This window comes from Chenopodium quinoa, unplaced genomic scaffold (genome assembly GCF_001683475.1).
Source record: "Chenopodium quinoa cultivar QQ74 unplaced genomic scaffold, ASM168347v1, whole genome shotgun sequence".
Classification (NCBI taxonomy): domain Eukaryota; kingdom Viridiplantae; phylum Streptophyta; class Magnoliopsida; order Caryophyllales; family Amaranthaceae; genus Chenopodium; species Chenopodium quinoa.
In genome coordinates, this window is record NW_018745024.1 from 11,162,011 (window position 1) to 11,222,958 (window position 60,948).

A 60,948-nucleotide genomic window follows, 5' to 3' on the forward strand; every position below is an offset into this window, starting at 1 on the left:
AAATAGGTACTACTATAAGATTTAATAGTATAATTTTTTTTTTAAATATTTTTTTACTAACATTTAATCATATATATTTAAGGTCAAAATTAATACATTGACATATGTATCAACTTTGACTTTGGCAATTATTCTGAGATAAAGGGAGTATATTAGAGATAATTCCTCTGTTTCATAATAACCGACACAGTCAACTTTGCACAAATTTCAATACACCAGTTGACTTTATTTTTATATAATTAAATATTAATGTAAATTATTTTAAAATTAATATTATAAAATTTTATATTAATACCTACTCAACAACATATTTTATGATAAAATATACTACCTTTAAAAGTTATGTGCAACTTTAGAATATTTTATACGGAGTATCTCACAAATAATACCCCAAAGTTGCACATAACATTTAACGAATGTAGTAATTTAATTATATTTGTAAAAAATTATGGTCAAAACTAATATATAAATAGTGAAAAAGGTTGAACTTCCCAGCAATTCTAGAATGGAAAGATTAGATACAGAGTTTAAAAATTAATTTCAAAGTGCTAAATTCAAATAATAAAAAAAAATGACATAGTAAAAAGAAGCAAAATTTTACAGTATTTGATATTATAAGGAAAGAAGGTGGAAATATCCAATTATACCAATCTATATCTACCCCTCTTCCTTAAAAGTTGTGAATTGATTCAGAAAAGAAAGAAGATCACAAATGCAATTCTTCCCCACCATTTCCTCTCTTTTTCCATCTTTTTCATTTTCATCAAAATCTAGAAACATCCCTTTACTTATAAGGTTTATTACTTTATTCTGTTGGATAATCATTCACTTACTTTGACATACCCATGATTTGCAAATGACAATTTTTTTTTTACTTATATTTGTATGTATGATGATAAGGACACAATACAATTGGATATGATATAACTATAAGAACATAACAATTTTATGATAAAATGATTTACTACTCCTTTTGTTTTTAAATTAATTGATACGTTTTGACTATTAATATTATTTATAAATTTACTTTGACTAATTATAAATTATTATTAAGGAAAAAAATAATTATATTTAATTCCTCTAATATATAGGGTCAAATGAGAAGGGACTTAAAATGAGAAGGATGAGAAGTAATCTCATACTTTCAATTAAATTTATCCAAATAGCTCTAATAACATGCTTTATTAATGGCAAAACTGTAAATAATGAAAAAAAAATCACATCTCTTTTTCTCCTCGAGTGTTTTTCTTCCGCTCTTTCCCTCCATGTTCAGCACTCTACCCCTTTTTTTTCTTTCTCAAAGAGTTAATCTCCCCCATCTTTCTATCTCCACCCATTCATCTCCTTCTCTCTCCTCCTTATTCATCTTTTTTCCTACCCTTTTTCTCTAAAATTTCATAAATTTTTTCATGAATATGTATAGTAAGTGTATCGTGAACATAGCAAGCATTAAAGAAAATAGAGATGATCAAATATGCATAATATCTAAATTAAATATGCATTATTCTTGTAAAAAAAAATGTGCATATTTTAAAATTGATATGTGCGTGCATATTAATTTACTGATAGAAATGTGCAAATCCAATGTACTAAAGATATATATTCTTTTAATTAAATGTGCATAATGTATATATTCTTAAAGATGAAGATGGTATGTCTATTTTAAACTCTGGTCAATTGATTAATGATGATTTCAACAATCCATCTTTACAAGTTATAAGATTGATCCTTTTTACTAGGTTAAGACATCTGTGAATGGCAATCCTGTAATGTTTAACATTATGACGAGTTCAAGATTGCAATACAACAATTGAACTCATCAGGGTTATGAAGTGCTAAAATACTTATTATTGAGTTTCCAAAGTACTCCTAACGACAATTACTTTCTTATCTCTAAAATCAAAAGTTTGTTTGTTAAAAAAAAAATCAATAGTTTGGACTCTGAATAAGTTCTATTAGGGGGAGAGAAAGAGTCTGTTGGAGTGAAGACAGAGATTGGAAGGAACAAAAGTATATGCATAAATTTTGAATTAACGTGCATAAATTTTGTAGTAAATATGCATGATATTTGTGTTAAATGTGCACTTTGCGCCGGTGTATTGTGAATCGTTAGATTCATTTGTAATAGAAGGCGTGAGTGTCACATGAGGGGTGGTCAACGCCGGAATAGTGTGAGTCAACGTCGGAAAGTCTCACTTGGTTGTCTTGAAAAAAAAAATGGTTTCTCCTGGTAAAAAAAAAAGTTTTTTATGAACAAAATGTTCACTTTAAAAGATTGTTTAAACAAATTTTCCTTAATAAAACTTTGTACATGGATCGATATCCAAATTAATAGGATAAAGAAAGTATCACACTTATAAGGGTCTGTTCACTTCAGCTTAATTTCAGTTCAGTTCAGTTCACCTCCTAATTTTCTTATCTCATAAAATATTCATTTAAGCTCTATTCAGTTCAGTTCAGTTCAGCTCCAATCAATTTAGTTATATTCAGTAAATATGAACGGACCCTAATTCGTTATACAAAATCATATTTAAATTATTGTAACTATTCCTATTAAATTACCCAGTCGTCATAATATTCTAGTCAGAGTGGTATCATTATCGTTACACATTCATGAATCAAAAAGTTGAAGAAGCTAGTTAGGGTCTGTTCTCTTCCGTTGAAATTCATTTCAGTTCAGTTCAGCTCAGTTCAGTTCAGTTCAGTTCAGCTCTTAATTTACGTCTAATGATATTGCTAATGATATAAAGCCAAATTTCATTCTTTTAAGCTCTTATTACAACAACAACAACAACAACAACAACAACAACAACAACAACAACAACAAAAATAAAAGCTTTTTAGCAACTAAGTTTGGCAGCAGATTTTTAAAATGTTGCTAAATAGCAACGAATCTTTTTTTTATTGCCTAATTAAAAGCGGCATTTTATGCTTTAGTTTTTAATAAACAATGGCTACATATTTTTGATTTGTTGCTTTTTAAAACAAATTGTCTTACTAGTTGTTACTAGACGGCATCATATTTTTCTCTTGTTGCCAAATAGTAACAAACTATGACAACAAATATTTTATTTGTATTGATTTAGAAACAAACAAATACAATGAAATTTTGAATGTTTCCATTAGAAACAAGCCTTCTAAATTATTGTTGCTAATTGATAACGCATTATTTTGTTTGTTGTCATTGGAAACGAGTTGTGTTACATATTGTTGTTAATTTATATGTAAGCCACTTTTTGCTGCAATGTATAAAATTATTTGTTGCTAAAATGACATCAAATAGAGACGGATTTCAATTTCGTCTCTAATTTAGAGACGGATTTTTTATTTTGTCCCTAATTTGGAGACAAATTTTTCAATTTCGTCTATAATATTTTGTTCACTTATTATAAATTATATGCATAGAAGTAAACAAATAGTACTTGGTATAGTTGGTAAGAGATTCACCATCTGACTTTGAGGTTACAAGTTCGACTCCTACTAAATACGATTCTTTAGACTAGGGATTCAAAGAGCCTTACATGCAAAGTCGAGTCGAGTTGACCTAACCTGAGTGAGATTTCAGATTGGTAAATGCTGAGATCGGGTTGAACCGAATTACTAATAGGGATTGGGTTTTTGTCTCGTGGTGTTGATAGCAACCAATATTAATGATTTGTAGCTATTTTTATGAACCAACTTTAATAATTTGTTGCTATTTTTAGGAACCAACATTAATAATTTGTTGCTATTTTAGGAACTAACATTAATAATTTGTTGCTAATTTTAGCAACAACCAATGGTAATCTGTTGCCAAAGTTGACAACGAATGCACCAAAAATAGCAACAATCATGGAAACTATATTTAAATTGATGCAATATTGCAACAAAATTGCTTTGCAACTGGTTTCTAAAATCCCATGGCAACAAGCCTTTTAGCAACAACAAATTTTTGTTTCCAACCCGTTGCTAAATAGAGTTGGCAACGGATTTTTGGTGAATAGCAACAAATTTTAGTTGATGCTATATTGATTTTTTTTGTAGTGACAACAATAAAAACAACAACAACAACAACAACAACAACAACAACAACAACAACAACAACAACAATAATAATAATAATAATAATAATAATAATAATCAATAAGTAATAAATAATAATAATAATCATCAATAAATAATAATAATAATAATAATAATAATAATAACAATAACAATAATAATTGAAATAATAATAATAATAATACTAATAATAATAATCAATAAATAATAATAATCATCAATAAATAATAATAATAATAACAATAACAATAATAATAATAATAATAATCAATAAATAATAATAATAATAATCATAAATAATTAATAATAATAATATTATTATTAATAATAATAATATTATTATTAATAATAATATGTACATTTGTATATACACATATGTATAGTAATAAATAATCAATAAATAATCAAAGATCACTAATCCGTAGTTAAAAATCACTAATTAATAAGTTCAGTTCACTTCAGCTGAGTTCAGTCAATCGGAACAGGCCCTTAGTGTCAATGATGGGGCGTAAGCTAAGCTAAATATGTGAAAAATGGTTAACGTCTTAGCCAGCATGAAAGTGATTGAGATAGTTAAGAAAAAAAAAATGATACTTTTAAATCTCTTTATGACTTTGATAAATTTTAAAGGGTCATATAGAATTGCACATCAGAGTTTGACAAATTCAACGAACAAGGTTCTATCTTAAAACCAATTAATGATAGATGAATTAGTCCATTAACCTTATACTTCACAAGTTATTAGTTACCTCTTTTCTTCTACTACATATTATTTTAGTATGGAACGGTTGTTTCAATTCACATGTTGATTATTTTTCTAACAAAATTGGTCATTAAAATGTATTCACATATCATTTTTTTAAAGGAATCAATTAAACTGACAATTATGTACACTTATATTGTATACGTAATACATTAGTAGACCTTCCTCTCGAGGGTAATGAGTATGTAAGACATGAATGTATGCATAATTAATTTGACACTACTTGTCTACATATATACATGGTACATAGCAATATAGCATATGATACAACTTACGCCAATTGATTGTAATTCAATCAGTTGATCATGAGACATAGAAACGGATTTTTTGGCTATGTGCACATAGTGACATAGTGGCTCATGTTGGAAGCAGGAATCGGATTCCCTTAGATAAAGGAATCCAATACATGGGATATCTTTCTTATGAAGCCTCTTGATTTGAATTTTCTAGAAAGTCTTTTGCAATTTCTAAAAGGTTGTTTGATAATAATTTTTCTGTTGCTATTAGTAGAATGAGAATGAAAGCCACCAAAAACAAAAAGGAATGAAGGAAAAGGAATGAAAAAGAAAAGGAAATAAGGTGTGTCATCTTGTTGTTTCCTCCCCTACATTGACTAAAAGATTCTTAAACTACTACGAGTATATGATATAAGATAAAATTACGTTTGTATCTTGTCAACAATTTTAGTTGTTAAAGTTGCAAAATTGATATCCAATACGAGTACTTGAGATTATTTGTGTTATTTGTATATTTATAATTCCATATTATCAAAGATTCAAGAATAAACTTTCGTTATAGCACCACATTAAGTTAGTGGTTGTTCTTGTTCTTTTTAGGATAAATGTTTTAAAATGAACTAGCCTTTTGGCCCGTTCGATGCACAGGTTCTTATCTAGATTATTTCATATGTAGGTATGTTTTTCAGTAATTGAAACTTTTGATATGAAATACGAACAAATTGTTTCATTGCTAAAACTTAAAAGGAAAAAAAGAATGGGGATATAAGTGTGGAAAAAGATAAAGGAATTTAGATACATATATATACATGAAGATTGTAGGATATGAAATGACATATTGGTTTAAGTTATATTTTAAGTCTATTAGTTGAAAAGACAATTTTTATATAATTCAATTCATATGTTTATGTGATGTATATTATTTGGTTCAACTTTATATTATTATGATGGAAATGAAACACTTCATTTTCTTAATTGAATTTGTAAGTTATAGAATGTATAAAAACAAACAAAAAGATCAAAAGGGGTGACATGTGTCATATGTGGTAGTGAGTATCTTGTAATAACATGTGTCATATGAAAAATTATGGTTTATGTTTTTAAATACTAATAAATATAGATATAGATATAGATATAAATATAGATATAGATCGCTAACTCATATGATCATTATTTGTTGTCTACACTAACTCCACTTTTTTGGGTATGTAAAATAGAATGGAAGAGTACTATAAGTCTCAAATAGTTTGGGTTTAGTCGTTTAGATGTTCAATAGCCAAGTTGTTGGGCTTTACATCCTTAACACATCTAAAGCCCAAACTTCCTTTACCAGGTCCTTATAGCTCTGTAAAGTAAAATAGACTTATTGACCCATTAGGTCTTTTTATTACGGAGTATAGGTATTGTAAAATTAACTTAGTTTAGTATTTGTCGTTTTGAGATCCACCTAATTTATATTTTTCTTATTAATTTCATTTTGAAAAAAGAAAATAAAAAATGCATGTAACTCAACTAAACTCATTAGTTCATAAACTCACAAGATTTAAAGCATTATATATATATATATATATATATATATATATATATATATATATATATATATATATATATATATATATATATATATATATATATATATATATATATATACCAACTCAACTAAAAAGTTCAACTGACATTAGACTCCTTCACATAAGAGTTTTTTGTGTTTAAACTTGAATGTGGCATGGAGCTGCTTATACCCAGTTCAAAATATTCCACTTGAAAGTGGAGGGAGGGGGTAGATGTGATTAAGCCCGTGTGTTACACTAACTTCTGATGTCATGTTGACCAATTTAACTAAGGGTTTTAATTGATTATAGAAGCTCAAGATTGATTTATATTAACTCACATCACTAAGATTTTACATTTTTACACCTCACAGAAGATTTTGAGGTCTCCCCCCACAACATTTGTTAGCATACTCGAATAAGCACGATTTAGTTTAAAGATATTATTCCTCTAAACGAAATGTTTAGCCACTATATTGGTATTTACGTGAGGCATAAGACTTTACAATTAAGCATGTATCAAGACTTAATTTGCTAACTTTAATTTGGCTTCTAATATTGATTTTTCAACAAGTTAGGTTAGCTAACGTCAATAATTAAGCTTGTAGTTAGATGCATGGCATATACATTCATTAATTTCAAAATTATGGTTATACAGAATTTTAATTTCAATTCAGTGACCATGGTAGAGGAAAACGATCGATTATTCATCAATTCTTTGTTTTATTCAACAAAATATATATATATATAAAAAAAAAAGTTGATAATTTTGTAAGATAATTTATCAATATTGATCATTTTTATTTGTATATGTATACTAATCCTATGTGCATGGAGGATCTTGTTTCGTCTGTTTCATTCCCTTTCCCTTAATTGAAAGTTGAGTAGTTTTCATACTACATTTATCTTATAGCATGAAATTAAATTTTCTATTATTCATTGTATACTCCATTTATGACTTTATGTGTAGCATCTAATTTATGCCATATCCACACCCTATCAATAGCTCATTAGCTTGTCATTAGACAATCGGCAATAGATAGATGCTTAAAATAAAAAACGTAACGCTATTTCCAGATTAAATTTTGGTGGTCGATCTTTTCCATTTTTAAAATAAATGTTTCATTTTGACTTTTTATGCTACTCACATAATCTGACCAACATTACCGATTTATACATAGAAAAATATAGTCTTGTGAGTACTTATTGGAATCGTGTCAATGTATAGTATTGAATAAATAAAAAAACTAAATGTATAATTTTTATTTATTTATAATTAAGATTTTATTGGTCAAAATTTTACATTAGCATATTTGCTCAGTCAAAATGGGGCATCTATTTTGAAATAGAGTGAGTATTAATTTTGGTTTTGGAGTCTTAGGGCCTGTTCACTTAAGCTTAATTTCACTTCAGTTCAGTTCCAATCAGTTCAGTTCATTTCAATTCAGCTCCTAATTTCCTTCTCTCATAAAATATTAATTTTAGCTCTATTCAATTCAGTTCAGTTCAGCTCTAATCTATTCAGTTCATTTCAGCTCCAATCAGTTCATCTCAGTTCAGTAAATGTGAACAGGCCCTTAGTCAATACTATACACGTAGTATATTTATAGAAATATGCTTATAATTTTGGGAAGATCAAATTTAAGAATGTGGCTAACTAATTAAGATTGAAAGAACTATTAGCTATGGAATAACCCTGGAGTAGAAGTGTAATTAAAGATTTAAAGTCTTCATTACGTAATCTATTAAATTGATGAAAGCAACCAACCGATCAATTTATCCTGAAAACTCTTCTACTATATAACTATCATTATCATATAACCATAACATATCCCACATACATACAAACACAATTAAGGTTGATTAATCCCACAAGTAACGGTTTTAGTTAGTAAAAACAATGCAAGTTAAACATCATTGTCTAAACAACAATAATTTATATGATTATTATGATCTCATTCATCTTTTATATATATATATATATATATATATATATATATATATATATATATATATATATATATATATATATATATATATATATATATATATATATATATATATACGGGGAGGTTCCGCTAAAAACAGAGCTTATGGTGAAAACTAAAAACAAGCAATCTTAGCCATTCATTACTAGCACAAAAGATCAGACGGTTCTAAAGCCCTAAGATCATTCCAACCTTACATATAATCAATTCAACTGTTTTAAAGGTTTTTTTTTTTTTTTTTTTTTTTTTTTTTTTTTTTTTTTGACAAACGCAACGTTTTAAAGGTCACTACATGCTAAAATAAGGTAACTTTATCTAAATTGACGATATTTACATAAAGTCACTATATATAAAAATAACGTAACTATATACAAAAATAGGATAGCTATATAAATTTTGATCATATTTACATAAAGGTCACTATATACAAAAATAAGGTAACTATATCAATTTTTAGAATATTTACTTAGAGGTCACTATATACAAAAATAGGGTAACTATATCAATTTTGAGCATATTTACATAAAGGTCACTATATACAAAAATAAGGTAACTATATCAATTTTGACCACATTTATACAGAGACCACTATATATAAAAATAACGAAGGTCACTATATATAACAATAAGGTAATTATATAAATTTTGACAACATTGACCACATTTATATAGATGTCACTATTTACAAAAGTAAGGTAACTATCATCAGATAACTTCTCCTTCTCCGGCCTCCTTGTCATCAGATAACTTCTCCTGCTGCTCCTTATCATAAGATAATTTCTGCTGCTCCTCCTTGTCACCACCAAAGGAGTAGTCCACTGGCTCCAAACCCGGCAGTCAAAGCTCATCAAACGGACAAACTTTCCTGCTTCACAGTCAGTCATCACCTGTTAGATAGTAGCCAGATTTTGGTAACATTGTAATAGTACCCTCCCTGCCATAGAACTTGCACTGAAATAATGAAAGGGTGATTGATTAGCAACAAGCCAAAAACACAATGTAACTATCACCATTACCAATGTAAGAAAATCCAAAATTTAGAAGGCAATAACACACAAAAAGCAACAGAATTTTAATAGCTGGAATGGAACAAAGTTAACAGCTCACAGAAAATTTATACATTGTAATATAATTCAGGCATCAAATGTCAATTAAGTGTAAACCAGAAAAATGCAGAAATGCAACACGTGATTCATACATATCAAAGCATCAAACACATTCTATAAGCTGCAGGACATTATTCAAGGCTTAGTCAATATAGATATAGCAACAACGTAAGCCATATATCACTTGAACGGGCACACTATTATTGAAAAAGATGGAATCAGTACAGCAAATGACTGAACAATAGATAAAAAAAAGAATTCTAAGAGCCAGAGCAGAAGTACTAGTACAACATCAATACACTATCATAAACCATTCCCCAAGTGCCAATACAAGGCCATCAATTGACATCCGGAAGAAACATATTAAACAAGTCCTAATTCCTAAGCAAATAATCCTAAGATAACAGAATTGCAGAAATTTCATACCAAACTTAAACGCTATATCATGTTGAACAGTTCAATAAATCAGACAGGTATCAAAACAACGAGGAGAAATTTCCAGTTTGCAACCCTGGTGTTCATAATCCTTAATACATGTTCAATACTCCTGTAATGGATGAAGAAGCTTAAGGGGTATTCAACTCGGTTCTAGCAAATTGACGAAAGATCATCACTAAACATAAAAGATGAAAGTTCAAAGCTCCTAGAACCCACAAGTTCTCAAAAACTTTAAAACACTTTCCTTCACTATAAGATACGCTAGAAATAGACTTCATAAACACTGATCATCTTACAGATAACACACATTTTTGTAACATTCAGTAAGATAAATACAGCATATGATTCATTGATCAACACATAACTACAATCACTACAATAACCATGTAACATTTACAGTAAGATAAATGCAGCATATGATTCATTGATCAACACATAACTACAATCACTACAATAACCAAGAAATAGTCAATATAATGCTAAAACCCTCATGAAACTAAATGGCAAGAAATTAGTCCAGAAAAAGAAATTAACACTGACAAAACCAATCAATAGTGCCAAAATACTACCTCCATTCAAATATAATTGTAACATTACTCATTCAAATTACACTATCAATGCGACAACTAAATCTCAAATAGAGCGAGCACAATCAAATCAGAATAGAACAACAGATTATCAGAGAGTAATAGAGATAAACCTTCTGAACAAGATTAACCTGGCCACGACTCTTAGGGATAGGAACAACTTCTCCCAACATCACATAACTCTCCTTCTCTGTCACCTCTCCACAATTCCCACATTTCACCTGCAAAAACCCACAAATCAAAAAAATTGAAAGCAAAAAATGAGTGAATAAAATTGAACAAAATTGAACAAAATCAACCAGGAAATCGAACAAAATTGAACAAAGTCGAACAGGAAATCGCAAAATCAAACAATATCGAACAAAATTGATGAAAAAAGTCGAAAAAATTGATGAGCAAAAGTCGCAAAATCGCACTGGAAATCGAACAAAATTGATGAACGAAACACGCAAAATCTCGTCATAATCAAACATGCATGTTACTAAAATTACCCAAACTTAATTTACTAAAATCAGAAACACAAAAATCGTGTTACTAAGAAGGTGAAGAACAACAACAAAAGTAGAAATTTGAGCAAAAATACTCCTACTAAAACGAACTTAAGTTGAAAATCAAAAAATCAAATCAAATCGAAAAAAATAAATAAAAAAACTTGCAAAATTACAAAATTAAACAAAAATCATACACGAAAAACACAATAGACATTAAATTTCCGGTTGAATCTACAAAAAAATACTCATGAAATTCCAGCAAACAAAATTTCAGAAACCTAATAACCTCAAATCGTGCAAAAATAGCGAAATTACCACAAAGAACTCACCTGATAATAGATCGTAGAGCTGAGAAATTGCTAAAAATCAAAATAATTGAAGCGGTGTTTGAAAAAGTAGCGTGAAAATTGGGGAAAAAATGTCGAGAAATTAGGAGAGAGAAAGTGAAGAGAGAAGGAAGAGGAGGAAGAAAATAACAGAGGAGAGAGAAGGTGTTTTCGCGGGAGGAGAGAGAAAATTAGGTTATATACATTAGATGTCATCCGCTAGATTATAATCTACGGCTAGGATTAATTGTTTTCAGTTTTTACCCTAAGACTTGTTTTTACATGATCCTAATCCTATATATATATATATATATATATATATATATATATATATATATATATATATATATATGAGTTACTCCGTACTTACTTAAATCTCACAAATCAAAGCAAACCTCACATTAGCAAAATTTTCTTACCTTTCCTTTAAAATGAGCTTTCTTCTATACAAATCTCTTTCATTATCATGTTTTCAAATGTTAATCATGATTGTAACTCTCTTAGGAGGGATCAGTTCTGTACACTCGGGTGTTGATTCGGACCCTTACAATACCTCGGGTGATGATCTAGGCCTTTACGATCCATTTTATGATAGTAACAACCCGAGTAATCCTACTTGCCAACCACCAATCCCACCTTTTGTGTTGCCTATTTACAAAGTTGATATAATGCAATTGCAATTTGCTCAAAATGTAGAGCATTTGGAAGCTGATTTTTTCTTGTGGGGTGCCCTAGGGTACGGCCTTGACAAGGTTGCCCCGCAACTAACTCTTGGCGGTCCGCCTCCTATTGGGGTTCGGAAGGCCAACCTTGACAACCTCACTCAGGGTATTATCACCGAATTTGGCTTTGAGGAAGTTGGACACTTGAGGTTAGCAAATAATACTATGCTCTACTTATTTATTTAATCAATACATAACCCTACGTATTTATCAGCTTAAGCTTTGTGTTAAGATGATCCTTTAACATACTAAATTTATCTTATAGCAAGCTGATGGTTGAGGCCGGCCGAGGAATATGTTTTATACTCTATTCATTCTTGTTAATTTATTTCCTTCGGTTTTTTTTTAATTAAAATTTATATATATAGGGCCTTAAAAAGGACAGTTGGAGGCATCCCAAGGCCATTAATGGATTTAAGTCAACAAAATTTTGCAAGGGTTGTAAATCAAGCATTTGAAAGTGATCTAAAGCCACCATTTGATCCATACAGAGATAGTCTTAGCTACATGTTGGCTTCATATATTATTACATGGGACTTACCGGCTACGTTGGTGCTAACCCGCAGATCAAAGGTTATGTTACTAAAAGGGTATGAAATACGCTCTCTGTTTTTTATTACTTGTTCCACTACACTGTTCACATATCAAAATACGAAGTATATATTACATTTCCAAAAATGGAGTGAGAAAATATTAGCTTAATTGTATTTTATGATTTGTTTTCTTTCTCGTATTTAATTTTGCATGCATGATGAATAGTACATCATACTTAAAGCTTTCCTTTATATGAGTACAGTATTTAATGTAGATTAATTGGCTAACTACCCTTCATAAAATTTTAGCACGATAGGACAGTTGAATTAATAGTTATTTTTTTTTTTTTTTTTTTGGTGAAATTGAATTAATAGTTATCAGTCACGTTATGCAACTGATCATTTGGCCATTGAAAAATGTGTTTGAAATTTGATTTGTGAATTGTGACAAATTAACCATAATTGGTATAAGGAGCTACCTTTCTTATCTAATACTCCATACTTGCTATAGAAATACATAAGCCATTTAGTCCAATAACCAACACTTAAAAGTTAAACACCGGGATTTGATTCCAGTTCTTGTGTGTAGATTAAACCAAGGGTTAAAAATTGTTTGTATGTATCAAATATTCGGATTGGATAGGATTGTATTTGATTTGGGCTTAAATTTTCAAGAAAAAAAAGTCCAAACATATGTAAATCGGACTAGATTTTACTTGCAAAAAGTCCAATCTAGTCCATCCAAATTTATACCCCTTTTTTGAGACCATTAGCATCCTATTACACCCTTTGTGACATACATAGTTGGCAACTTAAGCATAAGAGTTGCACAATATAATGTTCCAATTTGATTTTGTATTGATGAATTGATTTTTATGCAGCTCTTATCAGGATTACTCGGAACTGAAGCAGGCCAAGATGCAGTAATAAGGATGTACTTATACGAAAGACGAATGAACCTAGTGTACCCATACAACTTCACCGTGGCAGAATTCACAAATCGTATTTCAATCCTAAGGAACAAATTGGGCATGTGTGGCATCAAAGACGAAGGTGTTGTTGTCCCACCCGAGCTTGGGGCTGAGGGTCGGACTAGCACGAATGTGTTATCATCGAACCAAGACTCGATTTCCTATGCTCGAACACCTGCTGAAATACTTAGAGTCTTGTATGAAACTGGCAATGAGCATCACCCTGGTGGGTTTTACCCTAAGGGAGCTAATGGTGAAGTTGCTAGGATGTACCTTAAAGACCAATACTAGCTAGTTTTTTTATGTTCTTCAATAAGTTTGTAAAAACACTAGAGATATGCTTCATTATATTATTAATGCTAGTAGTAAGTCTTGCTTTGCACCATACAATATAATATTATCCAACCATTTCTTAATATATATGTAATAAAGTGTTTTTCTCCATTGTCAGTGCACAATTTTAACATTAGAATTGATAAAAATTTAATCTTGTGAAATACTTATTTTGAATAATCTAACAATGTTTTACATAATAATGAACACAAGTGCATGTAATTGTAAAAAAAGAAAATGTAGTAAAAAAACTAATCTATAAATAGTGCAAAAAGTCCATCAATACATTGATATTTTTTAGTGTTTAGAGATCCACAAGGACAGATAATGAGAATCAATCTCAAAATCTCTTGGAATCGAGAAGGAAGCTCTAACCACTTGAGATATCCCTCATTCTCATCAATACATTGATATGGTTATGCATGACCTTAGTTAGAAATTAAATTAAACACGTCACTATTATTTTAATTCGTCAATCATGCACCAAAAAATAACTAAAATCAAACCCACACTCATCTCAATTTTCAATTCTAACACATCCAGTCATCACCAATGGCCAAATAAGAAATAAATCAAAGACAAAACCACTATCTTCGTAACAAAGATGACTTCGTCCCATTGAATTAGATGATTTTGATTTTGATACAATAATTTTGTTTAATATGCCTACACGAAATTACACCATTCCATAAATATTTATTACGTAGTATCTTTTCTTTGGCTGTAGTAGTGGGATGGACCATGGGACGGAACTAGGTTAGCCAGCTCAAATATTTTCTTTGTTGCGTAATACTCCGTATAAACTTGTTACCAAAAATCAATGTTCTTGTGTGAATTGAAAGCTCTTCTAACCCTTACAATCACCATCATATGACACTCGTATATCCCCACAAAATTACTACGAGTATCTAAAAATGAATATATGTTATTTTTGAATTGAATAATACTTCCTATGTGATTTATACGTTAGGAAAATAATCTTGTTGGCATAACTTTTCTATATCGAGAATTATAAGTATGAATGACTAATGTTGTGTTCAAGGAAACATTACAAACTCAACATTATGCAATATTAGATGAGCGGAAGAAGTATAACACAATAAGATCACCTTAATGCCGCAAGTACGTACAAGAATAAACTTGTCAAAGATAATACATGCACAATGCACATGATTGATTAAAATCATCGTATCAAAATGTATTATCTTCCACACACATACACAAAAAAAAAACGTAGAGAGTACTAATAAAGCCATAAATGTTGCTTAATCCTTAGAAAAAAAAATTAGTACTCCATAGAAAAACAAGGGATGTTAGTAAAATGACCCTGTTAGGACCCCTTCAATTGGTAGACTAGTATATATACAAGCTACTTAAATTTCACATCGACAAAACCAACTTAAAGTATCTTCTAAACAAACACAATTTCTTCCAATTCATCGTGCTAAAATGAGCATTATTGTATCCAAATTACCTTCATTGTCAATCTCACAAATGTTATTAGTCATCCTAATTTTCCTAGGGTCGATTAGATTAGTATACCCGAGTATTGATTTAAATCCCTTCGATCGAATTGATGTTCTAACCCTTTTAAAACCGGTTTATGATACCAATGATCCAAATTGTCAATCACCAAATCCACCTGGAGTGCATCCGGTTTACAATATTGATATTAATTTGTTGCAATTTGCACAAAATATTGAGCATTTGGAAGCTGATTTCTTCTTGTGGGGTGCACTAGGGTTTGGCCTCGACGAGGTTGCCCCTGAGCTAACCCTTGGTGGTCCACCTCCAATCGGGGTCCGAAAGGCTAACCTTAACAACTTAACAGAAAATATCATCAAAGAATTTGCTTATGAAGAAATTGGACACTTAAGGTTTTCACATTGCACCCTTCATAGTTCATACTAATCACAAGTCATTTTTCATGTCATATAATAGCAATCATATTTAATTCACGTATATCTGTAAAGGATTCGAATTAACCAATTATCTAATTACGTACTTATCATATATTCATATATTAGTGCATCATATCACACAAGTATTGACCTAATTAATTTGTTATATTCTAATTAAATTTCTTAATTATGTATTAAAATGCTATTAAAATATAACATTATCTTACTTGTGTTATTATTAGGATAATAAAAAAGACAGTTGGAGGACTCCCAAGGCCATTGATGGATTTAAGTCCAAATTTTTTTGCAAAAATCGTAAATAAAGCGTTTGAAAGAGATCTTGAGCCTCCATTTGATCCATACAGAGACAATCTCAGCTACATGTTGGCTTCATACATTATTCCTTACTTGGGACTTAATGGTTATGTTGGTGCTAACTCACAGATCAAAGGTTATGCTTCCCGAAGGATAAGATTATTGTTTTCTTTATTTTGCTTAATATATTACGTATTATTTTTATTATTATTATTTCTTCATTAAATTATCATATGTAATTATATTATTTTTATAAAACTCATTCCATTGCCCATTTACATATACTAAAATTACATCTTGTTCAAAAAAACCCTAAATAAATAAGATTAAATTACTCCAAATTGGCGGAAAGCTACCTAAAACTATTCGATATGCATTAATGATTCTGTAAATGGGGTGTACACAAAAGTTTTTGCTTACTTAAGGTGGCTAACGTCACAACTTTAATTATAAGTAGAATTATTAATGATGAAAAATATGTAAATAAATATTTTTAGGGGTATAAATGTCCGCACACTATTCTTAAGATTTTTAAAAAAGAGCTAAAGTAACATTAATGGGACAATTAAGTAAATAAGCTTTTTAGAGGGTATAATTGTTCAAACATTATTCATAAGAGTTATCTCATATTTTTTAAAATGTACGAATTTATTATACTAATTGAACTTATTAACCTATACTTCCTCCGTTTTCTTTTACTTGCAACACTTCCCTAAAAAGGAAATGTCACAATACTTGCAACACACTATAAAAGGAAAGTTACTTTAGGGAAAAACTATACTATATCCCTTATTTAAAGAACATGGTCCACTAAATTACAATCCTAACAACCACTCATCCTATTTTAAAGTTTATTATATCATGTAAACCCTATCTTTCTTAATTACCACACTAAAGGGTGTGTTGCATTTACAAGAAAACGGAGGAAGTATATTTTATTTGAACTTCTTATCTTATCTGAGCTTGTTAGACTCGTGATGACAATATCTTTGAATTCAACTCTTAATGATTTCTTCAATTAAAATTATTTGTTAAGCAGCTCCTAGCAGGACTTTTAGGAGTTGAAAGCGGACAAGATGCTGTAATTAGGACGTACCTATACGAGAGACAAAGGAATAGAGTACAACCATATAATTTTACCGTGGCAGAATTTACAAATCGCATTTCAACTCTAAGGAACAACCTAGGCAAGTGTGGCGTCAAAGACGAAGGCATTGTAGTCCCACCGGAGCTCGGAGCTGAGGGCAACTCTTCCACGAACATCTTATCGGCGAACGCTGACTCGATTTCCTATGCTCGATCCCCTGAAGAAATACTTAGGATTTTGTATGATACAGGCGATGAGCGTGTTCCTGGTGGGTTTTACCCCAAGGGGGGTAATGGTCAAATTGCTAGGTCGTATTTGTAAGATTTAATCGTATATTGTATATACTTATATACGAAGTACGGAGTAATAATTATCTACTGTACTACCTCTGTTAATTATTATGTGTAACTCTGGACTATTATTTGTGAGATATAAAATTCCAAAGTTGCACATAATATTTAACGGAGATACATAGTATTAAACTTGTGTAATAAACTTTAAAGAATAAAATGTATGTGGAGTACTTGTATAATGATATTTGTATGGACCACATAATTTTTAACGGAGATAGTATTAAACTTGTGTAATAAACTTTAAAGAACTAGGGTGGTCCGGCGTTGTGCGCGAGGTAGTATGGTGTTGCTAGTTATTATAGCTAGATGTGTGGTTTTCTAAGGCTAATGTGTATTTTTTTTAGTGTAGTTATGAATAAATATAGATTTATGAGTGAATGTATATGTCGTTAATAAAATTAAACTAAAATAAGTGATTGTACATGATTGTGTAAGAAAACTAAGTTGGTTTACTTGAGTATTGTACATGATTGTGTAAGAGTACTATATATGTATTAAAGGCCCAATTTTTTTTTTTGGCTTAAAAATGGCTTGGGTTACCATAAAGGCCCAAAATTCTAATGTGGCTTAATAACTTGGGTTTTCAAAAGTCTCCACTTGATTTCTTGCTTAATTTTTTTACATTTCTATTTGGCTAATGCTGATTTGTTCTTTCTTTGTTTAGTTGTTATTTGACCATGAAAGTCCTTTGCTAGTTTTCTTTTCCTTTTAGGAGGTTGACTTAAGATTATAATAGTTAAATTATTTATCCTTTTCTATTATGGTTTTAGTATTTATCTTTTTCTATTATGTTTATTAATTAGTATTATTACTTTTAAAAGGTTTCAATATATAATTATGTGGTTTTTTAAAAAATAATTTTTAAAAAAACATAAAAATGAAATTAAAAGGTTTTCTTTTATTTGATTTTTTAAAAGAAAAATAATTGTTTTTTCCTATGTAAACACTTCTGAACCTTTCATTTCTCTAAAATACTCCATTTATAAAAAATTTACTCCATAATTGCTACATATCTCATCCTAAAAATTCTAACCATTTTTCTATGTCTCAGAAACGTAACATGCAGTCCAAGCTGGAGCATCTTCAACTTAGAGAGGCTAATTTACAGGGCCAATTAGCAGATGCAAGAGCGATTCATTTTGAAGTGGGAAAGAGAGTTGTGAAGATAGAAAAGGAGTTGGCTGAAGTGTCTATTGAAATTGAAGCAATGCAAAGCTGTAATGAAGGGAAAAAAACTAAGAAGAATAATGAAGATGTCCCTGATGATAGTGTAGCCATGATCTTTGATGCTGCTAAGGATCAGGTGGCACTTAAGCATAGTGAGGATGCTCATAAGATTGAAAGTGAAGAGGGCAAAGACACTGTGATCTCAGATAAGACATACTGGTTTTGGTGCTAGGTTAAGGTGCTTTAAATGGTTAGGCTGCTAGCTAACAGTAGGTAAATGGCTACATTTATTGTAATGTTAAATCTCTCAAACTTATGTAATGCAAATCTATTTTTATGCAATTGGCCTTTAATCTGATTTCAAATGGGAAAAAAAGGCTTTAAAGAACAAGGCTTGATTTAAGAAAGGCTTACTCTTGTTTTTTGACATCAATGTGTAGCAAATCTGGCACAATGTTAAACTTATTTCTCATGTCAACTGCCATTTCATGCACATCAGATTGCATAAATATCAGTTTTGGATTGAAGCATGATAATCAGAATCCAATCGGTTGGCTAAAGCTGGGCTGTGATATGAATATCAAGATAAGTAATTATCATTGAAAGAGACTTGCAAAGCACAACTAGCAGATTGGCTTTGAAAGAAGCAGCTGGTAATTATCTGTTGAAGGGTCAATCTGCATTAAAAAGTATCCTAATTTGTGATTTGTAGTTATAGTACATTAGCTAACCATAGAACTCTTTGATAGACATGCTTAATTGATTGTGGTTTGTGTGGATTTAAGTAAAGATACAACACTGATTTGCTAGTTATTTGATTGTTGTTTCCATGACATTCAGACCACATAACACTTTGAAATGCAAGCCTCCATATTACAATGTTTAAATTATAAACTTAACAATGTTAATTATAGAATTATAAACAGAGTAAATTATATAAAATTAATTTTAATTATATATAATAAGAGCAGCACCATACATGTATTTCCTAAAGCTGCCATTCATTCACACAATATTACTTAATGGTAGACAACACACTAAAATTAGCTCTAATGCCATATATTGACACAATACAACTTACTGCTAGATAGTACATTATAAGTAGTTATAGTTTTGCTTGACTTCATTTAATAGTTTATAAGTTGTCATAGCTTAGGGGGTTGTCTTGGCTGCATGATCTTCTAGTAGTAAGACTCACTGCTGTTTGAATCATTGCTGCTATCTGAGTAGTCTTGTTCTTGTCCAGATGATGTATTGGAGGTGTCTTCATTGGAAGATGCACTATCATCATCAGCATTGCAGTCTGGGTCACTGCTATGGTTGGTATCCTTTGAGTCAAAACTGAGGTGTTGGAAGTCATTGTTGTAGGAATAGCTTACTGTTTGCTCCTAGTATGAGTCTGATCCGAGAATAAAACGACGCTTCTTTGGTGGCATTTGCCTTTGTTCTGGCATAGAAATCTCCCTTGAAGTGGTTGCTTGAAGGTGCTGCAATTTGTGCTCTAGCTCTTCTACTTGTCTTGCAAGTGCATCAATTCTTTTTTCCATTGATTTCAATGTTAGCTTTCCTGATGAGTGTGATTTTGGGTCAACAGGAAGCTTTCCCTTACCATTGTCTGCCATTTTTGTATTTGTAATTTGCTATGAGAATAGAGATTGTTATATGAGGGATTAATAGTGAAGTGATGGTACTTATAGCAGCAACATCTGAGTTACTTTATAGAATTTTTGGGGTTTATTTAATCAGTTTGGAAGAGAGGTAGCTACTCTTTCCTTACTTTGAATGGCTGCAGCTTCTATTTTTGTGTATTATTAATAGTTCGAGCTTTTAAGCCATGCTTCTTAAGTATTGTTGTAATCAATTGATATTGAAAGATTGAAAAGGCTATAAATTTAATCTCTCTTTTTTCCTTTAGGGAAAGGCAGTATTCTTTTTTACCTTTGATAAACTTATTATGGTTGATTGTTTATCTTTTTATTCTTTGGGTAAATGCTTGACTTCATTGATTAAATGGTTATTCTCTAGTACATAAGTAATTTTCATTATGTTGGTTTGAAGTGCAGTAAAACTTGTCCCTTTGATTAATGAAAGATTAGAATCAGTAATTGTTGGTGAAAGGTTTGATTTGCTAAGTTCTTGGAATCAAAGCCTATTTGTAGCAAACAAATTTATAGACAATCAACAATATAGTGTGGAATAAGAATAATTGGGTGTTCTTAAATGAAGGACCTTTTCTTCTAAATAAATATGCAAGGTCGTAAATGCAATACAAAGATTTGTTCTTCAACTTAGCTTGTTTGTATGATGCATTATCCTTTATTTAATCTTTGGGTGTTAATCGTGTAATAGTAGGATATATTACATGTATAGAAACATACTTTGTTACATCACATGCATTATGCAGTATGATATAGGACCATTATATATTAATACACTAATTAAATGACTAAGATTAGTAAAATATGTTAATTTATGGAGATAGTGAAACACAAATGCCTAGGACCTATAGCTCAAGTATAGAGATTCCTTAGTAAAATTTGTATTGTATTTGACTCAAAATTTTGATTTCAATAAAAATAAAACCTAACTCTGTTATAATTCATTTTATCACTATTACTACGCAGAAATAATAACACAGATAAAGTATATATGATTTCAACTTGAGAAAAACCTAATACATGTACTTAATTGTAAGGTTTTTAATCGAATCAAATTAAGACACATGACATGTAGAGCATAATAAATTTTAACAATTCCATAAAATATTGTTTTATATCTTGGTTTATGATTCATTAATTAATAAAAATAAAATATTGAAAAAATCTACTGTTTTGAAACTAATAATTATTGCAAAGAAATAGAGTATAGTTGTTATAGCTCAGTAAAGATGGAAAAGACTATACATTCCCTTCTTTGGGTAAAGATAGTGTTCATTTCTACTTTTGATAATTGGTTTTATTGCTTAATATGATTATAGAATTGTTACTATTGGTTTGGCTTTGGATTAGCTTATGTTTCAGAGTTTAATTTTATCAACATACATATTAAAGATAAGCAAACTAAGTTAAGCAAAAGCTTGGAATATTTCTTCATCATTTTTTTAGTACCAATTCCTTACTAATTAGTTGAATTAATCTTATAAATCGAGGATAATGATGTAAAAATGATGTTACATTTTAGTTTTTCAATACTTTTTTTTTTGTATTTCTCTAACTTAATTAAAAATATAGGATTATTTTTATGTAGTATTAAAGTGAAATTTTTAAACTTTTTTTTTTTTAAAAAAAAGGGGAAAAAATGAAGAAATATTTTAGGATCATTCTATAAATGGCATGTACATTGAATTATTGTTATAAGTACTTTTTCTGATAAAATGAACCTTGGAAAGTGTATATTTCTCTAATAGATCTAGAATAGGTCTTTACATCTTCTTCCAATTAGTGCCTAGGCTATAAAAGACAGCACATCTCTTTCTTGTCTTTTCATTTCTGAAAGATTCTTCTACTTCTTCTCCCTTTTATTTCTTTTTCTGAATGTTTTCTTCTCTCTTATAATGGCAAACAATGGTGCCTCTTCATCTTCCTTTGATGGCAATTCTCGTAGCCAAGAGTTGGCTGATTTGAGTGATATGCTTAGGAATTTACAGCAACGTAGGGATGAATTGGAGGGGATTTTATATAGTTTGCGAATTACGATGCAGCAAGTGGAAGCTCGAATAGCAAACACAAGGAGAATAATTGAACAAGAAGCAACAGCTGCTGCTGGTGCTGCTATGGTTGAAGAGGTACAACAGGGCGAGGAAGAAGTGCAGGTAGAGGCCGCGGTGGAGGTGGAAGAAGAACATGTTGTTGCAGAGGAGGAGGAGGGAGATTCAGAAGAGGAAGATTGAGAAAATGTGTCTCGTTTTTAATGAAGTTTTTTGATCTGTTTGAAAGTATAAGTTATGTAGTTGCTGGATTTTGATGGTTTAATAAGTTGTTATATTTGCTTATTAGTAGTTGCTTTTTTTGATGGTTTGATGGTTTAAGTTGTAATTTTGATGGTTTCTATTTGCTTGGTAGAAATCAGTATGAATATTATAGTATGTTAAGCTATGTTTACTTAATCATAATCTCCAAATGGCAATCTGTCTTTTTCAATTTTTGTGGGGGGAAGAAAGAGCGTATTCTATCAAATTTGTTTGCTTGAATGAAATTAATCTAACAGATTATAAAGGTATTTCTCCTTTGTATGTTGTTTGATGATAAAGTGGTATAAATGATTTGTTCAAAGCTAATTAGTAAGAGATTATTGTAGTTTTGGGGCTAGCTAAGAGTCTACATTGAGAAAATCAGATAAATTACTTGAGATTTGGGGTTCCGATCTTGAAGATACCAAACTAATTAGGGAGAGGTTTTATACAAATCATATTTTTTATAATGTATTAAATAAATCATGATCACCATAATAATCTTTTATATTATCAAGAAAATTAAACAATATTATCAAAATTAAAAACTACAAGATTGGAGAATAGTTCAATATATGGTAGAAAATTTATAGCAATATGAAATAAAATGTCATTGAACGTTCCTTTAGTAAACAAAATATGGATTTATATAATTAAAATGAGCACCACTTTGGGTAATTGAAAAAGATAATTAATTTAAAAGGAAATTAAGGTGGCAACATAAATAATTTGTATGAGTGTTTAAATATAATAGAGGAATTATACATAAGATGTCATTCGTCCTAACCCCTCCACTCCCAATTCTATTTATTTGTAATTTTATGTGCTAACCAAGAGACTCCCTCCTTCAAATTCTTATAAATAATTTGTAAATGCTCTTGCTTTAATTAGTTTAATTCTATATATATTTTTTTTTGGTGACAACATAAATAGTGTTGTTGTGAGCTACAATGGGGCTAAGTATGATTGCACACTTTTTGGTAATGTGGTGTTGCTAGTTAGTGAGACCAGAAGTGTGATTTCTATTGGCTAATTTGTAGGTTTTTTTAGGTAATTATGAATAAATTTAGATTAATTAAAGAACGTACATGTTGATAAATTGAATTGCATTTAAAATTAGTGATAACCTATGGTAGCTTCATAGCATAGAATAGCTTCAATATTCGTAAAATCTTTATAAAAAATGTGATAGTGTAGTAACGTTTGGGGTGTATAAATCACATGCAATAGTGCAAGAGTGTGTCTTCGTGTTGAGATTTGATAGCCTTTAATTAATGCCCTTGATAGAATGTCTTGATACTTTATTGCCTACAACTGAAGTACTCAAGATTGATAGTATTAAAAAGGGGAAAAAAAGGAATATGTTAATTATTAAGGAATTAAGGTATAGAGTACAAATCATCTTACTCTGAGGTTATAGATATTGTTATTTTGTTGTTAATATATCAATATTTATTTAAAAAAAACACAAAATTAATAGGTTAATTATTAAGGAATTAAGGTATAGAGTACAAATCATTGTACTTCAAATTAATTTGAACTTAACAATGTATGGCTTATCCGAAATCGGTACGACTAATTAATGATCCTTGGTGAACATTATTAAATGGTAACATTGTATAATATTTTACCTTATAAAATTCAATAAGAACAGAATTTTAGTTGTAGCTAATTGTAAATTACAAAATATTTGATGTACGTACTAAAAATTGGAATAGAATAAAAATTTTGTTAGGAGTATAAAAGGGCTCTTTTAGAAAAAAATTTGGGTGCATATTTCCATCTATAGATAAACTCCTATTCTATGACATTAAACTAAAGATGCTATTATTGCATACTGTAGCCTATAAAGAGTCAGAACGTAGAACCTATTAATCTTACTCCATTAGATTATCACTCAACTTTCTCTTTATCTCTCATCTTTATACTTCTCTTTACCCTAGATATTTTCATTTTCTGTAAATTGATCTAAGCTTAAAATGGCTAACAATGATGGTGCCACTTCATCTTCATCAAGAGCTTCTACAAGTGCCCCTCATGGCCGTCCTAGGTGGCTTCAACTGAGTATGCTGCGTTCACGACTTAGGGCTTTACAAGCTCGTAGGGAGGAGCTTCGGAGAGAAGCGGAGGAGGTTGAGGCAGAGCTCGAAAATGAGAGGAGGAGGATGGTGGAAGAGGAAGCTGCTGCTGCGGTGGCTAGGAGAGGTCTGGTGGAGCAGAGATATGGGGTGGCTCCAATGGAGATTGAGCAGATCCAGGGTGTAGTAAACGCTGAAGCTGAGGGGGAGGAGGGTGATTAAGAAGATGAGGAAGGGGCGGAGGATGTAGAAGGTGAAGAGGAGGAGAAAGATGATGAGGGTGTTGAAGGAGAAGAGGAGGGTGAAGAGAATTCAGGGGAGGAAGACAATGATGCCTCAGAAAAGGAAGAGCAGAAGGATGCAGAGGTGGCCCTAGAGGACGATGATCAGGCTAGCTCAGAGGAGGATGATCAAGATGACTCTGATAGCTCCGATGACGGCGGCAACGAAGATGATGACTTTGTTGAAGGCTATAAGTCTGCTGATTTTGTAGAAGACTCTGCTATGTATGGCCTCAACTTGTCTCATTATGAACAAATTGAATGAAAACCTAGGTTGTTGCTGGTTTTTGTTGGCTGAAATTGCATGGAAGTGTAGGTTTTTTTTGCCTAGCAAGCTTAGCAATGTAGGTAGCTGGTAGTTTTTGGTGCCTTAATTTATATGATAGTATATAGGCTGATTAGTGCTGAGCTTGGTAGAAATTAGCATGAATTCATAGTAGTGCAATTATAAAGTGTAAGAATGTCATGTAATTGCTTATTTAAATGACAATGAAAAATATATATTTCTATATCTATTTTAGCTATAAATTATGGTATCGGTTGTTAAGCTTCTAATGTTGTTTTCTTTTTTTGCCTAAGTCTAAATTAAGTATTTTCTGAATTGTGTATCATTATAGTATTATCATTCTTATATATACTTAGTTTGAAAGTTTCTGAATATATTGAATCATGCTAATATTTTCAGAAATAATAAAGTAGTTTCTGAATTGTGTATCATGCTAATACTAATTTCTGAAATTATTATCATTCAATATAATAAAGTAGTTTCTGAATTGTGTATCATCATATATAATAATTTCAATATAATAAAGTAGTTTCTGAATTGTGTATCATGCTAATAATTTAGTATTATCATTCTTATTACATCATTCAGAAGATTTTCAACATCATCATTTAGAATAATTTCCAGCATGCATATGACTTCTAGCAAGTTTTAATTAAATCACAGCTAAATTATTAGCATGATAAACAGAAAGCTATAATCTATACTATTAGCTATATTAATCTAGCATGCATAATTTTATAGAAAAACACAATTAGCATTCTAAGATGGTAGCTTTCAGTAAACAAGTAAGAGGGAAATTCATAGAATGATTAAAGTTAAAAAACTTAGATTAATGTGGTAATGGATGACTGAGGTTTGTAAATTTGTCCAAAAGATTACAACCAAACAACTTGTTTTAAGACATCATAGAGATGAATATACCATTCATTGTAGGCTAAGATAGCTTAGAAGAACCACTTGTTAGCTAAGCAGCACAATAGTTACAAGCAGTGCAATACCAGTAGAGGAATATAAGATAAGAATTGCACTGCTTGCTAAGCAAACCTCCATCTAGTTACTCCATTGAGACAGACTTGAGATCCCACCTTAGAGCTCCCACCCTGCTCAACATGTTTGTTGGTCCAACACAAAAGTAAGCCTCCATAGTGGACAGTCTAGCTGCTGCTTCATCAAAGCCATCCCGGTGTTCCTAGCAAGGTAGTAGATTTTAGTAAGTTCATAGCTTGTTATGTATTAGGCTTGTAAGTCTTAGGTGTATGAGTTACTTACAGCAATTACTTTGCTGTATATGTCAGCAAGTTTCATGCCAAAGAGCTTCTCACACTCTGCTCCAAAAGCTGTGAGCTTCAATTCCCCTGTTCCATCAGTTATGGTGAAGGTGTAGTTCACCCTGCATGAAACAATATTATAGTTAGCTTTTAATTAAGACATGTGCTTGTTATTGTCATCACAAGAATATAGCTACCTAGCAGTGGCTGTGCAGACTTTGTTTGGGCAGCTGGAACACTTAAAGGTCTCACCAGCCAGTTCTTCACAACGGCGGCCACAGTTGTCGCAGCCTATGTAGGCAATGATTTTGCTTACATCAGGTTCAGGGATTTTTGCTTTGAGCCATATGCGTTCTTCTTGCATTGTATCAGTAAGCTGCAGTGATAAATATCAAGTTCAATAATGCAAATTCTATAGATTAGAGTAGAAAATACAAGTCACAAGTGTAATGTTTGTGAACCAAAACCTTTTTCAGTTCAAGTTCACCAATAGTAGTTATCATTCTCTCCACAGGTGGTTCACGGATTAGCAGAACTTTAGCCATTAGCTCATTTATGTAAGGTTTTTTGTCCCTACTCCTGTTGAGAACAGATACTAAGTAAGTATTATAGCTAAATGAATGTTGTAAATGTTAGTTATATATATATACAGTGGCTTACCATTTCTTGAGATGTTCTGCTGTCTCTCCTGAAGGCCCAAGTATGATTGATGCAGACATAGAGGATGATAGTGAGAAGCCTGTGGTTTCAGGAATTTTCTGAAGTGTTATCATAGGAACCTATTTAGTGTTTCCCTAAAAAATAGAAGTGCAGTAGAACCTCTTACCCTTGTGAGCTGTTGGGCGCATGTAGGTAAAACCAACAATGAGTGGGATTGATGCCCAAGCAGCTAATTTTTCGCAGCCATCAATAGCAAGCCCTCCCCAAAGAGAAAGTATTAGAGGTTGATATATACTGCATGTTAATTGTTAAATTAGGGGTTTATTGAAGCAAAAAAGTGTGAGCATAAATAGTGAAAACCACATTTGCATGAGAGTTTTGTAAATTTATTTCGATTTCCAAATCCACACTTTTAATAATATTTGCATGTACGAATTATATAAGCGAAGCATTTTGCTTTTCAAATCCACACTTTTAATAATATTTATGCTTTGGATCTAAATGGAGCAAAATAAGCATGTTCAAAACAATAGGTTGTTCAAGTATTATACTATAGACTACCATTTCAATTGGGTCAACTAATGAGGAATGTGTGTTAGTAATTAGATATCTATGTGTAAGAATATACCTGTCATCAGCGATCACAACCTCACGAACATCCATTGAAGCCCCTGATGCAGTCTTGACCTGCCTAACTTGCTCCATGTATAGAATTACTCCAATGACATCTGCAAGCAACAAATTAAAGTAAGGGTAGCAGGGAAATAGTATATAAAATTACTTAAGCAGTAGCACTTAAGCAGAAGCAGTTAAATAGATACCGAAGCGTTCACTCTTAGGGCTGGTGCGCGGAATAGAAGCAATTGGAGTGTACTTAGGAAGCACAGGTCCTGCTTTAGATTGAAGGGGCTGGATAGATGTGTTCCCTCCAAAGGTCATCTGGCAGTCATCTTCCCTTGTTTTCCATTTCTCATCAATAGCTCTTAGTGGAGCATTTGCAATTTCATACTCCCTGCCTAGCTCAAGAATTCCCTTGAAGCTATGAACTTCATTTTCAAACAAAGTTCCACGAATGTGATTTCCCTTAAGCAATAAGAATAACAAAAATAATTAAATCCAGTTTGGGTTGTCTTATAAACAACTTGTACAGAATTCTAACCCAAAATAAAATAGCAGTATTTGCAACAAACCTCACTGTCCTCTAGCTTTAGCCATTGATACAGAGTTTTGTTAGGAGATAGCTTTGGTTATGCCTTCTCAATTACTCTTGCCCGAACTTTGTATGCCTTAGTTTGTGGAGTCAAATTGCCAATGGGAGTATATTCAGGCTTCATCTACACATTGTGTTGAATATATTATTAGTTTAGGCTTGTAAGTAATCAAGAATAGACAAATTTTTCCTAAGTCTAAATCTTTCTGCAAGGAACTATAGCATAAGATTAGTTGATTATATGAATTAACATGTTGCTATCTAAGTAAGTACTGTTTGTTTTATTTACCTGACAATAATAAATGGTATTAGGTCCTAACTGATTAACCCTGAGCATACTCTAAAAGAACACATTGTACAGTATTAATGCCTTAGTAGGAGTAACAGGACATGAGTACAAAAAATTACATATTTATAATTTAAGCACCATTGAAATTACAGTTTAAGGGTGTGATTCTTATGAAATAAGAATCAGTAGAGGAATATTTAATTTCATTTGGAGACTACATAGACTGCAATGTTCAAAAGTACAAGACCATATTAATTAAGTCAAATAAGTTCATATTATGATGGAGTATTTATTTTACTACTGAAATGGTCATTTATTCTTCCTATTTCTTTTGTGCTGATTATCTATTTATCATTGTGGACTTGTGGTGGTTATAACCTTATATTCTTCTCTTAATGTATGCATAATAGTAAAGATGTGGCATATAATCAAGCAACTGCTTCATAAATGCAATGCTCAAAATATGCAAAATAATTACTATATTATACCAAACTTATGCTAGCATAATAAAAGAATTCAGGTAAGCATTAAATTCTAAATGAAGAGGTAAAGAAGTACCTTCAATGGAGTTCCTCAGTAATTTTCCCTTATTTCTTCTTTTCTCCAGAGAATGCAGGTGATAGTAGTGAGAGAGTGCTTTGTATATACCCAAATATATAGCCAAGCAATGACTATTAACCAGCAGGTAAAACAATGGGTCTATATTTTGTAGACCTAGGGAAGTGATAATTAGGTAAAATAAAAGAAGTAGGACGATTGGACTGTGCTTTTTCTTGTGATAGGAATAAGCACATCTATTCTAGTGATTTAAGCATTAATTGGTAGCTACTAAACTAATGTGCATTGAGATAAGGAATTATTAGTTGCTATCATCTGCTTGCTTCCCATTACAACCTTATTTATTTATATTTTTTTTTCAGAAGTTGTAAGCATAGCTTTTTCTGTGATTTATAAGCACCTGTGAAACCTGTTTTATTATTGAACATTGGGAGCTGGAATCTCTTCTTTTTTGTTACAATTGTGTTCACCTTTATTTGTTGGGAGCAAATTCTATACTTTTTTTATATATTTTTTTGCAATATTGTGTGGGCTGTTTTTATACTGCTTATAAATAGACTTGCTCTTAGGAGGCCTCTTTATCAATGTTATCTGGATCTAATTATTTAATTAACTTCTCATTTTTAAGTTTCTAATACAGCATGTAACACTGAACAATCAATAATCCCAACCTTAAAACTAAGAACAAAATTCTATACAGGCAATCAAAATAGATTTTATAAGTAGTTCTAAATAGGTAAAATAAAATAATATTTGATTATGCCAATAGACCCTTTGGCAACCCTCCTTTGAAAATTCAATATTACGTTCATATGGTTAATGGTATTGTAACATTTACACACGTTTGAATAGCCTAGGCTGTTTCAATGGGTTCTAATCTGCTTTACTTTGCTGGACTACATGCCATAGACATTGCTTATAATGGTTTCATTAAGCTGGACTATGTTTGTGCTGGTAGCCAAAGAGCTTTGCTTTTAGCATGCCTCTTTGTCTGATACTGTCTAAGTTTTTCTGAAGTGTTAACTTTATATATCCAAATTTTATAAGCTGTAACACACTAACACTTAACAATCAACAATTTCAAGTTTAAATTGGAAATATATTTATGTAAAAGCATATGAAATGGACTTTATAAATAGAGCTGGATAAGCAATTACCACTGACATAATCTCACATTACAAAATTTTCAACATGAAAGTCTAAATATACCTTCCAACAATTCTTCCTACAAGTAATTTGAGGTTTAGTGCATTTTGGTAATGCTACTGCAGGAAGTACAAAAGGCTGGGAGAAGAAATGTATCCAGATTGCCCCTTTGGTAGAAAAACCCTGCATCAGAAGCTTAATCATATTTAGGAACCATAAGAAAATGCACATTGAAGATATTAATTGAGTGACCCTTTAAAACTCACCTCACTGTATCTTTGTTGGAAATATACTGTTGTAAAGCTGCAGCATTAACTCATAAATCATTTGTTAGAGCCTGCATTCAAGTAGATAAGTATTATGCTATGTGTGACTGCTTAAGCATAAGTGTACATTAAGCATAAATAGTTAGGAATTGTCCTGGAAAACTGACCTTTGAAGATTTTTCAGATATGATCCCAGCCTTGTATAGTATATCAAAAGACACAACATTCCTTACACCATCTGCATCTTGTTTTTCATTAACAAGCTTACTTAGCACTCTTACTTGGCTTGATTTCCGTGCTCTAGATAGCCCAACATAAAGCTGGCCATGAGAAAAACAAGGACGCCGTAAATAAATCCCAACCTTCTTCAGAGTTTGGCCTTGATCTTTGTTTATGGTCATGGCAAAGCTCGGCTTAATTGGGAATTGTATCCGTTCGAACTTGAATGGGTAATGGCTGGAAGAGGAAGGCCTTAGGTTAGCACGTGGTAAAAAGACCATTTCGCCTGAATGATGGCCTGTTGTGATCATACATAGGATAACATTTGGGTAGAATGCTTTACAAATGAGTCGAGTCCCATTACATAGGCCTGAAGCTGGAGCTATGTTCCGAAGCAAAATTACAGGACAGTTCTATTTCAGAACCAAGGAGTGTGGGCTCATTCCTCCAGGGCATAAAGTATTTAAAAACTCAGTTGTGTAGATGTTGAAACTATCATCAATCAAAGAATCAAAGCTTTTATACACTGCTGCTTCACCGGGGTGATTTTCAATAAGGAGGTTGTTGATTTCATCAACATCATCATTAAGAGGTGTTAGTATAGCGTGATCAGTGAAAATTTCTGGGCTGAAGTGACCTTTTGACAGCTCTGGGAACACCTCTTTAATAAGGTGTGGCAAGGAAATACCTTCTTCTTCAAATGGGATAAGGAGCTCTTCAGGGATTTGGATGTTTCCAGTTTCTGTTTCCTGGAGCTCACCATTTCCAAGAGCCAGCAAGAAATCAGAGAACAATGGGTCTGACCGTGCACGCATGTTCTCACTTAGCCTAATACGCGTAAAGTATTTCCATAAATGAGAAGAAACTAAACTTGCTTCCACTGCTTCTTTCTGAGATTTCTTAGGCACAACAGGCAAAACTTGCCGAAAATCTCCTCCAAAAACAACTACTTTACCGCCAAATGGTTGTTCTTCCTCACATAAATCTCTAAGCAACAGATCAAGAGATTCAATATTTTGTTTTAAAGCCATCGAAGCTTCATCCCAAATTATCAAAGAGCTCGCTTTTAATAGGTCTGCAAGGCCACTTTGCTTAGATACATTGCAAGCCATTGACATGGTGTGGTCTAGAGGAAGTTTAAAACGCAAACGAGCTGTCCGACCCGTGACCATATTTGATGCAGCTATGCCTGATGTTGCTGTAGGAAGCACTATCTTGCCCATCTGTCTAATGGCAGCATAGAGAGCACAATAAAGGTAAGTTTTACCCGTGCCCCTAGGACCATCGATGAAAAAGACTCCCGATTCTTCACTGTTGACCTTGCTCATAATTGCAGTGAAAGTCTCATGTTGCTTGTTGTTTAACGTAGCAATTGCTTCAACATATTCATTAGGTATAGGTGCGTCTAATGCATCTGCAATATCTTTAGTCCTGGTAAGCGCTTCATCAGCAGGAACGACTAAAGACTCCAACCCAAAATCTTGTAATGTCTTGCCCATCTCTTCTAAATATCGCTCCACTTCCCGAACTGTTATTGCTTTAACTTTTTGTTCCTCACCTCTGAATAAGTAGCTGTAGTCTTCACAAAGAGCGGTGTAGTATTTATGCCATAGTGCTAAAGGATCACGCGGATTACCAAAAATAAGCAGTGTTCAAATAGCCTTCGTAGTGCCCGTGGCATTTGTGCAGTAGCAGCTTCATCCATACACTTTTCCACAGCATCATCTTCACTAAGTAGACCCAACTTAACAGCAGCTTCTTGGAATGTAGCACAGAGAAACCCATTAACAGTACGCAGGTCTTCAAATGATGTGGGACCCCTTACATGCGTTAAGAGAAGACGGAGAAAATATCTCTCCCCTTCAGATGGAGAAACAAAGGCTAATCTGCTAACGACAACACCAAAGGAACGTTCTGTCCATGTCTTAGAAGAAGGATGCCACACATTATGTTCAGAAAATTCAGAATACAGATATTTTGGCTTGTCTTGAAATGCAGCATTCATTTTGAAAAACTCAGTTAACGACGTTCTGGCCCTTCTACTGTCAGCAACTACATCCTCTAGTTGGTCAATAGCATTAAACCTAACAGAATGATGGTTTGGCAAGTGCACCTGCAGCAACAGTACAGGCGGATGCATCTCATAAAGATCAAATGAAAAGATCCTCCAAGCAGCTTCACAAGGAGAGACCCAACGACCTGACTGAAATTGTTTAATCTCATTAACAGGTTGCCTCACGCTTGTTTCTGTTACACTGAAAGAACATCTATCATGCCCTTTGTAGACATATTTATACAAATACTTCACAGCTTGAATTATGAAGCAAATCTCCACATTAAGATGGCAATCAAAGAGCGCTGACAAGTAAGGATTGTAGGGGATCACCCATTGGTTGTCTAGCCTTCTCCCCCTAATTCGAATAGACTCACCAGTAAAGCGCCTGCGGTAAGCAGGGTAACCACTATCATTGTTGGTGGTTGTGTCGTTGTATGCTTTTGGGTAACCATATTTACACTTTCCTTCAAACCCTTTCTTGTTCATGCAGGAGCGGCTAGGATCGTCCTTACCACAAGGGCCATGCATCATATGGCGAAGAACAATTTTACGCAAGTGAGGGTTGTCACTGCTAGGAATCTCAGCACAAGTAAACTTGTCATACAAGGCTGGTTCCTTGATTTTATACCCTTGTTTCAGTATAATCAGCATATGTACATGTGGAAGGCCACGCTTCTGAAACTCCACAACATAAATGAAAGTGGCCACTTCACCAAAGACATTTTCTTCTGTAATCTTCTTTTTCAGTGCAATAAGTTTTGCCCTGAAAACACGCGCAACTAAATCAGGCCGGTCTTGAGCCTTTTCACCGGGAGCAAGTCCTGCTTTGATTTCTGGTCAGTTGGGATTGCAAGTCATAGTCACAAAGAGGTCAGGCTTGACAAACCTTTGCACAAGAGTAATTGCATTAAGGTACCTCCTGCTCAAATCCCTAGGACACCCAAGGAACGTAGGGGGCAATATAACTGAGTGCCCAACATTAGAAGCATTTGTTTCCCCACCATCAAATGTATCAACAAGACCTTGATATAATTCAGCCCTTATTTTTTTTTGGTTTTTCCGAAAAAAATCCAAGTGCGTATTTTCAATCTTCACATACATGTCCACAATGGATTGCAAAAACAGTCGTCCTGCTCTTAGCAGATAATTACCAATCCGTATTTGGAAACGATAGGCATAATACTCCCTAGCAGAAATAAACCTACCCCGTTTGCCATTAGTAGCAGCTGAGACAACAATATGCAACAAAAAATTAACTATATCACCCATCTAATTGGTTAGAAATTTTATTGGCAATGCATGTATATTAGCTATGCATGCAACAAAGAATACTGAAAATCTTACATGGATCATCTCCTTGCAGCAATGCAGCAGCAGCAGCATCATCATCCCCATCTGCAGCGACTGTGGCTACAAAGCTCTGATCATGAATCTGCCCACAAGAAGACATTTTTAGAAGGCCATGGTGCCAACCACAATCACCACGAGGGAATAATAAAGGGTACTGCAGAGGGTCATAGCAGCCATAATAATGCATTATACGGTGGCTCTCAGTAGATTTCCCGTACACTGTGATGTGAGGAGTACTTTGTTCATGGGATGCACTGGCATCAGTCCATATAGCAGCCACCTCGTCAGATGTCGGAGCATTGTACACCCGCTGATCCAAAGTAGGGTATTTGTTGAGGGTAATCACAGTTTCAGTCGAGACATTAATATCCCTCAGAGATTTAAAAAATCTGGCATACGGGTTATGCGACATAACTTCCATCAGAATTGCAATAACATCTGCCTGGAGCTCTGGGAAGAGGTCAAGTCAGTGCTTAGCCTTATGCTGAGAATCATAAAAGTAAAGTTGAAGGAACTGTGGCTGGGTGCCATCAGGTAACAAGTCAGGCACAAAATGGTATAGCTGCCCATGTAATTTAAAAGCATATACACCCTTTTTTGACTGTGATTCCAATGCACCCCCCAAAGAACTGAAAGCAAACATATTATTATATAAACGCGCATATGTTTGAAAATGGTCAGCGATTTCATCTTTTGCAGTGAACAATCTAATAATCTAATAATCTCAGGAGGAAGTTGATTATAAACAATCACACACTCCCCACCACTACAGCAAAATTTGGGGGGTTCATAGGCAAATTTTTTTGCCAAGCATTTGTCACAGAAATAAGGAGTTGCCAATTCAAAAGGAGTTGTTGGCATTTGTTGGCCAACATCCCATGCATCTCCAACTACATATTTATAACCATGCCTTAGTTTACAGTTTGGACAACATGTATAATAAGGCAATTAAATATAGCAAATTAAACACCACACTACCTGGCCCTATAGGTTTAGGCTTCCTTTGTTTCTTTTTTTTGGGCTCTCCAATAATTCCCCGTATGCGTTTACTTGTTCGAGTTTTAGTTTTAGAAGATGAAGGGTAATCAGGGTAGTCTGTAGCAAGCGAAGGTAACATATGATATAAGGTAAAATCCTAACATATTCAATGTACAACAATATAATAGGCTATGAAGACGATACCCATAGATGGCCGACACTGATAAAAATCTAGAAATCAGTATACTCCTGCCATGTATAGATAGTAAACGCCATCAATACATATACACAATAAAAAGCCAAGGCTCATAAGCTCACACTGTAATAAATGGTAAAAATAACAGTGTATAAAACAGTGAAACAAACTTTATAACTGAGAAATTATAGATTTCATTGCTCTTTAAAAGTCATTATCCAAAATAGCAATTACATAGACAATTCTTAAGCTAAAGCAAAATACATGGCCATCAAATTCAGAGTACAGCAAACACAACATCACAAAGTCAACTGAGCACTATAGCTCTTAGGTTTACAAAACAACAATACTAAAAAGGCCATGAACAAACACAGATCCGAAATTTGACCTATCATCTCTAAACAAACCACCCAATAACTAATTCCTCTTCCTACACTTAAAAACAGCCTCCAAGTCTGATGGGACCCAAACAAAGTTAAGTGCAGGAGGCTGATTAGATGCACCTGTCCTCTTGAAAGTAGGACGAGCTCTACGCTTACGAGGAGTATTAGGTGGTAGGCTTGCACTTGGGATCTTGTTACAAAGGGATCTTGGTGTGCTGCAGTCATGCTCGTCTAGAAAAGGCGCCAAGTGAAGTGTTCCTTGCACACCAAGCACACGTTCCTGAGCAGACATGTAGCTCTCTCGGGTCAATGAACACTTAATGCCAGCATATTTTTCATGGCCATAGTTCAGGTCAATTATTTCTATCCTATACCTGCACTGGAGGAAAGAAACAGCCTTCACAGCAGCATTTTGTCTAGCAGCTGCCTCACCAACACATATGTCACTAATTATACACTCCATGTTAACTGTTTCTCCAGGGAAATACACCGTAAGCCATGCCACATACCCCTGCAGTGCAAGCTCAGAGGACTCAATAGTTGAGACTCGTGCACAAGTCTCTACAGTCAGCACATGCAGCACATCCAAGTAGTCAATAAAGACATCCTTGGCACCTGCCTTCTCAGGGAAAGCACTAAGCCAATTAACAGGTGGTTTATGAAGCGGTCGTTCCTTAGACTCCAAAGCATCATGCTTCAGCTGGAACAGCACCTCGCAACGCTTGTACATCCAAATCTTAGTACTCGTCCAATCATGAATACAGAGGTCAAACTCTAGCCTCAAGTGTCTGACAGCATCCTTTGCCGCTTTTTCAGATGAAGCCTCCAACTTTTCACCCTCACCACCATCAAAAGTGTAGGTGTGTGAAAATCCAAGGTCTGTCGTTTCCACATGCAACTTCACATGATTCTTATGAATGGCCACTAATTCATAAACAGAAGGTGGAAACTGCAGGTGACCCATAACCTTCCTTGACAAGCAACAGTACGAAATAGAGACCTTGCGAGACTCTAGCTCCATGACCTGTGTGCATGCCCAACGGATCAAACAATTAACATCGTTCCTATTCACTAATTCCACAACATAACCTACCTCATTCCAATCAATCCTATCCTAAACTAAAACAAGCAAAGCCCTCTTAGAAACATACACTAAAACTACCAGTCAGCCTAAAAAGAAAGCACACACCATTAAAAAGGACCACGATCTAACAGGCACTTACTCCATAATGAAACAGAATTTGGTATCACTATCACACATTTAAATTAATATCTTTATCTAAATAGAGCACAATAGTGAAATACAACATGTATCACATACCAAGCACATATTACAACCAAAAAAACTACTATAGGATGTATAAGCAATAGTAAAGAAAACAAGCAATAGTAAACATAAGCAAATAGGATAAAGATCAGAAAAGCAATACCAATAATTCTGGGCAGCAGATGTAAAACAAGACCCCAACACCAGCCAACAAAGAGCAAACAGGACCCCAACACTAGCCTGCACAAACCATCACATTACAATCAGTGATCTAGCCAATTAATATATTATCACTCATTAGCCAATTATACAAAACAACCATATCAAAACCAATATAATATAAACAGCAAAAATTGGAAATTAGAACTTGTGTAAGAGCATAATTAAATATAGTGCATGTAGCTCTAACAGCCATAATTTGTATAACTAAGATTGCTACACAATTAAACAACCTAAATATAAAGTAAATTGTCATAGGAAGCAAGTGTAGATATATTTAGTTTGAATTGGCAATCCAAGTAAGTCCAATACAAGGCCATAAGAATATGTCACATTTTCTGATTTTCAGATTAGTGTAAATTGCTCAATATATGCATTCAACAAGAACAAGGAAAACTAAAATGATTATACGAGCAAGATATTACTACCAAGAGTTCTTGCTGGTTTCTACCTTTTTTTTTTTAGATTTTGGATTTGGATATGATTTGGAATTTGGATTAGGACCTAAAGTGATAAATATATAGATATATAGAAAAGAAGTCAATGTCATTTTCATTGATTTCTATATAAGCTCAACATAAGCCTCGAGAACACCAGCAATTTTAAGCAAAGAAAGCAAATACTACAAAGGGACAAGTTTTAATTAAATGAATTATAACTATAATAATTATTATAGTATAAGGTATGTAGTAATCTAAATCCAATGCTTATATATACAATTTACTATATCAGTGTATAAAGGGCAAACATATGAACAAGTTGTAATCTAAATCCAAAGCTTATATATACAATTTACCCTATATTGATGATAAAATGAATTATAATAGAGACAAGTTTTAATTAAGGTGTGAAATCAGAAAATTTGAGTCAAATACAAAACAAATTTTACTATCTCAGTGTATAAAGGGCAAACATATATAATCTAAAAATCCAATGCTTATATATACAATTTACCTTCTGATAATGATGAACTGGTAAGTATTTTGACATCTTGTAGCCATTGATGAAAAGTTGCGATTTTGCTTTATCGATTGCAGAAGGTGAGGAAGCCGGTGAAACCACATAGAAGGTCGACACATAGTGTTGTGTCAACTTCATCATACAAAGTTCAAGAGAAGAAGCAAAAATCTAGAAAAGAAAATTGGAGTGAAAAAAGGGAAAAAAAATAAGGAAACAAATTGGAGGAAAAAAATGGGAAGGTGCATTCAGAGGAGAAGATTGCATGTCTCCATGAATCACCAAAGAAGAAAGGTTGAAGGTGACAAAGGGAAAAAGAGAAAGAAGACACATGTCCCCTCCAGGCGCCTCCAAGGTGACAGAGGGAAAAAAACGGGAAGGTGCATTCAGAGGCAAGGCTAAAACTAACACTGCCAAATCAAAAGAAATCACCCCTTTTTTTAAATTTTAAAAAAAAATAAAAAAATAGACAAAGTAAGAAAAAAAACAAAAAAAACAAAACAAAAGCAATCACACATGCCACTCACACATGTGAATCACACATGACACTCACACATGTGAGCACTATTCATAAGGGAACAAGTGAAACATTGTAAGGGTTGTAGATAAAATGTATGGAGTACTTGTATGATGATATTTGTACTTACTAAATACAATTATTCTGATTTTTATTCCGTACAAAGAATTTTATGCTACACGCCTACACGTACAAATGTAAATGTAGGCAAAAATAATTAAAATTGTGAAAAAGACATTTATGTACGACATTGATATGTCTACATATGCATGAACTTAGTTAGATAGTATTTATATCAGTAATATCACTATATACGTGTCACATATACCCACATATTGTATATATATGTGACGTGTGTTGTAGGGTTATTAAGCAACTAGATTAGTACCCATGCCACTGACTAAATATTTTTTTTAAGGTATATTGAAAGGTCTAGTAATAGTTAGATCAATAGATTTGCTTTATGTTTAGTGAATTTTATATTTAATACCTCCATTTTTATTTACAAAAGTATTTACATTTGCTTATTACGATTGACAATGTACACTTTTAGTTTTAACCTAGTTAAAGCACTATACAAGTAGCTTGAAGCCTTGAACATTACTGGGGAAATTCTACCATTTTCTTAATTTTTCAATCAATCATAAATTAAAGCAATTCTACAAAAAGTCCACGCTCATCTCATCAGCCATCGTCACTGGCCAAATTAAATTAAGACATCACACTTTAAATGATTTTGTTGATTTTGCTTACAATTTATATAACTTAGTTAAACATGCCTACACGTAACTATTTCATTAGTCTTTATAATCTTCTCTGTGTCCATATATAGTGTTTACATTAATGGTTTTTTGTCAGTATAAGTAACTAAAGATGGCATTGCTCCAACGGCAACATGAAAAAAATATGGCATGACAAGGATACGGGGGAGGGAGTCAGGCTCAACACATTATTGTGTAAACACTATAACACGTCGTGGGCTATGCTTGGCCACATTTTTACTTAAAATTCCGCCACAATATATATTAAACATACACGTTAAAATAAGTTATTTTAGAGTGACAATGAAGGATAACTTAGGTGGTTAAAACTCCGATCCCTTCTTATTTTGATTCTTGGATCGATCTTTATCACTCGCCCTTGTGGCAAGCATGACTTAGACCCTATTCTTTTGAGTTTTTGGGCAGAGCAGCAGAGCAGATTTAAGTAGGGAAGAGCTTTCACATACAGCAGAGCACGACAAAGTAGAACATATTTCAGTATAGCTTCCACACAGGGCAAAGAAAATTTTAGCAGAGCAGAGTAGATTTCAAAATAGCAGAGTACGGCAGGATAGAGTAGAGCAAAGCAGCTTTAAAGAACAGGACCTTACTTGTATAAGATAATCCATACTATTCCCGCAGTCACATATCCCCACTAAACTGTGATAAATTGAGAATGAATATGTCATGTATAATTTGTTTTGAATAATTTTAATTACATAATACTTTGGCTACTATGATTAATGTGTAAAAAAAAGTATAATTTTGTGGACTGTTGTTAGATTTGTCTCGATTTAATTTTCAATACATCAACTAATTAATTAACTTTTATAGTTTTTATGTACATATCAAGAATAATAAAATAAATTGAAAATTAAAGTCTAGGAAGAATTAATTCAATATACTAGTACGTAGTATTAGATTATTAGAGAAACAGAAGAAGTATAGTACAAAGACCAACCTATATATATGTATGTGCACAAATACACTACGTTGAGATAATATGATTAACACGTAGTATCTTTGATGCAGAGATATTACGTAGAAATATTATATATTACGGAGTAGTAAATAAAAGGGGAAAATATTAATATTATACTACCTCCGTTAAGTTTTATTTTCAACTTTTACTATTTTCGGATGCTTAGTATTATTTGCAACTTTTCCAAATATTTCCATTTATAGTAAGTAATTTTAGTGAAAATGTCAATATTGCCTTTACTTAATAAATCAAACACTCACTTAGACAATTAGCTAAAACACATTATCATCATAATCTGATTTCATTAATTTAACAACTCCCACCAAAAAATTAAATCATTCTCCCACCTACCACATTAAATGGCCTAGATTAAATCATCAATTCATCTTGAATTAAAACCCTAGTTCTTGAAGTTTCTTCATCTTTCTCATTTGGGTGTTTCTCTCTCCTCTTTCAGTCGCATATCCCATCTCCTTTCTCTGTCCTCTCTTCTTCGTTCTCTTTCTTCTCTGTCATCTACTCTCTAGTCTCTACCATCTAAAGAACACAGTCCATTAAAATGGATCTAACCCCACTACACGAAGCTCTTTTCGCAAGTGATGACGAAATCGAAATGGGTTTCATAGATGCTCTAATTGAAGCTTTTGAACAACGGGCGTCGTGGCCTAATTTGTTCTTTATGTCGGGCAAAGGTGGAGAAATTTTCAGCCGACGAACCTTCGCTGCGATTGGTAAAGTGCTCATATCTATTGAAGAGGAGGAAACCGCCCAAAAATTAAGCACTGTAAGCTCGAGTGTTGGGAAAGGGGAAGTGATAACCGAACCTGTTGGGGAAGGGGAAATGAAATGCGAACCCAGATCTGTCTCTGAGTGTGGTGGTTCGACACAACTCAGATCTATTTCTGAGATGGGTGGAAGCTTACGGTCGGGTCGTGGAAAAAAACCCAAAATGCAGCACCCTACGAGACCTATTTCTGGGTAACTATATTTGATCCCTAATTTATCGAATTTTATGTTATTTTCAGCTGGGTTAATTGATTAATTTTTGTTGGTGAGAATGGTTTAATTTCAATTCACAAATAATTATTTCATTTCAGAAAAATAAGAGAAAGTGAAGATGATCTAAATGATATGCATGTGATGAATCCGATGTATCTAACATAATTCCACACTTTTACTTATAAAATCATGACCGGCCAAATTAAGCTACTTGATTATATTTATCGTTTAATTGGTGAGAATGGTTTAGTATAGTTTAATTGTTGGTTATCTATTTTTGTATGGTATAATTGCTGATTGATGAAATGTTGTTGGTTATCTAATAGTTATCCTAAGATGATACGGAGGGTCTCTACGACACAGATGAGAAGAATGTATGGGATCGATGCTAAGATCACACCAATTTACGATGATGATGACAAACATGAGTCCCCCACTGCTGCTGGTGAATATGATGTTGAGCCTGCAAGTAAGCGAATGAAATTTGGCCTTCCCACTGATTGACCTGTTCTGGGTAACTATTTATGATCCCTAATTTATCGATATTTATGTTATTATGTGCTGGGTTGATTGATGAATTGTTGTTGGTGAGAATGGTTTAATTGTTGTTGTTGGTGAGAATGGTTTAATTGTTGATGAATTGGAGCCTGTAATGAAGGTTTTTGTGCATCGCTTTAGTTTCCTGGTTTGTGTTCATCTAGCTCTCAGTTTGAATGCAGTTGTATGCAACTTGATTGTCTGGTGTTGTTGCCTTGCATATAAGGGACTATTATTGATGAATGATGTGTATGAGCATTTTAGTTGTTGTTCTCGATGACATTTTTTTAGAGAACAATGTTGTGCAGTACATTGAGTACCTCACTGTTAATTATGGATTGACTTGAGTCCCTTCTTGTTGCCTTGCTTTGCTTAAATGTGGACTGATTTGAGTCCCTTCCTGTTGTGCAGTACATTAAGTACCTCCCTGTTGCCTTGCCTTGCTTAATTATGGACTAATATCAGTCCCTTCCTATTGTGCAGTACATTGAGTACTTCCCTGTTGCCTTGCTTTGCTTAATTGTGGAATGATTTGAGTCCCTTCCTGTTGTGCAGTACATTAAGTACCTCCCTATTGCCTTGCCTTGCTTAATTATGGACTAATATCAGTCCCTTCCTATTGTGCAGTACATTGAGTACTTCCCTGTTGCCTTGCTTTGCTTAATTGTGGAATGATTTGAGTCCCTTCCTGTTGTGCAGTACATTAAATACCTCCCTATTGCCTTGCCTTGCTTAATTATGGACTAATTTGAGTCCCTTGCTGTTGTGCAGTACATACATTAAATACCTCCCTGTTGCCTTGCATTGCTTAATTATGGACTGATTTCAGTCCCTTACTGTTGTGCAGTACATTCAGTACCTCCTTGTTGCCTTACCTTGCTTAATTATGTACTGATTTGAGTCCCTCCCTCTTGCCTAGTCTGTCCCTATTTTGTTTTTCGAATGAGTCCCTAATTTACATTGTCATGCCCATTATTAATCCAAATGATGAAGGGACTCAATTGATTAAAATTAGTCCAAACTTTGATTTGCTCCAGTTTTAAGTGTTGTGCACTTACTGTTGAGGTAACATGGTTTGGGTTTTTTTTTAATGATAAAAATACACCTCTGATGGATTAGTTACCCTTTGATGACTTTTATTTGCAACTTATGTGTGCATGATTGTAAATGTGCAAAAAAAGAAATAATAGTAAGAAGACTTCATATCACATTTAAATTACATAACACTACTTAGAAGACTTCAAATTACTTTAAAATAAGACAAAATTCTAGTCCCTTGACAAAATGTCTTCTAACATGATTGCCTTAGACAAAAACTTCCTAGACACAAAAGTACACATAACCAAAGTTAATAAAAATAACTTACAAATCCATTGTATCAAAAAAATGTTGGTTATGTGTGGCAGTCCCTGTTGTTGGCTATTCTCCCTTTAGTCTGCATCCACTTCTAACTGATCACCTTGTTGGTTCTGAGTCCTTTCGTGGTTCTGATCTGTTTGGATGAACATGGTGTTAATGTAGTTGACTGTGGTTAATGAGGGCTTGGCTGACCTCCAATTGTTCTGGTAACAACCCAAGTCTTTGTAGTTTATGCTTCCCCATATGTGGAATCTTGTATTTATTACCTCCCTCCACTTTCAGTATTTCAAACATACATGTTTGCAATGTTATCCAAGTATACTTGTTTACAATTGCTGGAAATGCATGATAAGCCTCTTTGACCTTCACTATCATTTCATCCAAGTCTTTTGGAAATGATTGGTAATGTAGAGATTGAATCACCCTAAATAGACCCAAATCCAGCACATTTAAATCAGGAGATTGTGCTGGTTGGAATACAATTCTGATGTTGAATCCCCCTTGCCTAGTTGCTGCAATGAATTCTTCATCTTGTGGAATTTGATGTGGCCGGGCGTTATCCCATTGTATAACCACTTCCTTCGGCATGTTTGCAGGCCATTTGCTTACAATGGCTGGTATCACATTGTTAAGCAACATATCCCTAAATGCTTCTCTGTTTATGTTTTCTGAATTGGCTTTGTTTCAAGTGTTCCAGCATCTCTGTTTTTACTTTTTTTCTTTGCCATTTGTTGAAATACAAAGGGAAATATTCCCATCATGAATCAAATGACATTGTGCATCATACAATGGCTTTCCAATGATGCCCATGAACATAACTTTTATCTTGAATCTTCTAGACTGTTGACATCTATATGGATCTTCTTCCTTGGGCAAAAGATAAAATCTTCTTGTCTCCGGGTTTATGTAAAGCCACTTTTCATCAATATGAATCATATTGCTCATGTCTTCAAATGTTGGATTTGTAGTTGCTGTTGCTGGTTGTATGTGATTCAGAACCCACCTAAGCCTTGCTATTTTGTGATCCGATGTCAGTCTTGGCTTGTTTGTACTTGTATGTGTTCTGAGAATGCCCTTTTTTTTCAATGTGTGGAGGGTCACATGAGAAATACCAAGTGCAGCAGCATAACTTCTCTCAGTTGTTCTGAGGTATAAAGGGATAGATTGTAACCATTCCTCACTGTATTGCCTTGCTTTTCTGCCACACTTGCCTAACTTCTTGCTCCTGACATCGATAATAGTCCCTTCCGCTAGTTGCCTGCATATTTCTTGAAATAATCTTGTTGTTGTGGACTTGTGAATGCCAAAATGCCTTGCAAATCTGGCTAAAGCACCCCTTGGTAAGCTGCCGTTATGCATAAGTTTAAGCATTTCATCAACAATCTCTCTTTTCTTTGCGATTGTAAGTTGTGGCTTCTGTTTTCGAACAATTTGCTCATGTTGGCCTGGTGCCATAAACTCTAATTCTGCTTCATAATCTGAATTTTGTTGCATTTCTTCATCTAATAGTTGATGCATGCTGAAAAACCCATCATCAAATTCCTCCTCCATTTCTGTATTTTTTTTTATTTTTTTTTTGTTTTTCAGATAATAGGTGTAGAAGAAAGGGATTTTTTTGCTAATGTGCGGAAGGGGAAGATTGCTGCTAAGCTACAATGGAGTATTGAAGGCTTTTTTTTTCTTAGTGGTTTGAACTAATGGCCTGTAAATAGGCAGCAAAGCTTAAATTTTTGGAGAAACATGGTCTGTATTTTTTTCAGGACTGGACAGAAGAAGAGGGGAAATTAAATGCAAGGGGTGGCTGTATTTGTATTTATATGCTCCTTTTTATTGAGCCCCTGCTTTTGTAATGGAGGGAATCTTGTAATCCCTTGCTTTTTGAATGGAGGGAAAATTGTAACCCCTAAATTTCTGAAAAGTTTGAAAATTTTAAAGTAGCCAAATTTTTAGGAGGGAAAAAGAAACCCACCAAAAAAATACGGGTAACTCTCCCACCTTTTTTAAGGGATAATTTGGTCCCCACACTTTCTCTCTCTATATTATCACATGCATAAGATTTTATTAATCACCATTTGGAAGTTTTGACTTGGGTTCCGTGTTCACCCCCAAAGTTGCAAATAAAACTTAACGGAGGTAGTATTATATTACAAAAGATATTAGTCAAAGTCTCAAAGATATTAGTATATGCATATGATTTGATGGATAAAGGACATTCCATCAATGGTGAAAAAAGATTCTAAAGCTTCATAATTCTTCCCCATTATCTAAATATAAAAATCTGATCGATTTGGCATGTTATGAGAGGATAGATTCAAATTTAGTATTTGTAGTGGATAGAACCAAATATAATGTATTTGGTAAATAAACAAGTATTATGAAATAGAATTTAAAATAATCAACAGAATTGAATAATGAATTGGAGATTTGTATGTATCAATAAATGTAATCAAGAGTAGTATGAGAGGTTATAACTTTTATTACATTAACAAGCATTACAATTAAAAAGATAAAAACCTAAGCTGGCTAGTGACATCAAGCTTGCATTGTTTTCCGAAATAATACTCCTTCATAAGGTAGTTACAAAAGGATGACCAAAACGATGATGCCAATTTATTACTCATGACTTTATGAGCTTTGAAATTAAAGTAGAAAAGGCTAAGTAAGATGTGAAGTATAAAGCCCTTGCTTAGATGCTATGGAGTATGGACCTTTGTTAATATGCGCCTTCTGAAACAACCTTGATTAAAAAAAAGTTAGATGAAACCTCAATAAAAAAAATAAAAAAAAGAAAAAAAAAGGAAAAAATTTAGATTATTTGTCATTAGAGCATAAATAATGGGAAACAATAGAGATAATGTAAAGACTAAAGAGTAGACAAGTAGTCATAGTTCGTTGGTGCACATGAAACATTATTGTTTACATGAATTGATGTGGAGGAAGAATTATGGAGAGTAAACGAACCAATTCAATGCGACTAAGCTAAAAGGAACATCAGTGTGATTGACATGACAAAGCGATAGATTTGACACATCATGGTTGACATGGTGAGTGGCGTCCGTATCAAGGAGCCAAGTTATGGGCGTTGCTACCTAGTTGTAATAGAGGCATGGGTTAATGTCGTAAGGAAAGTGAGTGGCAAAAAAAAAAAAAAAGGAAGTAGAGCGGATGGTATGAGCCATAGTAGACGTAATATTGTTCCTATTTTGCATGTGAAGGTTACAATGAGGGGATTATGAATAGGTACAAAGAGTGCAAGGTAGCTTATAGTTGGTTAAAGTTTTCCTTCTGGTTTTACAGAATCCTAGGATTGATTCTTATAAACATCTTGGCCTTATTGTTATGAATAGGTATGGCTTTGTTGTTTGAAGCCATGCATGTAGCTAGATTTTGTTGTTGTATGCATGGAGATTTTGTTGGTAGACTGAAAATATGAAAAAAAAAAAAAAGTTAAGGATTTCCGGGCCACTACTCTGATACCATATTTATGTGAGGGAGAATGAATAGGGTCATTTTTATATGATAATTACATTACATAGTGTAATATACAAAGATCAGTCTAAATATGTGCACAAATAAGCTAAACTACGTTAGTAAAGGAGATCATTCACATCTTTTGTATAGAAACATTATGTACATAATAAAGGAGGATATATATACCTTAATTGTAAAAGATGCAGCTAGAGTCAAAGATATTACATGCACATGATTTGATAAATCGACCATATCAAGATATAATCATGATATTATCTTCTACAAAAACAACATACTAATAAAGGTTAGTAAAAGCCTCTCATAGGATTTATCGATATGATAGCTAGCTTAGACTAGTATATATATACAAGTCAATTGAATTTCACAAATCATATTTCATACAAACAAAAACATCTCAAAACCCCTTCTAATTAAAAGGCATAAAGTTTTATCATCTGGCTAAAATGAGCATTCTTGTATCCAAATCTTCTTCATTATCAATTTTAGTGATCCTTATTTTCCTAGGGTCTATTAGGTCGGTGTACCCAAGTATTGATTTGGATCACTACGATTCAAATACCGGTAAACCTGTTTACGATATTGATGTTAAGGTGTTGCAATTTGCTCAAAATATAGAGCATTTGGAAGCCGATTTCTTCTTGTGGGGTGCGTTAGGGTTTGGCCTTGACAAGGTTGCCCCAGAGCTAACCCTTGGTGGTCCACCTCCAATTGGGGCTCGAAAGGCTAACCTTGACAATTTCACTCAAAATTTTATCAAAGAAATTGCTTATGAAGAAGTTGGACACTTAACGTACGTAAATTGTACCCTTCAATTCATATGTACTCACAAGTCATTTTTGATGGTGTATATCAGCAAGTTTTATTTTAATACTACCTCCGTTACATATTATGTGCAACGATTAGACATTTTTCCTCTCTACTTTATGTCAAATCGTTGCAAATAATATGTAACGGAGGTAGTAATTAAATTCACGAATTCTCTCACAAAAGTGTCATTACAAGTATAACGTAAAGATTATTCCAACTAACCAATCAACATGTTAAATTAATTAATTATCATATACGTGCATTGCACGAGTACATAATAACCTAGTTTATAATATTCTAAATGTTGAGAGTAAGGGATAGCTCAAGTGGTTAGAGCTCCCCTCCCGATTCCGAGAGATCTTGGGATCGACTCTCATTCCCCGCCCTTGTGGCTCTCTAAACAACAGAAAAAAAATAAAAAATTCTAAATGTTTATTTTAACATTATTTTTTTGGTATTATTATTGTTAGGATCATAAAAAAGACAGTTGGAGGACTCCCAAGACCATTGATAGATTTAAGTCCGAAAAACTTTGCAAAAATTGTAAATAAAGCATTTGAAAGTGATCTTAAGCCTCCATTTGATCCATACAGAGATAGTGTCAGCTACGTATTGGCTTCTTACATTATTCCTTACTTGGGACTTAATGGTTATGTTGGTGCTAACGCACAAATCAAAGGTTATGTTACTCGAAGGGTAAGATAATTACCTAAATTTGCTTAATTAATTACGTATAATTTTTTTTTTTTTTTTTTTTTTACTTCATTACATTTAATTACCACAATTGTCGATTTTATTTATTGCCAAATTACTCGGTTATTACACATTTAGCACGTCAAAATGACAATATGCCATTTATATTATATGAGATGTTTAAGAAATTCTATAAAATGTTACTATTCTAATAATAAGTGAATAAATATTGAAACTTATATTTGTATGAACTTCTATATCTTTGAATTAAACCCTTAATGTTTTCTTTGATTCAAAGTATTCCTTAAATGTTGTTATGCAGCTTCTAGCAGGACTATTGGGGGTTGAAAGTGGCCAAGACGCGGTGATAAGAACATACCTATACGAGAGACAAGGTGACATAGTACAACCATATAACTTTACCGTGGCAGAATTCACAAATCGCATTTCAACTCTAAGGAACAATTTAGGCAAGGATGGCTTTAAAGACGAAGGCGTCGTAGTCCCGGAGAAGCTTGGGGCTGAGGGCAAGTCTACCGCAAACATCTTATCGGCTGACGCCGACTCGATTTCTTATGCTCGGACGCCTGCTGAAATACTTAGGGATTTGTATGTAACCGGGGATGAGCATGTTCCTGGTGGGTTTTACCCTAAGGGGGGTAATGGTCAAATTGCTAAGTCGTTTCTTAAAATATAACCTCTAGCGTATATTAATTAATAATTAATTGATTATCTTTTAGACTCGTGTGATATGGTTTAAAAATACAATGTACCTACATATAAGGTACTCTGAATTGTAATCATGTTTATAAATAAAATTATAATGGAAGAATCATCTATTTTCTGTAAATTACTTCTTTTGCTTCATTACGTTTGTGACATTTGAAAGTACCAAAAGAAAAAAGAAAAAATATGTTTTCTGTGTGTCCGGTCACATTCACTGAGCAACCCTTGATCAAGCAATCCTAACAGTGACTTTTAAACTACACATAAACAGTTATTCCTAAAATGGAGTAAAGTGAAAATCTATACTTAGTATTTAAAAACTCTAACCGGAAAATACACATGTCTCCATTTTAATACACTTTTCTAGCTTCTTTTACACTAGATGTGCCACATGTCTTCTTATATTTTTTTTTAATTTTTTTATCACACTATCTTAATTATTTCATTAAACTTATATTTTCATCTCTCTCATACACGCTTCATATTCATCTCCCCTATTCAATTCAACCTTTTCCTTTTCTCTCTTTAATTTTGGCCCCTTCACCTTCTTTTTTTAAAGCTTCATTTTGAATTAGAGCCCTAAAAATCTAATTTCTTTAATTATACTTTAGATTACACATTACACCCCATAATGATTTATTGGTATCTCCTCGATCATTACCTTTCAATGCAACTTTCTATAAACAACCCGTGCTAGAAGGCTAGTTTATTATAAAATCATGCGCAAATCAATGTACTTAATATTTATTTATTCTTGATCTTTCCATTTTTTGGCTTATTGTCCTCCCATTACACTAATTTCATTTGACTTCTAAATACTACGTACAATTTTTATGAACACACATTTTGGCTTCAATTCAATCCAAGAGCAATCCTAATATGCAAATAAATTGTCTTTAAAATAAAAATTACTGTACTAATATAGAGTAGCAACATAGTTTAACCCGTGCATTCCACGGGTTAAATACTACGGAGTAGTTCACTAATTTTCATATGACGGATCATACATGATAGTAGAAGAAACTTGGTCGGTAAGGGATTATTCATTTGCTCAAAAAAAAAAAAAAAAAAAAAGGGATTATTCATTTACCTGATTTGATGTACCGCATGGTGTGGCTAACCCTCCCCTTTTAAATATAAAAGTGGAAAGACCAGGAATTGATTTTAGTGGCTGCTCGTTTAATGGTGGCTTCATTTCCATGCTTTCCAAGTATCCAAATTCTAAACTTCTCTCTACTCTTCAATCATGCAATTCTACACAAAAATTGAAGCAAATCCACGCTCATTTTATAATTACTGCCCAAATCAAAGACACTTTCCTCGCAACAAAATTGGTCGAGACTTTCGCTGTTTCGGCTCGAAACATCGTTTATGCTCATCAAATCTTCAATCAAATCAATTCTCCGAATTCATATTCATGGACAACTTTAATCAGGGGTTATTGCGAGGCGAAAAACCCAGAAAAAGCAGTTCAAAATTATCGATTAATGAGGTCTAATGGGGTTGAAGAGAACAGATTTACGTTTGTTTTTGTGCTTAAAGCTTATGCTATGAAATTGTGTCAAATTGAAGGGAAAAGGATTCATGGGATGGTTTTGAAACTGGGTTTTGATTGTGATGCGTTTATCAATAATGCATTGATTAATTTGTACTCGAAATGTGAAGATTTTAGGAGTGCACGTAAGCTGTTTGATGAAATGCCTGTGAATAATGTTGTTAATTGGAATACATTGATTACGGCGTGTTTTAGTTGTGGGGATTTGGAGAATGCGCGTAAGCTGTTTGATGAAATGCCTGAGCGGAATGTCGAGTCGTGGAATGCTGTGATTGCTGGGTATTGTAAGTTGGGTCAAGCTGATGTTGCTAGAACTTTGTTTGATGAGATGGAAGAGAAGGATTTGGTGTCGTGGGCGTCGATGATTTCTGGTTATATACAGTGTGGATTTGCAGCTAAAGCTTTGGAACTTTATAAGGAAATGCATTTTGTAGGGATCAAACCGGATAGCGTGACAATTACTACTGCTCTATCAGCTTGTGCTCAAATGGGAGCATTGGATATGGGAAAATGGATTCATTCTCACATTATTCGGCATAAACTTACTACTGATGTACATTTGGGTACCGCGCTTGTAGACATGTATGCTAAATGTGGTGGTATTGATGTAGCTATGCAGCTATTTTGCGATATGACCTATAGGAATATATGCACTTGGAATGCGTTGTTATCAGGGCTCTCAGACCATGGCTATGGTTTGTCAGCATTGGAGCTTTTCAGGGAAATGAAGTCTTATGGTGTAGCACCAAATGATGTCACTTTTGTTGCTGTGTTATCAGCTTGTAGTCATGTTGGCGCGATTGATGAGGGGAAGGAGCAATTTAACAGGATGCAGAGAGAGTTTAATATTACACCGAAGATTGAGCATTATGGGTGCATGGTGGACATCCTTGGCCGAGGGGGGCTAGTGAAAGAAGCTAAGGAGCTTATCAAAAGCATGCCCATGAAACCAAATATAGTCATTTGGGGAGCTTTCCTGAATGCCTGCAGGATACATGGTTATATGGATATTGATGATGACATAGTTAGCGTTCTCTGTCAGTTAGCTTCAGAGGATGGGGGAGCTTATGTGCTTTTATCAAACATTTTCGTGGCTAAAAGTGACTGGAATTTAGTGGAGGGTTTAAGGAAGAAGATCCGTGAAAGTATATCTGAGAAGAAAACTCCAGGTTGTAGTTCAATTGAAGTGAATAGCACGGTTCATGAGTTCTTCGTAGAAGACAGATTACATCCTAAGTGGGTTGAAATAAATGATGTTATCATGGGATTAAAACATCATTCACAAACTGAGGATCATACTTGAGAATCGTTTTTGCTTACTCGCGCAGTATGACAACAGATATGGGAAGGCACAGAAATTCCAGTGATCAACTTATCATGCTTGTAAAGAGGCAACACAACCTTGGAGTAATGCTAGCAATAACATACTCGTAGTATATAGTGTTAGACTGTTGAAGACTTAGGTGAAGCAATTTGTGTGAACTTGAACAGATGACTGCATTTTTTGTTGAAAATCTTGCACTTCTTCTGATCCATGAATTAAAAAACAGATTTAACTACTACTTGTATGTCTTATGCTAAGTCGTTGAAAGGGTAAAATTTTGGTAGAATACTAGAATTGCATTTGTATTGTAAATTGACATTCAATTATTGAATGATATGACTATGACCTATAAGGCTATAATTATTTTTAATACCAGTATAAAGTTTTGACATTGCAACTTTGTATTTTATGTTGAACACTTGAAATAAATTTTCAATCCATATTGTATTGATGTGTGCATGTAACATTAGTCCAAAATTAAATTCAATTCAGGTATGGTACTATAGTCGGATACTTTTTTTGTTACAAATAATTTCAATGCTATATCTTATTGCATCAGTGGCGGAGCCAGGATTTTCAACTTGGGGGGACAAAATCGTACACCGAATCTTCCTCTAAGTATTGGACTCATTTTCGTTGGACCCATTTTTATTGAGTTTCGTTCTTTTAAACAAGAATTGTCGAAGATCGGGTTGTTTAGTTGCCTTGGATTTGTTTGAATTTGGTGAATCTTTTGACATTTCCTAATTAAATTGAAAATTATATATCAATTTCCACAATCCACATCATTACATAATAACAAAACCTAAGATTCTAATTTCTAAATTTCTAATTCAACTATACATTTCAATAATTTAAATTCTCAAAAATTAAATACCAATAATTCAGAGATTAAACAATTCAATTTTCAATAAGTTCAATACTTCAAAGTTCAAAACTTCAATACCCACAAATCAACAAATGACAAATCCACAATCATTCTCAATCGAAATTAAACAAGTTGATATATACAACAATTTCATCAATTAAACAAGTAATAAGTTGAAATTCGTCTTCAATACCCACAAATGACAAAATCGTCAAATCCACAATAATTCTCAATCGAAATTAAAAAAGACTAACAAGTAATAAGTTGATATATACAACAATTTCATCAATTAAACAAGTAATAAGTTGAAATTCAGATTTACATACCTCCATTGATTTGGGTGAATTGGGTCTAGCGAAGACCGGAAGACCGAAGACAGCAAGACACCCGCCACCAACACCGACACCGCACACCGGCGACACGAACTGTCGTCTGTCGAACTCCAAGTCGCGAACTGGTGATTTGGGTGAACAGAACCGGCGACGGGAGCAGGGGTGGAGCCAATAAAGGGCGGAAGACCGAAGACAGCAAGACACCCGACACCGCCACTGGACGGGAGAAGACGCGAACGAACCAACGAAGTGCCGCCGACGAGCCTGACTGCCTGAGAACTCTAAGTCTCCAACTTTCGAACTTCGAAGAGAGAGAAATTGAGAATTGTGAAAGTTAGGGTTTAGTTTTGCAATTTCTTTTCTTCTTCTTTCTGTCTCACTTCAGTTTTTTTTTTTTTTATTTTTTTTCTTTAATTTTTTTTTTTTAAATTTTTTTTTTGAAAATGGGGGGACAAGTGTCCCCACATGTCCCCTTCTAGCTCCGCCCATGTATTGCATGGGTACATCCGTACATGTAATATTAGTCCAAAATAATTCACCTATGGTATGGAGAGGTAGAGCTGATGAAGTAGTGACATGGTTTTTAAAAAAAATAAAAAAAAACTAAATAAAGTAGTGACATTGCTTTCATCTCATATCTTTGAGGTTTAGGAATCAAATCTTAGGGAACTCATTTAAGGAATTTCCTTTTTAATGTGTTCTATTGATCTCGGCATGTAAAATGTAACTTTTTAATAGTTAACACATGGCTAGTATATTTCGTGGTCGATTGATCTTAATTCTTGAGTGGACAAGTCTTTCTAATTCAAAAAAATTAATCATCAAATTCAAACTTCCTCACTAAAAGACATGTTTAATAGGGAAATAAAAAGGTATACGTAGGAACGTAGCTTTTCCCGCCAAGAAGAACACAGAGAAACTTGAGGAGAGAGAAAATGGAGGTGAGTGTTAGCGGGAACGCACTCAAAACCTTTGCTCGCTCCATCAACTGCCTTGCTAAAATCGGCAACGAACTCGCCATTCAAGCTTCTTCTTCTCAGGTTCTTTCACTTTAATCTCCAATTTCCTATTTTGTAATCAATTTTTTCAAATATATGTTTCTAGGGTTTTGCTCAGAAAAAAAATTCCTGTAATTTTGATTAGTGAAGTTTTTTGTTGGAATTCATCTGAATTAGCGTCTAATTATCAGTATATTCGATCAGTGTAGAAAGTAACACCTTTTAATTAAGGTTTTGTTCATTTGTTGCTTATTGTGCTGTCTGTTGGAAATTTTGATTAGTATTGATTGAGGATTGATTTCTATGTGAATGATTTGTTGATTGGATTTATCTGAATGCAGCTTGCTTTCTACACTCTTAATGCATCCCGTTCTGCCTATCAATCGATATCGTTTAAACCCGATTTCTTTGATGTTTGCTCGGTTCCTGGTAATCAGCAAGTTCAGTTTAGCATCCTCTTGAAGGTAGTACCTTGAATGGTTTAATTATGGACAATGAGGAAAAGTCATTATAAAAACATAATATAACTTTTTGATTTACGCGAATGATGTTTTTAATTTCGATATTGTTAGGCTGTGTGTGCTGTCTTAAGGACTCCTCTTTCAAACATTGATCATTTGAAGGTGCATTTATTGGATGCTGATGCAGCTAAAGTCAAGTGGACATTAGATTGTGTTAATGGTAATCGATTTTATGTAACATTGATGATGATTATGCTGTAGATAATGTGGGATATTATTCTTACTCCTTTTTTCTTCTGTGGAATTGGGTAGGCATGAGAAAAACCTATTGGATCAACTGTAATGTGGAACCCGATATTCAGCATTTGTCTCTCGACAGGGGAAGATTCACTAGTAGCTTTGTCGTTAGGCCCCATGATCTCAACAGATTGCTCTCTAATTTTCAGTCTTCTCTTCATGAGATCACCATTATTGCTACCGAACCATCCTCTATTCCTTCAGAAGCTGAAAGTGAGATTGGTGGGAAGGCTGTAGAACTTCGGAGCTACATTGACCCTACAAATGGTATTTCTTCAAACATTCGAGTTTTCAAAGATGATCTTATTATTATCTGAAATTCTTTGTGTTTTTAATGTTTAATCTGCTAAAATGCAGATAGTGGTTCATCCTTACACACTCAGCTTTGGATAGATCCAGTGGAAGAATTCCTGCAATATGCTCACACTGGAAATCCGGTAGATGTTACGTTTGGTGTTAAGGAGTTAAAGGTACATCGTACATTCATACATGTGCAATCAGTACTGACCTATATAATAGTGATTTATATTGTTACATTTGACTCTTGTATATCATTCTATCAGTAACTGAGAATTTCTCTCAACATCCAATTTCAGGCATTTCTTTCCTTTTGTGAGGCCTGCGAAGTTGATATCCACTTGTTTTTTGACAAGGCTGGCGAGTAAGCTTTCCTATCTGTTAAGTTTATCACTGTTCCAGATGATACAGGAGAATTCAAACAGTATATATTACTTCATAATTTTAAAGTACACACTTTTGTACTCAAAGATAATATTTGCTCAATTTGATATGATATTTTTAGTCTTTAAGATGCTATGGTAAATGAATACTTTATGATTTTATATGGTTTTGATTTATCAACTGAAGGGCTGAAGGCTTCTTAGCACATGATGTGCAGATATTAATATTTTATTACACTATTAATATGTCATTTATTAGTCTCTTTGAAAATTGCATTGACTCTTGTAGTCTGTAAAGATGAATGTGAAATGATTGGTGAAACTGCTGATGAAACAGGCCTATTCTCATGACACCCAAATTTGGTTTGGATGATGATGGATCTACTTCAAACTTTGATGCCAAGCTTGTTCTTGCAACAATGCTTACATCACAGCTGCGTGAAGGAAATCCAACTGGCCCTGTTCCATCAGATGGAGCCTTGAACGGAAGGGCTAATAATGAGACAGGACCAGAAGCTCAGCAAGAAAGATCAAGGGTACAGGCCTCTGCTCATGCATCTGAGCATACTAAAATATGGTCTGACCTTTCAGGTATATGTTGATTCACCCTTGGAACCTAAATATTTAAAAATTAAAATTATAAAGAAAAAAAAATCAGTGACAGTAACTTGGTTGTTAACAAAACAGCAAGTGGTCCCAAATCTGTCGGTGGCAGTGGAAGTAGGCCGGTTCAAGGTGAAGGAAACACCACTTCCAATGAGCAGAGGGAATTTCAAAAGTTTGATGAAATGCAAATTTCAGAGCATCCCCCTGAAGGAGAAAATGCCGCTGGTGGTCCAAATTCGTATCCTTTGCACTACTCCCATACCTTTGAATATTATACCTTCTGGTTTCTTTGATTCTCCATTTGCTTTATGTTTAATTTTCACCACTAATTGCTGGGAAATGAGTCACTTGAGCTGATTGTATGTATGCATGACTATAAACAACGTGTGGTATCATTTCTAAAGAATTAGTTAATTAACTGGCATGTTGTTCCAATTTTCATCACTTATGTATTAGAGTCAGTTAGGTCTATTCAGCAAGCCTGATACAACAGCTTATTGATATGGTATGTAATACTGCATCTGTTGAATCAGTTAACTAACTTTTGGGCTAGTGTGTATGTTGTTTATGCTCAGCAAACAGCTTCAAAAAATATGAGCTAGCTGTTTGACTAGTTTTGAAATAATCTACAATTGTATATAACACTGTATTTGAAATTTTTTTAGAATTTTTTCTTTTGTGTTATAACAAACTTTCAAGCTGATTCAACATTGAGCTTTCCCAAGAACATCTAATTTGTTTAACTAACTGGGGAACTTTCGTTTCTCAACAAGCTGCTATTTTGCTTTCAACTACCTACAGCTATTTTAGCCAACAGTGGGTAGGAAATTTTGTTGAGTGCATGACTGTTAATCTAGCTATTAGCTCTTTAAAACCCCTCATGGGAGTATATCATGATGTTTAAAAAGGTTGAAATTATTTAGTTTGTTCCAAAGATCTTGATTGGATTTTCTTAATTAAGCCTTTAAGCTCTCATCATATGGAAACTGTTCAACGGGTGGCGCATCAAGGTATATAAATGCTTTAAATGTTGCAATTCGAAACTAAATTCATGTATCAAAATGTTTGAATATAATCATTCTTGCAGGGTTGCAAGAAAAGGAGGAAGGCTTTTCTCAACGCCATCCTAGGAATTGGGTAGATGCAGATGAGGATGAGGATGAAGAAGACAATGAAATGTGTGTACAGTCTACACCACCATACTATGAAGAACAGTGAGAGTAATGGGTGACCGCTCTTCAATTGTAACTTTTGTAAGCCAATTGTCTCTTCCTTTGAGTGGATTGATTGATCTTTAATCATCCTTAATTATTTGATTTGCTTACTAGGTTTAAATTTTTGAAGTGCTGGTTAAGATCTAAAAATGCTTTCAATATAATCCGTATGTTCATTTGGGCATATATGATGTTACCTTTTGGCATTAATTAGGCAGCTCCTAGTTCTTTGTTCCTTTCTCATGAAACAATCTATTGTGACATGCTTACCACTTCTATCAGTCATACTCCCAGTAGCCCTGAACAGTTAATTTTCTTACATAGAATAGAAAAGCTTTTTATTTGGATGTGAACCAATATGAAGTACAAAAAATGAATTTTATCTGACCTGTTACCATATGAGGGAATAGAATTTTGGCTTCTGTATTGTTATACAAGTTTAGTCAAGATCGTAGGCAAATAGTCATACTGACAGAATGCAGCTATCTGCTCTTATTTGTATTAAGATAACTTAAGCAATACAAATACATTGATTGATTTATTCATGTATCTTTTTATTTTGTTATATCTGTTTCTGCACAAAGATGGCCTTTTCTTGTTCAACAGAATGATGGCAAAAGGAACCTCCGTCCTCGGATTAAGAAATACAGAGTACAAAATTCCAAACTTCATGATTATTTTATTCTCAGTATATAGTAATTAAGCACTTCTCTAAGCATTGGTATCTTTGTCAAAACCAAAATTATCCAGGTCTCTTAGTCTCTTACAATAGCAACTTTTATTCGTGCTGATGTTTGCCAGATCATGGAGGTAATGAATTTAAATTGGTAGGCAGCATCAAGTGGGGGGTTTTTGAGTGATGCATGATGAAGACAGATTACACACACACACACTTTCAAAATCGATAATGAAGTTTCTAGGAAGAACAATACTTTGTCAAACTGTCCTTGTCACTTTATTACCAATCCTAACATCTTTTTAATCCTCTTTTATGTCATCATTTCAGATAATCTACAATCAAAGTAGTAGTTCTCCTTCTGTTGGCCTTATCTTATGAACTTTGATGATATATCCCTTCTGAAACTTCGCTATAATCCAATATTCTGAACTGATTGATGACATCCGAGGAAAAAGATTTTTTTGTTTTGTTCTAGGTGCTGGCCTTTGAAAGCTCTGTTGTATTATTTTTGGGTTATTGAAAATTTGAAGTATGCATCTAGAGTAGTACTTCGTATTTAACATGCTAAAGATATTGTTTTACTTGTCTGAACTGAAGAATGCCTTAATTAAGCGTTTTTGCAGTTTTCTAATGGAAATATTCTTGTGACAGCAGATATCAGGAGGCGAATGGCTACATATCATTCGACTCTGATGTAGGCATGATTATATGATTCATGAATCATGATCATATAAATATATGATGAAACCTTTGATTTAATCAATTTTTTTTTTTTTTTTTTTTTGACAAATTAATCATTTTTGTTATTAGAAGTAAATGGTTTTTTAATGATGCCATATGAATGATGGTATGATAAACTGAGCTCATCTAGTTATTGTGAATATATATGATTCTCCTGGGAATATCGACATGAATTTGTATTGTAACCTTTTTATGAAACAGATTTTGTTGAAGTTGGTGTTGTATACTTGTATTTACTCATGTTTCAGCACTATGTCCAATGAACTTTACGGCTGAAATTTTGTCAAATCATATGCGACGCAATCATATGCTACTCACAAATTGAATAAGCTTTTTTAAGGATTTTTTAACCCTTTATTGTTTGACTTTTGGAACTTTCCTCTAACATGAGTAGTTTTCTAATTATTCCTAGAAGTTTATTTTTTTCCTTGTGGAAATTCCAATGTAAATATAATTAAATTTTGAGAAAAATATTTTTATGGTATCCATTTTCTTTTTTTCTCCTTTTTTTTCTCAGTTATTTATAATCAAATCATACTACACAATTTCACTTAATTGTTGTAATAGTTTTTCAATTATTTATATTCAATCATACAAGCTCAATGACTCTTGTGAGGAAGTTTTGTGATGGTAAAATCAATGACAAACCATCAGATAGTATCTTCACTCTTTAAGATTTTGATTTTAATAATGTAATTTAAATTAGTAATATGGCAATGAAATGAAATAGATGAAATGTATGAATCAATCAATTGTATCAATTAGTTATACAACTTTTGTTAGTTTAAGTAAGTTGTTACATTAATATGATTTAATTTTGGACAGATGGAATATATTTATAACTATTAAAATCTGAATACAAGTATGACCAAGTAATTAAAGACTTAGATTAACCAAAAAATTTAAATAAAGATAGATGCTTAGATTCTTCCTGATTAGGTTTAGATTTTAGAAGATCTGAATCCAGAATTGTGTAGCTAACAAGTAACAACTGTAGAAGCTTGTGGAGAGTATTTTTCATCCATTTATATTAGTAATCAGATTTCAAACAACGATATTATGAAATGTGGACCCATATCTTTAAGGGTCAATCATTGGTTGAAATACTCATTGCATATGTACGTATTTATATTACTTCACTTCATACGAAATACGAGTACAGTATATGCTATGAGCCTATGAGTAACGACTTTTCTAGAGATGACATATTGACATTATGACTTACTTGACGGCTTTTTTTTTTTTTTTTTTAAGTTTTAGGTAAATATTTTAATTTCTATTTTAAAAGAATTATGCAATTATAAATCTAATAGTGACATCTAATTTGATATGTTATTTTACAGATTAGTATATAAATAAGGTAAAAGTTTACTCAAATTTTAAAATTAGACTAGTTCGAATTAGATTAGAAAAATTCAAATATAGTCTATTAGTATATAAATTAGGTAAAAGTTTACTCAAATTTTAAAAGTTTACTTAAACTGAATATAGTGTCTTTGATTATGCCTATATTATATGACTCTTTGAATTCCTTACTATGACATAATATCTTAAACATAACTATATCTCTTAAATCATCTCCAGAATACAATGTGTAAATTTTGAATTTAAATTACAAAAATGAAATAATCATAAATCTCATCAAAATCTAACTATCCAACCTATCTATATTTATTCAGTTCCACAAAATTGATACTTTGTACCATATTACATGCATATTTTCTTTTTTGTAGGCATATGATACATGCATATAATCACTATTTTTTTTTTTGGTGTTTAGGGAGCCACAAGGGTGG

The 60,948-nt window shown here is 33.1% G+C and overlaps 7 protein-coding genes and 1 pseudogene across 9 annotated transcripts; 5 read left to right on the top strand and 3 right to left on the bottom strand.

Annotated features, from left to right (window-relative positions):
• The first annotated feature begins 11,920 nt into the window (after positions 1–11,920).
• Positions 11,921–14,153, top strand: LOC110709008 (annotated as a pseudogene).
• Positions 14,154–15,060: 907 nt separating this feature from the next.
• On the top strand, positions 15,061–17,778 carry LOC110709009 (desiccation-related protein PCC13-62-like). The gene is made up of 3 exons (XM_021887237.1): positions 15,061–15,962; positions 16,229–16,453; positions 17,340–17,778. The coding sequence occupies exons 1-3, from the start codon at positions 15,535–15,537 to the stop codon at positions 17,707–17,709; spliced, it is 1,023 nt and encodes a 340-aa protein (XP_021742929.1). The 5' UTR covers positions 15,061–15,534; the 3' UTR covers positions 17,710–17,778.
• Positions 17,779–31,531: 13,753 nt separating this feature from the next.
• On the bottom strand, positions 31,532–32,617 carry LOC110708945 (ATP-dependent DNA helicase PIF2-like). The gene has a single exon (XM_021887173.1). The coding sequence runs from the start codon at positions 32,615–32,617 to the stop codon at positions 31,532–31,534; it is 1,086 nt and encodes a 361-aa protein (XP_021742865.1).
• Positions 32,618–32,733: 116 nt separating this feature from the next.
• LOC110708946 lies at positions 32,734–34,936 on the bottom strand. Its single transcript, XM_021887174.1, has 3 exons — positions 34,519–34,936; positions 34,326–34,400; positions 32,734–34,007 (listed from the first exon to the last, which is right to left on the bottom strand). The coding sequence occupies exons 1-3, from the start codon at positions 34,934–34,936 to the stop codon at positions 32,734–32,736; spliced, it is 1,767 nt and encodes a 588-aa protein (XP_021742866.1).
• Positions 34,937–44,387: 9,451 nt separating this feature from the next.
• LOC110708947 lies at positions 44,388–45,230 on the bottom strand. The gene has a single exon (XM_021887175.1). The coding sequence runs from the start codon at positions 45,228–45,230 to the stop codon at positions 44,388–44,390; it is 843 nt and encodes a 280-aa protein (XP_021742867.1).
• Positions 45,231–47,564: 2,334 nt separating this feature from the next.
• Positions 47,565–49,368, top strand: LOC110709010 (desiccation-related protein PCC13-62-like). The gene is made up of 3 exons (XM_021887238.1): positions 47,565–47,961; positions 48,449–48,674; positions 48,994–49,368. The coding sequence occupies exons 1-3, from the start codon at positions 47,615–47,617 to the stop codon at positions 49,366–49,368; spliced, it is 948 nt and encodes a 315-aa protein (XP_021742930.1). The 5' UTR covers positions 47,565–47,614.
• A 951-nt stretch (positions 49,369–50,319) lies between these two features.
• On the top strand, positions 50,320–52,709 carry LOC110708675 (pentatricopeptide repeat-containing protein At4g18840-like). Its single transcript, XM_021886865.1, has one exon. The coding sequence runs from the start codon at positions 50,597–50,599 to the stop codon at positions 52,253–52,255; it is 1,659 nt and encodes a 552-aa protein (XP_021742557.1). The 5' UTR covers positions 50,320–50,596; the 3' UTR covers positions 52,256–52,709.
• A 1,147-nt stretch (positions 52,710–53,856) lies between these two features.
• Positions 53,857–59,463, top strand: LOC110708676 (cell cycle checkpoint control protein RAD9A-like). Of its 3 annotated transcripts, none has more exons than XM_021886868.1 (11): positions 53,857–54,516; positions 54,816–54,938; positions 55,047–55,155; positions 55,248–55,499; positions 55,590–55,702; positions 55,829–55,893; positions 56,250–56,503; positions 56,600–56,756; positions 57,488–57,528; positions 57,606–57,771; positions 59,063–59,463. In XM_021886868.1, the coding sequence occupies exons 1-10, from the start codon at positions 54,412–54,414 to the stop codon at positions 57,734–57,736; spliced, it is 1,350 nt and encodes a 449-aa protein (XP_021742560.1). In that variant the 5' UTR covers positions 53,857–54,411; the 3' UTR covers positions 57,737–57,771; positions 59,063–59,463. The 3 variants fall into 3 exon arrangements, with proteins under 3 accessions (XP_021742560.1, XP_021742559.1, XP_021742558.1); XM_021886867.1 differs by having other exon boundaries at positions 59,066–59,463; XM_021886866.1 differs by lacking the exon at positions 59,063–59,463 and having other exon boundaries at positions 57,606–57,928.
• Positions 59,464–60,948: the final 1,485 nt, after the last annotated feature.

Coding starts and splice junctions, on each gene's coding strand:
- LOC110708676 (XM_021886868.1), top strand. CDS start 54,412: ATGGAGGTGAGTGTTAGCGGGAACGCACTCAAAACCTTTGCTCGCTCC. Junction 55,500..55,589: donor CTACATTGACCCTACAAATG/GTATTTCTTCAA, acceptor GCTAAAATGCAG/ATAGTGGTTCATCCTTACAC. Junction 56,504..56,599: donor AATATGGTCTGACCTTTCAG/GTATATGTTGAT, acceptor TTAACAAAACAG/CAAGTGGTCCCAAATCTGTC.
- LOC110708675 (XM_021886865.1), top strand. CDS start 50,597: ATGCTTTCCAAGTATCCAAATTCTAAACTTCTCTCTACTCTTCAATCA.
- LOC110709009 (XM_021887237.1), top strand. CDS start 15,535: ATGAGCATTATTGTATCCAAATTACCTTCATTGTCAATCTCACAAATG. Junction 15,963..16,228: donor GAAGAAATTGGACACTTAAG/GTTTTCACATTG, acceptor TGTTATTATTAG/GATAATAAAAAAGACAGTTG. Junction 16,454..17,339: donor AAAGGTTATGCTTCCCGAAG/GATAAGATTATT, acceptor ATTTGTTAAGCA/GCTCCTAGCAGGACTTTTAG.
- LOC110708947 (XM_021887175.1), bottom strand. CDS start 45,230: ATGGAGGAGGAATTTGATGATGGGTTTTTCAGCATGCATCAACTATTA.
- LOC110708945 (XM_021887173.1), bottom strand. CDS start 32,617: ATGGGCAAGACATTACAAGATTTTGGGTTGGAGTCTTTAGTCGTTCCT.
- LOC110708946 (XM_021887174.1), bottom strand. CDS start 34,936: ATGTCGCATAACCCGTATGCCAGATTTTTTAAATCTCTGAGGGATATT. Junction 34,401..34,518: donor GCTGCAAGGAGATGATCCAT/GTAAGATTTTCA, acceptor TTGTTGTCTCAG/CTGCTACTAATGGCAAACGG. Junction 34,008..34,325: donor TCGTTTCCAAATACGGATTG/GTAATTATCTGC, acceptor CCAACTGACCAG/AAATCAAAGCAGGACTTGCT.
- LOC110709010 (XM_021887238.1), top strand. CDS start 47,615: ATGAGCATTCTTGTATCCAAATCTTCTTCATTATCAATTTTAGTGATC. Junction 47,962..48,448: donor GAAGAAGTTGGACACTTAAC/GTACGTAAATTG, acceptor TATTATTGTTAG/GATCATAAAAAAGACAGTTG. Junction 48,675..48,993: donor AAGGTTATGTTACTCGAAGG/GTAAGATAATTA, acceptor GTTGTTATGCAG/CTTCTAGCAGGACTATTGGG.